General features: G+C 44.0%; 3 protein-coding genes across 3 annotated transcripts; 2 read left to right on the forward strand and 1 right to left on the reverse strand.

Annotated features, from left to right (window-relative positions):
* Nucleotides 1-10,219: 10,219 nt before the first annotated feature.
* On the reverse strand, nt 10,220-10,771 carry LOC311328496 (GTP cyclohydrolase 1-like; the record flags this gene model as incomplete). The annotated part of the gene is made up of 1 exon (XM_084462457.1): nt 10,220-10,771. One exon carries the CDS (start codon nt 10,769-10,771, stop codon nt 10,220-10,222), a length of 552 nt encoding a protein of 183 aa, XP_084318583.1.
* Nucleotides 10,772-17,643: 6,872 nt separating this feature from the next.
* On the forward strand, nt 17,644-18,501 carry LOC311328497 (nucleotide-binding protein PSEEN1090-like; the record flags this gene model as incomplete). Its single annotated transcript, XM_084462458.1, has 1 exon — nt 17,644-18,501. The coding sequence occupies one exon, from the start codon at nt 17,644-17,646 to the stop codon at nt 18,499-18,501; it is 858 nt and encodes a 285-aa protein (XP_084318584.1).
* Nucleotides 18,502-28,944: 10,443 nt separating this feature from the next.
* On the forward strand, nt 28,945-29,394 carry LOC311328499 (dual-action ribosomal maturation protein DarP-like; the record flags this gene model as incomplete). Its single annotated transcript, XM_084462459.1, has 1 exon — nt 28,945-29,394. The coding sequence occupies one exon, from the start codon at nt 28,945-28,947 to the stop codon at nt 29,392-29,394; it is 450 nt and encodes a 149-aa protein (XP_084318585.1).
* Between the last annotated feature and the right edge of the window lie 42,695 nt (nt 29,395-72,089).

Genomic DNA, 72,089 nt, shown 5'->3' on the forward strand with positions numbered 1-72,089 from the left:
CTCTCCAAAACGTAGCCTAGTTCGCAGCTTCTGCTAACTCTTTTGCACGTTCTCCCGGTTGCTGCCCTCAACCCTTCCGAGCGCGCACCAAGACCATACCGTCAAAACTGAGTATCTGCTGGTCTTCTGTTTGCTCAATCCAAACCTTGCACTATCCGTAAAAAGCCTTAAAGTATTGAGCCATATCCACTACCAGTTGCATAGCATGTCGTTTTCCAAACATACCGTGGCAACTCTCACGATGTCATTTAATCGTTATATCATAAGAGCAATCAATCCCATCGCTGACAATTTTTTCCCTCATGTGATATAGCAAGGATTTTCCTAACACTTTATTGACGCTGCCATCGAAAGTTTCTGTTCATACACGAACGGTGCAAGTAGCCATGAGTAGGGTGCTTCCTCTGTCGATTATAAAACACTCCGATATATTCAAAAATTACCTGTTTTGCCTCTTACCACGTCAGAAAGTCCTCATTATGAGTCAGTTCTGTCTTCAATATATGAAAGAAGCTCTTAACTACAGCATTATCCCAGCAATTCACTTTGCTGCTCAAGATACACACGTAGCCATTGTCATGAAACGACTGCTGAGAGCGATCATAGACATATTGACTACCACGATCACTGTGAACCAAAAGACCTTCCTGTGGCCTGCGCTTCCACATTGCCATACACAACAAGTCAGTGACCAGCGTTGCTGTCATTATGTCGCTCATAGACCAACCTACAACGCCCCTAAAGCACAAGTCGATGAAAATAGCCAGGTACAACCAACCCTCATGAGTTGGCACACACGTAATGCCGCCAGCATACGCCTGATTTGCCTGTGCCAGCTGAAAAGCTAGATCGCACACATTTTCTGCCATTGGTTGGTTATGGCAAGAATTTGTGGTTGATTTAAACTTCCTCCTAGTTTTGCAGACGATGTTTTCTTCATCCATCAAACGACAAATCTTCTGCTGACTGACATGTTTGCCCATATCAACCTGATCGTCTTTAAATGCGATGCTCGTCGTAAGTTTGGCGACTCGTCTCAGGTATATCCTTGATGTTCACCTTCAGTGCTCGGTTGTCCTATGATATTTTCAACTCAGGACGGGAACACCAATTGGTGTGGTTCCCTTGCTACAACGCCACATCCATTAGTTCTCCATGATTACGAAGGCGCGAGCATCCCTTATTTAAGTTCCAATACGCCTGCCAATCTCACTTAAATCCAGCGAGCATAGCTTAAACACAGCCTCTGCCTCTTACAAACTACACTTTTCCACAGTTTAGATCCATACGGTCATGGATTAAATGACGACAAACTACCTCAATGACTCCGCTGGCAATAGGCTAGCCAGCATCCAGCGCCTTGTCATAGCAAAGCCTAAGACGTTTTTTTTGAAGATAGTTTGCACACTTATCAAAGGCCCCACGTTTGGGCAGACCTATCTTACTACTTTGCCATATTCCCCTAGCCACCTTGTTAGACTCTTCCCCGAGTATCTTCAGGAAGCATTCTGTCACCAAACTTTCAATAGCCTAATACTCATTGTCATGTAAACAGTGACAGGCTTTCCACACATACTCAAGCACATGGATCAAATCCATGATTATGGTTGTCTTAACTCCCTTCTTTTTCATAATCCTAGTAATCAGTTCCCGCTGGGAGGGTGCCCATCAATAACAATGACCAACTTCCGTTTCTTCTCCGGATCTCGCCTGAGCGCTTCCTAGAAAGCTTCTTCTGTCACGGCTTCCACCTCTATTTCTACACTTGCCAACACTCTTTTATTCTTGCCGAAGTACAGAATTTAACAACGTTGTCACTCTTCAGATCCATAACATGACCGATTCTGCCGTTCGAGGATTGGATTTTACCGTATATACGGTGGCCACCTGTACCATGTGTTTGCGATCTTCCTTCTCTCCCGGACTGAGCCTAGTTTACAGCTTCTGCTTACTCTTTTACGCGTTCTTACATGTTACTTCTTCAACCCTTTCTAGCTCATCACTAGCCATTACCGCCAAAACTGAGGATCTGCAGGTCTTCTGTCTGCCAAATCACAACCTTGCGCTATTCATACAAAACCCCAAGGTCTTGAGCCGTATCACTACCAGTTGCACATACTGTCGTTTTCCAACCATACCAAGACAACTTTCACAATGTCATTTAATCGTTCGATCATAAGAGCGATCCATCACATCTCTGACGATTTCCCCCATAATGCCATCAAAGTACTTGTCATATTGAAGTTTAACTGAGCATCCAGCGAAACACGCTGGATGGCTTCTGCTGGCTGTAACTACGACACCTGACTACGCCAAAACCACACAAGCTGTCAGTTATCGAGAGGTATTTCCCATGACGTTATTCCTCTGCTCACCGTCGCTACCAGTTGCCTAAGATTGCAGCGGCTCATCATTGACCTGCTTATCCTGATACCCTTGGAGGAGAAGTCGCAACACGCAACACTTTGTTACCTTTAGTCTGGATGTCACTCTCTATGGTGTCATGCTTTTGTTGGAGAGTGCATTCAAGGTGCTGAATGATAGCGTACAAATGATCACAAGCTGGAGAGAAGAATGACTAACTAAAGGTATTGGCGCAGGATGCGTCACAAGAGACGGTGTTATGGAGTTATTGGTTTGACGACGTTATATCACCATAATCACGTCTCGTTTTCGTTACCTGATATATCGAAAATCATGATTTTGAGCGGCTGCATTATCGTATCCAAAGAGCCGCCACATCACCATTGTAACGTTGCCGTAAACCTGATGGTATGATTGATTACCTATGCACGGCAACCCAGAAAGCCACCTATTGATGTTCCCAGACTGCTAGGAGGTGTACCAATAGCTTTCTGAGCTTCGAACTCACGTTGACATGTATATAAGGAAAGGGACTTAACACTATAAGGTTAAGCAAATTGAATGAGTGTTAAACAAGATCTACCATAATTCATAGTGCAACTCAACTACTTCCAACGCATACTTGCTATCAGGCCTTTAACACAACTGCATATACTACATCTCTAAACAAGGCTCTATTTTTTGGTAAAACCACGTGAGTCAACGATTCAATTTTAACTACAGCCCTTGAATTTTAATAGCTTTAGGCATAGAGACGTTTTTTGAAAAGTGCCCAATGGCTCCTTCGGAGCCTTTGCCAGCCAATAAAGTACTCAAATTACTATTTTGCTGTGACATGAAAATGTACAAAAAGGCTGAAGCCTGTGTAGCACAGAGGATTATTCCATCGAACTCACGTTGAATATATTGATCCACACATGACCAATGACTCTGATGCACGTAATCTCACTATCTGACAGGCAGTTGTAGGATGGTTATTAATGGCCTTGATTTTACCGGTTAAACGGTGCATATGTTTCCATAATTTTTCAAAAACAAACCTGTTGATCATCTAGTCGTAGAAGGCATTCAGCCAGAACATTTAAATGATAAGATTCCTGAACGGACTCTTGATGACTTGCATGACACTGGCGTCAGCGAGTTATATCTGAACCTTTCCCTCAAGGTCATCAATCATGTGAAACTGCCATGCATGGCATTGAATCTGGACAGTACCAGCCTGCATGCGGATTGTGATTACAACAGCGATGAAAACTTAGATAACTTGACCTGCATCTATGTCTGCCTAGGATATAACCGTGATCAGCGTCCTAGCTTGAATCAGGAGGCCTTACAGTTAATAACATAGAATCAGGCTGATACTCCTCTATTCATGGCTCCATGTAATGACAATATAAACGACATAACATGCTTTAATGAGATCACCAAAAAACACTGCTTGTTTCAAAGAGGCCATGAATAATCGCTATCTGGTAGCAGATGAGGCACTGTAATGTTGCCAAGACCATTCAGCCTCTCGATCAGCAAAAACAGCTGTTTATTACGCTGGTTTCACTGAATATCAAAGAGGCAAAGGAGTTAACTAACATGAGTTCGTCACTTCAATTTTGGCTACGGATCTTTGATGTTAAGGACTTTAGGATAGTAATGTTTTTTGAAAAGTGCCCCAAGGCCCATTCGGAGCTTTTACCAGCCAATAAAGTACTCAAATCACTCTTTCCATGTAACATACATATATACAATAAAGCTGAAGCCTATGTAGCGCAGTAGACCATCCCGTCGAACTCACGTTAATAAATGCGTTAACGATCAATCACCAAGAGCGAAATGTGGTTGGCTTTAAGGTAGGACAATGCCCGATTATACAAAACTTAGGTGTTTTTTACAAGTCGGTATATCCCGGACATGGGTGGTGAAAGGCAGTCATAACTATTTGATTTAATTACGCAATACCAGACTTTTCTTACTTTCACGAGAAGTCGCACATCCCCTGATTGTCAATGGCTTAAGCCAATACACTATATGACCAAACTCTGGGAAACCGAGAATCCCGCCAAACTTATACGTCTATAGCAGACAGATTAAGCATATTATGTCACGCTACCGTACACTATTTACGCTCACACCGTAACCATTGGGAAGTAAAGTCTTTTAAACTTGCATGTGATCTCAAAAAATCGAACACCGCATACTAATTGCTTTTCCAATAAAGACAAGCAAACCAAACGCCGGAAATTAAAACGCTAAGTTGATTAAAAAGGTAAGGATCTATAGAGCTCCCTATTTTTTAACCATTTAATCAAAATATAGGGAGAAAGGTTGAATATTTATGGAAATAGAGGAAATCAAGCAGGAACACGGCGAATTTTGGCACCAAGTAATTGAAGTTTTTCTTCAATACACTCATAGCCACGATCAATATGGTAGATACGCTCAACAAGAGTATCACCATCAGCAACAAGGCCCGCGATAACTAGGCTGGCCGAGGCTCTGAGATCAGTAGCCATAACCGGAGCGGCCTTCAGTTGCTCAACACCTTTGATAATAACGGTGGTACCTTCAACATAAACGTCTGCACCCATACGCTTCATTTCCTGAACATGCATGAAGCGGTTCTCAAATACGGTTTCTGTGATCCGGCCAGTGCCTTCGGCAATCGTATTGAGTGCTGTAAATTGAGCCTGAATGTCAGTAGGCATCGCAGGATAAGGTGCCGTTTTCAGGTCAATGGCTTTAGGGCGCTTGCCCTTCATATCCAGCTCAATCCAGTCATTGCCCCATTCAACAGAGGCACCAGCTTCACGCAGTTTAATAAGGATGGCATCCAGAATATCGGGCTGTGTGTCCTTCAGGCGAACTCGACCTCCGGTAGCCGCTGCAGCAATCAGATATGTTCCAGTTTCAATACGATCAGGAAGTACTGAATAGGTACAACCATTGAGCCGCTCAACGCCTTGAACACGAATAAGATCCGTACCATGGCCTTCGATTTTAGCACCCATGGTAATAAGGCATTCTGCCAGATCAACCACTTCTGGTTCGCGGGCAGCATTCTCAATAATTGTTTCGCCATCAGCCAGCGTAGCGGCCATCAAAATATTTTCCGTCCCGGTAACCGTCACGGTATCCATAAAGATATGAGCACCTGTCAGGCGCTCTTTAACACTGGCTTTGATATAACCGTCTTCAACCACAATGTCGGCCCCCATGGCCTGCAGGCCTTTAATGTGCAAATCCACCGGACGACTGCCAATAGCACAGCCACCTGGCAGTGAAACTTCCGCCGCCTTGAATTTTGCCAACAGTGGTCCAAGCACCAGAATAGAAGCCCTCATGGTTTTCACCAGTTCATAAGGTGCTACGAGCTGTTTAATGGTGCTGGCATGAACTTCAACGTTCATTTTTTCATCCACCAGCAACTCAACACCCATGCAACCAAACAGCTCACACATAGTGGTTATGTCATGCAGATGTGGCAGGTTACAAACAGTGACAGGAGAGTCGGCAAGCAAAGTCGCTGCCAGAATCGGCAGAGCCGCGTTCTTGGCGCCAGAGATCCTGATCTCTCCATCAAGACGCACCCCACCGGTGATAATCAATTTATCCATGGTTTCTCACTTAATGACCAAACAGGTAATCGGAAAAAATGCTTCACCGGAAGGTACTCAGAGAAGGCTCTGTTTCATATACAACAGGCAGCCATCTACCCAGAATAAGTGATGATCTTTGTCGTATTAAACCTCTCAAGGACCATGCTAGTCTTGGTTATCCAGTTGTCTGGCACGCTCAACAGTTGTCAGTGCTACCATCGATACAGCGTGAATTACACCACTGGTAATAAATGGATTCAAGTGAGAATAGATCATCTGCTGACGCTGAACGGGTCTCTTGGCTTCAAACTGGTCACTGATTACAGTCAGCCGAAAGTCACAACCATCACCCTCAACAATAACTTGTGAACCAGCAATCTCTTTTTCCAACAGCGCCTTGACCTCCGCGGCTTGCATGATCCAACCTCTCAGGGAATAACATTCAGGAATTAAATGGATAAGTTAAATCCGTTAATTATATCTTAGAGATGGTCCCATGGATAGCCACAAAACATATATTGGATCTGAGCCTAACCAAGCTGCCAAACAGCTCACACTTTGTTTAACCCCTAAAGCACACAGACCAAGGCACGTGCTTCCAACTCAGAAAGTACGCCGGGAAAACACATGATTTCTTATGTTCACCAGCAGTCGAATCCAAGGAAGACAGCCCGATAACGCCGAACTACCAGCTTGAGAGATACTTCCTAAATTGATTTTGGTCTGGTTCTTTCGATGCGACAACGCAGCCGCTAAGACATCATGGTTTTCGATATAACCAATAACTACATAACCACGTCTATTGTGCACGCATCCTACGCCAATACCATAGATTATTCATTCTTCTCACCAGCTAATGATCATTTGGCGCTATCATTCAGCACCTTGAATCCACTATCCAACAATAGTATGGCACCATAGAGAGCTAGATCCGGGCTGAAGGCAACAAAGTGTTGCGCCTTCTCCTTCAATGGTATACGGATAAACAGGCCAATAAGGAGCCGCAGCAATCGTCGGTAACGAGTAGAGACGATGAGCAGAGAAATCACGTTAGAAAAAATACCTCCAGACAACTGACCAACTTGTTGGGTTATATCGTAATCAGGCGTCACAGCCCGCGTAATCAATCAAGCGTATTCCCGCTGGATGCTCAGTTAAACCTCAATACTAACAAGTACTCTGATGGCATGAGGAAAACAATTCTCAGTGCTGTGATGGATCGCTATATAATCGAACGATTAAACGACATCGTGTAAGTTACCTTGGTATAGTTGTAAAATGACAGGCTATGTAACTGGTAGCGGATACTGCTCAAGACTTTGAGGCTTTTTACGAACAGCGAAAGGTTGGAATTGAGCAAACAGAAAACCTGGAGATACTCAGTATTGACGGTAAGGATCTGGTGATGCGCCCGGAATGGTTGGAGGAAGCAACCAAGAAGAACGCGCAAATAGAGTCAGCAGAAGCTGCAAACCAAGCTTGTCCGGGAGAAAAGAAGGATCGCAAACGAATGACTCAGGTAGCCACCGTTATACTGTACGGTAAAATCCAATCCTCGAACGGTAGAATCGGTCATGTATATGGATAGAACGAGCTGCCACATTGTTAAATCTCGTCCTACAGCCAAGAATAAAAGAGTGTGGCCAGTGCAGAAAGAGAGGTGGAAGCCGTTATAGAAGAAGCTTTCGAGGAAGCGCTCAGGCTAGACAGGAGCAAAAACGCCAGTGGGTCATTGTTATTGATTGGCACCCTCATCAGCGGAAATTGATTACCAATATTATGAAAAAGAAGGGAGTTAAGGCAACCATCATCATAGACTTTATCCATATGCTTGAATATCTATGGAAAGCCGGTAACTGCTTACACAACAAAGGGAATGAGGCTATTGAAAGCTGGTTGCAGAGAGGTCCCTAAAGATACTCAGGGGAGAGTCTGACAAGGTGGCCAAAGGAATCCGGAAAAGTGCAAGCAAGAGAGGTCTGACAAAACTGGAGGCCATGGATAAGTTTGCAGACTATCTTCCAAAAACCCGTTTCAGACTTTGATATGACAAAGCGCTGGATGCTAGTTATCAGATTGCCAATGGAGTCATTGAGAGAGCTTGCCGCCATTTGATCAATTACCGTATGGATCTAACCTAGGTAAAGTGGAGTTTCCAAAGGGCAAAGGCTGTGTTGAAGCCACACTCACTGGATTGAAGTGACGATTGGCAGGCTATTGGAACTTCCATAAGGAATGTTCTCGCCTTCGTAATCATGGAGAACTAATGAATGTGGCGTCGTAGCGAGGGAACCACACCAGTTGGAAAACGATAAACTATGCAACGGGAGCTGATACGGCTCAAGACTTTGAGGCTGTTACGAACAGTGCAAGGTTGGGATTGAGCAAACAGAAGACCTGCAGATCCTCTGTTTTGACGGTAAGGGCTAACTAATGCGCCAAGTTGGAGGAAGCAAACGGCAGAACGCTCACAAGAGTCAGCATAAGCTGCAAACCGAGCGCAGTCAGGGAAGGAAGAAAGATCGAAAACAAATGGCACGGGTAGCCACGTTTATACTGTAAAACCCAATCCTAGAACGGCAGAATCGGTCATGTATATGGATCGGAAGAGCGACAACATGGTTCAATCACGTTCTCCCTCCAAGAATAAGAAAGTGTGGGCCAGTGTAGAAAGAGAGGTGTAAGCCGTGATAGAAGAAGCTTTCGAGGAAGCGCTCAGGCGATATCCGGAGCAGAGACGGCAATGGGTCAGTGTTATTGATGGGCACCATCATAAGCGACAACTGATTACCGTGGTTATGAAAAAGAAGGTAGTTAAGACAACCATCAGTCTCTTCCAATACGGAAGGAGCCTTAAGGGAAACCTTGTTTCCAACATGCAATGAGCCTGTTATTTATAATCTTTCGCCCATGATTACTATATGGCAATCATAATGAACACCCTGCTCATAAAAACGCTCGAAAAGGTGGAGTAACTACTTCAAACAACGACGAATAACGAGCTCGCCTGTAAATCAAAAGAGGAGTGTTATCAATTGATGGAGAACACCCTCAGACATTTCCGATACCGCAATCGAAGCAAGCCGGATAAGGGAATAATTAAGCAATATTTAACCGTTGCTTCAGGCTATTCCAGAACCAAGATTACCCGCTTGATCAATGAGTCCCTAGGCCAAGGCGGCCTGCGGCGTAAACAGCGTACAGTTAATAGATTTGGGTGTGGTTCTTTTGATACGACTATGCAGCCGCACCATATGCGCTTCAGCAAGGTCACCAGTTCCCGGTAAAAGGAGCTAAAACTCTGGGCGCAAAAGCATCTCGGTGATCATACCGCCTGTGTTGACAACGGTGATAGGTGGTGGTCACGAATCGATGGGTACGCGTAGTTTACGTTGGTCAACACCATGATCTGAAACGTCATAAATTATCTAACAGGTAGTTACCACAATGATAACCATAAGCATCTTCCAAGATACCTTGCTGAATATTGTTATCGATTCAACCGTCGCTTTGATTTGCAAGCAATGGTACCAAGTCTGAGTTACATGTGCGCGAACATACCTCATGCCAGCAAGGCTCCTCAAGCTAGATGCGGCACAGTGGTATTAAGATAATTTTTTGGGCCTGTCTTATATTTACCTTTTTATTTATCTTGCCAGCCTCGTTTCTGTAGAGCTAGAAGAGTCATCCCCATACTACTGCCTAGTTCAATATTGGATATTAAACTATCAAAACCAGTTAATGGTAGATAACATCATTAAAACTTACGATCGTAGCAAAAGTAACCAAGAGATGTTGGTGGTAACTGGAAAAACACATGTTCAATGTTCGTCAAACTTGCTAGTAGCAAAGTACTTGTTTTCAAACACAACTGAGAAAGCGTTTGATGCTAGCATAGAGACAATGAATAAAGAGCGCGGTTACAATTTGCGCAAAAAATTGCGAGGATAGAGGATATAAGTATACGAAATGTCCGACTTTACCTCACTTTCTTTAAAGTCTAGCATCCCCTGATTTGCAAGGGCTACAGACAATGCTACCAAACTCTGAAAACAGAGAATACTACCACCTTACACGCCGCTAGCCGCAGACTACTCGTAATTATGCTGCGCTAACGTCCACTACTTATGCCGTACCCATTGGTACAGCCATGGACTACAAAATATCATAGTCACTAGCAAAGTCACACATCGCGTGAAGTGTATAAAACTTGGTAAAATGATTGTGGTAATTTACTCTGCCATAAACAAAAAGGTTCTTTATAGTTAACTAATAAACCTCAGAAACTCTTCCCGAGTGGGCTGATTCTCTTTCAACAGGCCACACATTACTGCAGATGTCACAGATGAGTTCTGTTTTTTTACGCCTCGCATCATCATGCACATGTGTTGTGCTTCAATCACCACTGCAACACCTTTAGCATCAGTCACCTCCATAATAGCATCAGCGATCTGCTTGGTCATGTTTTCCTGAATCTGCAGGCGTCTGGCATACATATCTACAATGCGGGCAAACTTGGATAGGCCCAGCACCTTGCCTCTAGGCACATAGCCAATATGGCATTTGCCTATGAATGGCAAAATATGGTGTTCACACATGGAATACAGCTCAATGTCCTTGATCACCACCATTTCACTGATGTCTGACTCAAACACGGCTCCATTAACAATCTCGTCCAACACCTGAATGTAGCCCTTAGTCAGGTACTGAATTGCTTTGGCAGCTCTAAGAGGCGTATCCCTAAGGCCTTCGCGATGAATATCTTCCCCGACGGATTCAATAATGGCCTTGTAGTGTTCACTGATTCTTTGAGACATTTAAGGACTTATAACTGAGAGGTTATCAACGCGGATGACAATATAACATAATTTGCTAGTATAGCAAGAATTTCCCTGACACTTTTTGACACTTCCACAGAAGGTCCCTGTTCATACACGAACTGAGCCAAGCTGCCGCGCGTATAGTGCTTTTCCTGTCGATTATAAAACACTTCAACATATTTAAAAATTTTCTGCTTCACCTCTGCCTTCGTTAGGAGGCCTCATAATGAGTCAGTTCTGACTTCAGTGTATACGCGATGTTTGACTTTTTTTATGGTTACTAAAAGTTTACAATCCTTGGCTTCACAATGGCTACCACGCAAATAGTGTACGCTAGCACAACATAATTAACGTGAGTTCGACGCTCAGGAAACCATTGGTACACCTTCTGTTAGAACTGAAACATCAATATGTGGTTTATGGGCTGTCGTGGATAGGCAATAAATCCTGCCATCAGGTTTACAGCAAAGTTAAATGGTGCCCGGTGTCGAGTATGTTCGATCTGCAAAATATTCTTCACCTGATCATTTACGCTTTCTATTACTACCAGTTCCCACAACATAACTTTATCAAAGGCCTTCAGCTCTTTTGGCTTCATATTTTCCCTGACTTTCGTTACTAGGTTTAGGTCTTTCTCCTACAATCAGGCTACCAACTTCGCAGATACATAGCCCTTATCCCCATAAATCCAACCAGCTACCTCTTTGATGAAATCTGGTACTGGTTTACGAGCATAGGTGCTAGCCGTTGTCAGGCCATATGATAGAATTTCTCTAAGATGGTTAATGATAAAGTGTAACTTAAAACCAAACTTCCAACCTGTAGACGGTTCCCTAGTTTAACCCCTTCACTGAAGACCTTGTGACTGTTGATCCTATGTATGGTTGCCACAGACAACGATAGGCGTCGAATCAATGGATGCCAAGCCAGTTGGTTACCACATGCACTAAGACTTTAGATAAACCGTCAGGGATGTCACCACCTGTTTCATGCGTTCTACAAAACGATTGTAGGATACTAGGTTCGGGGAATAGTATGATTTAACGTTAGTGCGATAAGATAATCCCTTGCGCTACATAGGATTCAACCTTTTTGCACATACTCATGTTACAGGAAAATAGTGAATCGAGTACTTTATTGCTTGGCAAAGGCTACGAAGTAGCCATTGGGCACCTTTCAAAAAACATCATTATGCCTAAAGTCCTTAAAATACAAGGCTTGTAGTCGAAATTCAAGCGCCTGACCCATGTTGATTTATGTTGTGTGATCAGTCTCTGGTACATAGTGCTTGGAATTGCGAAAAGCTCTCTAGTGTAAATAGATGATGATGGTCATTATTTCACCGAGTGATAGCCTAGATATCACTGGAGATGTTTAGAACTGACAGATGCGTTGTCTATGCCATTGTGACTCACAATGTTATGCAGAAATCATCCACATCACATAATACACTGACAATAGACACGGGAGCCTCCAATTCGTTATCTCTGGTTTCGTATCCTAAAGATAACTAAGTGGCTGGAGCTCCACTGTCTTTTACCATAGAACTCACATTAATTATGCTTAATCTGGTGGCTATCTACGTGCACGTTGGGAGTTATTCTCATGGTTCTAGAGTTTGGGCATATGCTCGTATTAGCTGAAACCATTGAGGCTGAGGGAATGTTCTACTTTTCGGAAAAGTAAGCAAAGTAGAACATCTCGTGTGTATGAAAGAAGCTCTCGATCACAGCATTATCCCAGCAGTTCCATTTGCGGCTCATACTGCGTATAGAGCCACTGTTGTTAAGCAACTGCTGATAGCGATCAGAGACATATTGACTACCATGATCACTGTGAGCCAAAAGACATTCCTTTGGCCTGCCCTTTCACATAGCCATTTGCAATGAGTCAGTGACCAGCGTTGCTGTCGTTCTGACGCTCATAGACCAACCCACAACTCCCATGGAGAGCACGTGGATGAAGACAGACAGATACAGCCAGACCTCCCTAGTTGTCACACACGTAATGTCGCCAGCATACGCCTGCTTGCTCTGTGCCCGCTGAAAATCTCTATCTAACACATTCCCTGCCACTGGTTTGTTATGGCAGGAACTTGTGGTTGCTTTAAACTTCCATAGTTTTACTAGACGATGTTTTCTTCATCCAGCAAGCAACGAATCTTCTGCCACTTGGCATGTTTGCCCATATCAGCCAGATCGTCTTTTGGTGAGGTTATTTTGATACGACCATGCAGCCGCTAGAACATTATGCTTTTCTATATATCTAGTAACGAAAAAGAAACGATTTTATGGCGATATAACGTCATCAAACCAATAACTACATGACACCGTCTCTTGTGAACCCATCCTGAGCCAATACCCTCGATTATTCATTCTTCTCACCAGCACGTGATCATTTAGCCGCTATCATTCAGCACCTTGAATCTACTCTTCAACAAGAGCATGGTACCATAGAGAGCCATATCCAGACTAAAGGCAATGAAGTGTAGCGCCACCCTCCTCCATAGATATTTGAATAAGCAGGCCAATGATGAACCACAGCAATCGTCGGTAACTGGTAGCGACAGTGAGCAGAAAAATTACGTCAGGAAAAATACCTACCGACAACTGACCAGCTTGTTTGGTTCTGTCGTAGTCAGGCACCGCAGGTACAGCCAGAGGAAGCAATCCAGCGTGTTCCCGCTGGATGCTCAGTTAAACCTTAATACTAACCAGTACTCTCATATGGCATGAGGAAAAAAATTGTCAACTATGTGATGGATCGCTCTATATGGTACAATGATTGAACGAATCGTGAGAATGACCTAAGAATGGCTGGGAAACAACAAACTGTGCAACTAGTAGCAGTTATTCAAGGCCTCGTTGAAGCAGGTCGCGTGTTTTTTGGTGACCTCATTAAAGAAGGTTTATAGCGTTTATATTGCCGCTGCATAGAACCATAAATATAGGGATACCAGCCTGATCCTCTATCATTAACTGCAAGATCCTCTGATTCCAGTCATGACGGATATCAAGGCGATAGCCGTGGCAGATATGGATGCAGGTCAAGTCATCTGGTTTTCATAGCTGTTGTGATCACCATCCGCATACAGGCTGGTACCGTGCAGATTCAATGCTCTGCATGGCAGTTCCAGATAATTGACGTCCTTGATAGCAAGGGCCAAATACAACTCGCTGACTCCAGCGCCATACAAATAATCAAGAGCCAAGGCAAGAATCTTATCATTTATAATGTCTTGGCTGAATGCCGTCTCCAAACAGCCGATCAACGTACTTGTTTCGGAAAATTCTGGAAACATATGCAACGTTTAACTGGTAAAACCAATGCTATTAGCAATCATTGCTACAACTACCTGTCCGGTAGTGACATACAGTGCATCATAGTCATTTGTTATGCGGTCATCACTAGATTCAGATATCTTTAGCTCACAACATGTTGCGCCAACCAAACCAAGGTTATACAGACTCTTAATCTGGTACTGGAATGGTTGTGTCATGATTTTCCTAAATGCCTTTTGCCGTTTGGACATTGGGATTCAGGAAAATATCAATTAGAGTAGTGAAAAGCAGTCATAATCAAACGTGAATTCAATTGGGTGTGGCTGCTTTTGATATAACAAAGCAGCCGCTACAACATCAGGGTTTTCGATATCTACGGTAACGAAAAAGGGACGGTTACATGGTGATATAACGTCATCAAACCAATAACTACATCACACCGCCTATTGTGAACGCATCCTGCGCCAATACCATAGGTTATTCATCATTCTCACCGGCCGTGATCATTTTGACGCTATTATTCAGCATCTTAAATCCACTCCCAAGAAAAGCATGGCACCATAGATAGCTATATCCAGACTCAAAGCAACGAAGTGTTGTGCCTTTTCCTCCAAAGGTATCTGGATAAGCACACCAATGATGAGCCGCAGCAATCGTCGGTAACGGGTAACGACGGTGAGCAGATACTTCACGTTAGAAAAAATACCTCCCGACAACTGACCAGCTTGTTTGGTTCTGTTGTGGGCAGGCGTCGCAGTTACAGCCAGCGGAAACAATCAAACGTGTTTCCGCTGGATGCTCAGTTAAACCGCAATACGGACAAGTACTCTTATGGCATGAGGGGAAAAACTGTCAGTAATGTGATGAATCGCTATTATGATCTAACGATTAAACGACACTGTGAGAGTTACCGAATATAATTGGGAAACTTCAGGCTATGCAACTAGTAGCAGATACGGCTAAAGACTTTGAGGCTTTTTACAAACAGCGCAAGGTTGGGATTGAAAAACCAAAAAACCTGCAATCCTCAGTTTTGACGGGAAGGACCTAATGATGCGCTAGGAATGGTTGATGGAGCAACTAGGAAGAACGAGCCAAAGAGTCAGCAGAAGATGGAAACCAAGCTCAGTCCTAGAGAGAAGGAAGATCGCAAACTAATGGCACATGTAGCCACCGATTATACGGTAAAACCCAATTCTAGAATGGCAGAATCGGTCATGGATATGAATCGGAAGAGCGACAATATTGTTAAATTACGTCCTCCAGCCAAGCATAAGAGAGTATGGACCAGTGTGAAAGAGAGGCGGAAGCCATGATAGAAGAAGCTTTAAAGGAAGTGCTCAGGCGAGATCAAGAGCAGAGACGGCAGTTGGTCATTGTTATTGATGGCACCCTCATCAGCGAAACCTGATTACCGTGATTATAAAAAAGAATGGATTTAAGGCAACCATCATTATGGACTTGAATATCTGCGGAAAGCCGGTCACTGCCTACACGACAAGGGGTATGAAACTATTGAAAGCTGGGTGGCAAAACGATCCTTGGATATACTCAGGAGAGAGTCTAACAAAGTGGCCATGGAAGTCCGGTAAAGTGCGAATAAGAGAGGTCAGACAAAACTGTAGGCCATTGATAAGTCTGCAGACTATCTTCAAAAAACCTCCCTAGGCTCTGCCATGACAAGGAATGGTTGCTGGCTATCAGATTGCCAGTAGAGTCATTGAGGAAGCTCGGCACCATTCAATCAATGACCGTATGGATCCATCCGGAGCAAAGTGGAGTTTGCAAGGAGCAGAGGCTGTGTTGAAGCCACGCTCACTGGATTCAAGTAGAGATTAGCAGGCGTATTGGAACTTCCATAAGGAACACTCTCGCCTTCGTAATCATGAAGAACTAATGAATGCTGCGTCGTAGTATGGGAACCTCACCAAAATCCAATGGCTACAGCCAAAATTGCACCGTCGAACTCACGTTAATTAACGTGAGTTCGACGGTGCAAAACAGGTGAGCCACAGCCACTTAGCTATCTTTCTGATACCAGCCCATAGATAACAAACTGGAGGCTCCCGTGTCTATTGTCAGTGTATTCTGTGATGTGGATGATTTCTACATAACATTTGAATCACAATGGCATAGACAACTCATCTGTCATTCACAAAAGCCTCCAGTGATATCTAGGCTATCGCTCAATGAAATAATGACCATCATCATCTATTTCTATCAAAGTACCTTTCGCAATTTCAAACACTATTACCAGCGACTGATCATACAACATAAATCAGACTATTTACCGCACCTAGCATCCTACAATCGCATTGTAGAACTCATGAAACAGGCTTTTATACCACTGACGGTTTATCTAAAGTCTCAGTGCATGGGCCAACCAACGGGCCTGTCATTCATTAAATCAACGCCCATCGTTGTATGTGACAACAATAGGACCAACAGCCACAAGGTCTTCAGTAAAGAGGCTAAACTGAGGAAAACGTCTACAGGTTGAAAGTTTGATTTTAAGTTACACCTTATCATTAACCATCTCGGGAAAATTCTATCATTTTGCCTGACAACGGCTAACACCGATGACCATAAACCAATACCAGATCTCATCGAAGAGTTAACGGATTAGATTTATGTAAATACTGACTATGTCTCTGAGAAATTGGTAGCTTGGTTGCAAAAGAAAGGCCTGAACTTGGTAACTAAAGTCAGGGAAAATATGAAACCAAAAGAACTTAAGGCCTTTGATAAAGTGATGTTGAGGAAACTGGCAGTAATAGCAAGCGTAAATGATCAGTTGAAGAATATTTCGCAGATCGAACGTACTTGACACCATGCCCCATTCACCATTTAACTTTGCTGTCAACCTGATGGCAGGATTGATTGCCTATGCACGGAGGCCCAGAAAGACACATGTTGATGTTTCGGTACTAACCAAAAGGTGTACCAATAGCTTCCTGAGCGTCGAACTCACGCTAATTATGTTTAATCTTGCGGCTATCGACGTGTAGGTTAGCCGTTATTCCCGGTTTTCCAGAATTTGGTCATATGGTCGTATTTGCTGAATCCATTGAAAATCAGAGAATATTCTAATTTTCTGGAAAGTAAGAAAAGTCGAACATCGCGTGCCATGTCTTATGGTCTATGCTGCCTTACAGCCCAGAATAAGACATGAGCTGAAAAGACAAAGCCGATTCTTTCCCAATCAAAAGAAAAAGCCCTGCCATAAAAACACCGCATGATGGGTACTATTCTGTTTTCAGGAAATTAATGAGTTGACGATCAATAATCAAGAGCCACATGTGGTTGGTTTAAAGGAAAGACAACGGACGATCATACAAATTTTAGGTGCTTTTTACGAGTAGGTATCTTCCTGACAGGAGTGGTGAAAGGCAGTTATCAATCACATTTTATTCAACTCTTTTGTCATACCACCTGAAGTAATAAGCACTAAACACTGACCGGGCATAACCCCAGATTTCTCTCCGGGTGGGTGCTATCTTTCTTATATAAAGTTACCATCATAAAATACAGATACCCTATTACGGCCAACGTAGATAGCAGAGACTCTTAAAATAGAAGGGAACCACCATGAAACTCGTCATCATTAGTGGTCGATCAGGCTCAGGAAAAAGCTCAGTCCTCCATACCTTGGAGGATGAAGGCTTCTACTGTGTCGATAACCTGCCTGCCAGAATGTTGAGTCAACTGCCAGATACCCTGAAAGGCCATCATTCTGAGCCGCCAAAAATGGCGGTTAGCATTGATGCTAGGAATTTACCTGGAGCACTGGACAACTTCCCCGAGTTGCTTTCCTCCCTTAGAAGCAAAGGTATTGACTGTCAGGTTCTTTATCTGGATACCAGCAGTGACAAGCTGGTCAGCCGTTACAGCTCTACCAGAAGAAAGCACCCACTCAGTAATGACCAGACTTCTCTCAGAGAAGCCATCGAGATAGAAAAAGAACTGCTTAAGCCTGTATTGATAGAAGCAGACCTGAAAATCGATACAACACCTCTTTCTGTCCATCAGATCCGTGATCTGATCAAGCAGAAGTACTGTGGTGATGAAAAAACTGGTATGTCCGTTCTCTTCCAATCCTTTGGCTTTAAAAATGGTATCCCTTCCGACGCAGACTTCATCTTTGACGTTCGCTGTCTCCCAAACCCCTTCTGGGTTGAATCCTTAAGAAGTCATAATGGCCTTGAAGAGCCTGTTATTGATTTTCTGGAAAATGACAATGCAGTTATTGAGATGATAAGCGATATCAGTGCCTTTATAGAAAAGTGGCTTCCCCGATTCGAATCAGCCCAGCGAAGCTATATGACCATTGCTATAGGTTGCACTGGAGGCCAGCACCGCTCGGTCTATATTTGCAAAACCCTGGGTGAACTGTTCGCCAATAAACTGGAGCTAGTTCAGGTCAGACACAGAGAGCTCCACGAATAATGATTACATACCGGAAAAAAATTATTAACAAACTTGGTTTACATGCCCGGGCGGCATCCAAGTTTGTTTCCACGTCATCCGCTTTCGCCAGTCATATTGAAATTGGATTCAATGGGCACAAGGTTGATGGCAAGAGCATTATGGCCGTAATGATGCTAGCAGCAGGACAGGGCTCCGAACTTGAGCTTCTTTGTAATGGTCATGACGAGGAGGCAGCCTGTCTGGCACTGTGTGACCTAATAGATGATCGATTTGGTGAAGAAGAATAACCTGCTCCCCCTTACCATGGGATAGCCTCTGCATATACAGCAAGAAACCATTTTCCATTTTCTCTGGATATCTGGCTTTATGCCAGATATCCAGAATCCAGTCAGGCAGATAATAATGGCCAAACAACTGCAATTGAGCATCGGTGAAGACGAACTAAAAAAACTTAATGATGCTCTTGAGCATGGTGTTTCTTCAGAGTTACGCACCATGCTGAACACATTACCTCCTGCTGATACCGCACACCTGCTTGAGTCGTCCCCTCCAAAGCTGCGAAGTCTACTGTGGCGACTGATAGATCGAGAACAGGAAGGTGATGTACTTCAGGAGCTAAGTGAAGAGGTTAGGCAGTTCTTTTTGGACCAAATGAACATTGCTGAGCTAAAAGCAATCACTGAAGGTCAGGATGTTGATGACATCGCAGACCTTCTGCAACAGCTGCCTGACACTATAACCCGCCAGGTTCTGGACTCTATGAACAGCCAGGACCGGCAAAGGGTTGAAGCCGTTCTGGCTTATCCGGAAGATTCTGCTGGCGGCCTGATGAACACCGACACCATTACGGTTCGCCCAAATAATACAGTTGATGTTGTTCTTCGATATCTACGCCAGCATAAAGATATCCCTGACACTACAGACAGCTTTCTGGTCGTTAACCGCCGTGATGAGTATATCGGCCGCCTGCCTCTAACCTTATTACTGACAACCGACCCTTGCGCAACAGTTAGAGAGGTCATGTTAACGGATCTGGACCCTATTCCTGCGCATATGGAAGACACCAAAGTTGCCCAGCTATTTGAGCGCCAAGATCTAATTTCCGCACCAGTCGTTAATGAAACTGGCAAACTGCTTGGCCGTATCACCATTGATGATGTAGTGGATGTTATCCGTGAAGAAGCCGAACACTCTATGATGAGCATGGCTGGTTTGGATGATGATGAAGATACTTTCGCCCCTGCATTACGAACAGCCAGACGCCGCGCTGTCTGGCTAGGCTTTAACTTGATTACGGCATTTATTGCTGCATCAGTCATTGGCCTGTTCCAGGAAACCATTGATAAAGTGGTGGCCCTAGCAGTGCTGATGCCCATTGTTGCTGGGATGGGGGGTAATGCCGGTAGTCAGGCTCTAACTCTAGTGATCCGTGGGATGGCCTTGGGGCAAATCAGTAAAACCAACCTTAAATGGTTATTAAGCAGGGAGCTAGCTGCTGGTTTTCTCAATGGGCTACTTTGGGCAACCATGGTGGCAGCCATTGCTTGGGCATGGTTTAATGACCCCATTATCTCTCTGGTGATTGCCTGCGCTATGGTAATTAATTTAAGTGTCGCGGTAATTACCGGAGCAGCACTACCGGTTCTTCTCAAATCAATGAATATCGACCCAGCGCTGGCTGGCATTATTATTCTGACGGCTGTATCTGATGTGGTGGGCTTTTTCTCATTCCTCGGACTGGCGACGGTTTTCTATGGATAATCTTTAAACCACAAAGCTAACGAAGTTTTTTGGCTCTGCCTCAATTTGGGTGAATAAAGTGATTATAGTTATCCGGACACCAGACTCTAGTAGTACCCAAGCCACCTACGGTGTGTCCAGATGTCAAAAAAGAAAGTTAAAACCTATACGGCAGAGGTGAAGAAATCAGCTGTGAACTTGGCTGTAGAATTAGATCGGCCAGTCACTGAAACCTCCAGATATCTTAGTGCTAACGTTAATACCATGCATACCTAGATTGCCAAGTATCATCAATTTAAGTCATTTGGAAAAGTCAATAGGACTGATAAGCACGTATACGGCGAGATGAAACATTTACGTAAAGAAGTAGCAAGGCTTAAAGAGGAGCATACCATCTTAAAAAAGTCGGCAGCCTTCTTTGCGAGAGAACGCTCTAATATTACGGGTTATCAGAGACCATTAAGATAGCTTCAGTATTATAGCCATATGCTTGGTTATATCTATATCCTGCGCAGGCTATTACGATTGGAGTTCCAGTCCTGAGTAGAAAAGGCCCAAAGAATACCGAGTATTGAAAGTAAATAACGTGAGTCAAATGGTAAAAGACAGTGGAGCCCCAGCCACTTAACTATCTCTCGGATACCAAACAAGAGATAACGAACTAAAGGCTCTAGTGTCTACTGTCAGTGTATTCTGTGATGTGGATGATTTCTGCATAACAGTTGGATCACAATAACATAGACAACTCATCTGTCCTTCAAAAAAGCCTAAAGAGATATCTAGGCTATCGCTCAGTGAAATAATGACCATCATCACCTATTCCCATCAGAGTGCCTTTTACAATTTTAGTCGCTATTACCAGCGACTGATCACACAATATAAATCAGACTATTCCCCGAGCCTAGTATCCTACAATCGCTTTGTAGAACTAATGAGACAGGCTTTGGTACCACTCCCGGTTTATGTAAAGTCTCAGTGCACGGGACAACCAACAGGCCTGTAATTAATTGATTCGACGCCCACCGTAATCTGTGACAACCATATGATCAACATCAACAAGGTCTTCAGAGAAGAGGCTAAACTGGAAAAACCGTCTACATATTGGAAGTTTGCGTTTAAGTCACACCTGATCATTAACCATCTTGGAGACATTCTATCATTTCCCCTAACAACGGCTAACACCGGTGACCGTGAACCAGTACCAGATCTAATCGAAGAGTTAACTGGTTGGATTTATGTAGATAATGGCTATGTCTCTGAAAAGTTGGTAGTCTCGTTGCAGGAAAAAGGCCTGAACGTAGTAACGAAAGTCAGGAAAAATATGAAGCCAAAAGAGCTGAAGGCATTTAATAAAGTGATGTTGCGGAAACTGGCAGTAATATAAATCGTAAATGATAAGTTGAAGAATATTCCGCAGATCGAACATACTCGACACCGTTCACCATTTAACTTTGCTGTCAACCTTATGGCATGATTGATTGCCTATACACGTCAGCCAAGGCAGCCACATATTGATGTTTAAGTACTACTAGAGGTATAACCAATGGCTTTCTGAACGTAGAACTAACGTTTGATATCAAGGCAATACATGAGCCTAGGCGCCAAACTCCAAGTTAGCGTCGCATGAAAGACGATCTGGTTAATATGGGCGAACATGTCAGTCGGCAGAGGATTCGTTTCTTTATGGATGAAGAAAACATCATCTGCAAAACTAAACGGAAGTTTAAAGCAGCCACCAATTCCTGCCATAACAAACCAGTGGCAGAAAATGTGTTAGATCGATATTTTCAGCTGCCACAGGACAATGAAGTGCACGCTGGTGACAGTACGAATGTGCCTACTGTGATGGTTTACTTGTACCTATCTGTCTTCACCAACGGGTGCTCCATGGACATTGTTGGTTGGTCTATGAGCGACAGAATGACAGCAACTCTGGTCACTGACTCGCTGGAAATGGCACTGTGTAAGCGCAGGGCACAGACAGGTCTTTTGGTCCACAGTGGTCGTGTTAGTCAACATGTTCCTGATCGCTATCAATAGTTTCTTAACGACCATGGCTATATATGCAGCATGAAGCGCAAAGGGAACTTATGGAATAATGCTGTAGCCAAGAGCTTCTTTCATACACTGAAGACAGAACTGACTCACCATGAAGACTTCCTGACGAGGCACAGCAGGCAATTTTTGAATATTCGGAGTGTTTTATAATCGACAGAGAAAGCACTCGACTAATGGCTACTTGGCACCGATCGTGTATGCACAGAGACTTGCTAGGGAAGCGTAAAAAAATGTCCGAAAAATCCTGCCATATCAAGTCTGATTTGTGGTTTCAAAACCCGTGATCGATACAAGACAGCGATCTGCTTCCATCTCTGTGGGTTGAATTTGTATGGGTGTGGTTCCCTTGCTACGACACCACATTCATTAGTTCTACATGATTACGCGGGCGAGATAATTTCTTATGGAAGTTCCAATACATCTGCCAAACTCCACTTGAATCCAGTGAGCGTGGCTTCAACACAGCCTCTGCCCCTCGCAAACTCCACTTTGCCCAAGTAAGATCCATACGGTAATTGATCAAATGGCGGCAAGTTCCCTCAATGACTCCACTGGCAATCGGATATCCCGCCTCCAGCGCCTTGTCATAGCAGAGCTTGGGACAGTTTTTTTGAAGATAGTCTGCACACTTATCAATAGCCTCCAGTTTTGTCATACCTCTCCTGCTCGCACTTTACCTGATTCCTCGTGCCACCTTGTCAGACTCTACCTTGAGTATCTTCAGGGACCGTTCTTCCACCCAGCTTTCAATAACATCATAACCCTTGGCGTGTGAACAGTAACCGGCTTTCCACAGACATTCAAATACATGGATAAAGTCCATAATATGGCTGCCTTAACTCTCTTCTTTCTCATAATCACGGTAATCAGTGTCCGCTGATGATGGTGCCCATCAATAACAATGACTCACTGCCGTTTCTGCTCCGGATCTAGCCTGAGAGCTTCCTCTAAAGCTCCTTCTATCACGGCTTCAGCCTCTCTCTCTACACTGTCCCACACTATCTTATTCTTGTCTTGTGAGGACGGAATTTTACAACGTTGTCGCTCTTCCGATCCATATCCATGACCGATTATGCCGTTCGAGGATTTAATTTTACCATATAAACGGTGGCTACCTGTGCCATTCGGTTGCAATCTTCCTTCTCTCCTAGACTGAGCTTGGCTTGCAACTTAAGCTGACTCTTTTGCGCGTTCTTACGTGTTGCTTTCATCAACCATTCCTAGCGCATCACCAAGCACTTACCGTCAAAATTGAGGATCTGCAGATCTTCTGTTTGCTCAATCACAACCTTGCACTGTTCGTAAAAAGCCTCAAAGTCTTGAGCCGTATCCGCTACTAGTTGCATAGTCTGTTGTTTCCCAACCATACCATGGTAACTCTCACGATGTCGTTTAACCGTTCGATTATAAGAGCTATCCATCACATCGCTGACAATTTTCCCCCTCATGCCATCAGAGCACTGGCCAGTATTGCGGTTTAACTGAACATCCAGCGGAAACACTCTGGATTGCTTCCGCTGCTGTAGCTGAGACGCTTGACTACGACAGAACCAAACAAGCGGGTCAGTTGTCTGTAGGTATTTTTTCTGACGTGATTTCTCTGCTCACCGTCGCTACCAGTTACCTACTATTACTAAGGCTCATCATTGGCCTGCTTATCCAAATGGGGAAGGCTCTTTTGATACTGTCAAAGCTCATAGCCAGAGGTTATCAGCAAGCCATGCTATAGAAAAAATGCCTCCCATCGATAGATAGTGAGCCTGACCATATGGAATACCATGTACAAGCAGCCTGCTTCATAGCCTGCGCGAAATACTAGGATACACAGGCTTCACTTGGTTGGTTTATCCTAGGCACGAATGACCTGAATAAGGACGATCTGAATGCAGGTGAATTGTGATCTACCCATAATGGGCAGCAACATATGGAAATAGGGTTTCGATTTCTGAAAAGCCAAGATTTCCTAGTGTCGTACCTTTAACCTTAAAAAGCCTGAACTCATTGGAGCGGTGCTGATGGTAATGACACTATGTCTGATGGTCTGCGCTGCTTTACAGTACAAAATAAGACATTAGCTAAAAAGGCAAAACAGATGCCTTCCAAATAAAAAGAAAAAACCCTGCCAGAACCACACCTCCAGATAGGTATTATTCTGTTTCCAGGGAATTAATGAGCTAACGATCAGTAATCAAGAGCGACACGGAGTTGACTTGAAGGAAAGCAATGTACGATCATACGAATTGTAGGTGCTTTTTACGAGTCGGTATATTCCTGACAGGGGTAGTGAAAGACAGACACACCATAAATTAGACTATTCCCCGAACTTGGTATCATACAACCACTTTGTAGCACTAATGAAACAGGCTATGATACCGTAAGCGGTTTGTCTAGAGTCTCAGTGCATGGGGCAACCAACGAGCTTGTCATTCATTGAATCGACGCCCATATTTGTCTGTGACAATCATAGGATCGACAGCGACAAGGTCTTCAGTGAAGATGGTAAGCGTGGCAAAACGTCTACATGGTGTAGGTTTGGTTTTAAGTTACACCTTATCATTAACCATCTTGTTGGAGAAGTTCTGTCATTTTGCCTGACAACGGCTAACACCGTAAACCGTAAACCAGTGCCAGATATCATCGAATAGTTAACTGATTGGATTTATGGAGATAAGGGCTACGTCTCTGAGCAGTTGGTAGCTTGGTTGCAAGAGAAAGGCCTTAACCTAGTAACAAAAGTCAGAAAAATATGAAGCCAAAATAGCTGAAGGCCTTTTGGTACGGCTATTTTTATACGACAACGAAGCAGCTAAAGAATCATGATTTTGATATATCAGGTAACGAAAAAGAGACGGTTTTATAGTGATATAACGTCGCCAAACAAATAACTACATAATACCGTCTCTTGTGAACGCATCTTACGCCAATACCATCGATTATTAATTCTTCTCACCGGCTCGTGATCATTCGGCACCTTGAATCCATTCTCCCACAAGAGCATACCACCATAGAGAACTATATCCAGACTGAAGGCAACGAAGTATTGCGGCTTCTCCTCCAATGGTGTCTGGATAAACAGAGCAATAATTAACCGCAGCAATCATCGGTAACTAGTAACTACGGTGAGCAGAGAAATTACGTCAGGGAAAATACCTTCAGACAACTAACCAGCTTGTTTGGTTCTGTCGTAGTCCGGCGCCGCAGTTACAGCCAGCAAAAGCAATCAAACGTGTTTCAGCTGAATGCTCAGTTAAACCTCAATACTAACAAGTATTCTGATGGCATGAGGAAAAAAATTGTCAGCAATATAATGGATTGCTCTTATGATCGAACAATTAAACAACATCGTGAGAGTTACCGCGGTATGGTTGGAAAACGACAGGTTATACAACTGGTAGCGGATACGGCTCAAAACTTGAAGACTTTTACGAACAGCGCAAGATTGTGCTTGAGCAAACAGAAAACCTGCAGATAATCAGTTTTGACGGTAAGAGCTTGGTGATGCGCCCGAAGTTAAGGAAAGCAACCCGGAAGAACGCGCCAAAGAGTAAGCATAAGCTGCAAACCAAGCTAAGTCCGGGAGAGAAGAAAGATCGCAAACGAATGGCACAGGTAGTCACCGTTTGTACGGTAAAATCCAATCCTAGAACGGCAAAATCGGTCATGGATATGGATTGGCAGAGCGACAACGTTGTTAAATTACGTCCTCCCGCCAAGAATCAGAGAGTGTATGCCAGTGTATAATGAGAGGCGTAGCCGTGATAGAAGAAGCTTTCTAGGAAACGCTCAGGCTAGATCCAGAGCAGAAACGGCAGTGGGTCATTGTTATTGATGGGCACCATCATCAACGCAACTAATTACCGTTAATATGAAAAAGAAGGTAGTGAAGGCAACCATTATCATGGACTTTACACATGTACTTGAATATCTGTGGAAAGCCGGTTTCTACTTACACGACAAAGGGTATAGGACTATTGAAAGCTGGGTGGCAGAACGGTCCCTACAGAACTCAGGGGAGAGTCTAACAAGGTGGCGCTGGGAATCCGACAAAGTGCTAGCAAGAAAGGTCTGACAAAACCGGTAAGCCATTGGTAAGTGCCCAGACTACCTTCAAAAAAACCGTCCCAAACTATGCTATGACAAGGCGCTGGATGCTGGCTATCAGGGTGCCAGTAGAGTCATTGATTGATCAATGACCGTATGTATCTAAACTTTGGCACAGTGGAGTTTGCAAGGGGCAGAGGCTGTGTTGAAACTACACTCGCTGAATTAAAGTGGAGATTGGCAGACGTATTGGAACTTCCATAAGGAATGCGCTCACCTTCGTAATCATGGAGAACTAATAAATGTGGTGTCGTAGCAAGGGAACCACACCAAAGGCCTTTGATAAAATAATGTTGCGGGAACGGGCAATAATAGACAGCGTAAATGATCAGTTGAAGCATATTTTCAGATCCAACATACTCAGCACCGTTCACCATTTAACTTTGCTGTAAACATGATGGCAGGATTGACTGTCTGTGCACAACAGCCCAAGAAGCCACATATTTATGTTTCAGTACTAACAGAAGGTGTACCAATGGCTTTCTGAGCGTCGAACTCACGTTACTTTACCTTGTGCAACAGCCATGGCAGACGTAAGTGCTAATCATACACGACTGCATGGATGCAAACGGTAGAGTAACGCATGGAGCAGCTACGTTACCGAGGAATAATTATCGGCACTTCGTGATCTTCGTGGTTAAAACATCACTCTCCAGCCAGCTTCATATTGCTAATCAGAATCGAGCCTGTCTGGATATTGCCACGCTTATCCACATCATTACCGACCGCAACAATATTGCGATAGATATCCTTCAGGTTACCAGCAATAGTCACTTCTGAAACCGGGAACTGGATTTCCCCATTCTCTACCCAGAAACCACCAGCACCACGGGAATAATCGCCTGTTACGGTATTAACTCCCTGTCCCATCAATTCTGTTACCAGTAAACCTGTACCCATTTGCTTCAACAGTTCACCATGATCTCCAGCATTACTTTCAACAAACAGGTTATTTACACCACCGGCATTACCAGTACTGTCCATGCCTAACTTGCGGGCAGAATAAGTACTTAAAATGTAATGCTGTAAAATACCGTCGGTAATGAAGTCCTTGGCATACGTCGCCAGCCCATCATTATCAAAACTTGCAGACCCTAGCATGCCCTTTAACAGAGGCTGTTCATGAATGCGCATCCATTCAGGGAAAATCTGTTTACCCAAGTGGTCCAGCAGGAAAGAGGCCTGTCGGCAGAGACTTCCACCACTGATCGCACCTAGGAGGTGAGAGATCAGACCTGACGCTACTTCCGGAGCAAACAGAACAGGCACTTCAGAAGTACCCACTTTGCGAGCCCCTAACCGTCGGACCGCTCGTTCGGCAGCTTTATTACCAACTTCGATCGCTTTTTCAAGCTCATTGGCATTCCGGTGCACTGTGTACCAGTAATTCCGTTGCATCTCATTACCCTGCATGCCAATCAGGACAGCACTAAGACTGTGACGACTGGAAACATAACTGCCAACAAAACCATGGCTGTTTCCATAGACACGGCAGCCATGATGGCTGGATACACTGACGCCATCGGAATTAATAATTTTATTACTGTAGGCTCGGCCCGCATCTTCACATTGCAAAGCTAGGTCAATAGCCTGCTGGGCATCAATCCCCCATGGGTGATACAAATCAAGATCAGGTAGCGACTCCAACTTAGCCATCAAAGCAACGTCAGCAAGACCTGCATAAGGGTCTTCAGAGGCATAACGGGCGATATCACAGGCAGCTTTTACCGTTTCACGTATAGCCCGTGGGCTGCTGTCAGAAGTACTCGCAGTACCTTTTCGTTTACCAAGGTACACGGTAATACCCAATCCTTGGTCACGGTTAAACTCAACAGTGTCAACATCCCCCATACGAACACTAACGGACAGGCCAGTATCCGTACTGATACCGACCTCACAGGCATCAGCTCCATGCTTGGAGGCCTCATAAATAATATCGCTGGCCAGTGTTTTCAGCCTGACCTCTTCGCTACGTGGATCCAGTACTGCATTGGAAGATTCTCCCATGATTACACCTAATCTGTTTTATTTATCTCTATTGTGCCGCGGCTAATCAAATAATGCATCCGATAGTTATTCCATCATATACAAGGTAAGCAACATCCCAACTTAGAAACATCCTGAAGTAAGATACTAATAATTGAATACTAGATGTTAAACTGTTCTTACTTTCCCGAAAAGTTGAACATTACATGATTTTCAAGTGCTTCAGCCCATATGACCAAACTATGGAAAATCGAGAATAACGCCCAACTTACACGCCGATAGCCGCAAGATGCAGCATAATTATGTTGCGCTAACGAACACTATTTACGCTGTAACCATTGGGAAGTCAGGGATTTCCAACTTCTGTGGTCTCTAAAAAAGCCAAACATCGCGTAGTAAGGTATCTATTTTTATACCCATAGAACTGATTTGTTGTAATCTAACTTTATGAAAATCGAAAATCTACACCAATGGTAAGCCTCTATGAGTAAAAAGAGCCGTCATATTCAGGAATCATGGGACGATGAAGAAACCAAAGAAATAATCATTGTCAGTAAATCCGAACTAAAGCGAGACATGGATGAGCTGAAGAGTATCGGTGCCCGTCTGATGGAACTTAAGCCCGCACTGCTGAATAAGCTGCCTCTGAATGACCGCCTTCGTGAAGCCCTAGATGAGAGTAAACGCATTAAAAGTCATAATGCCAGAAAGCGGCACCTTGGTTTTATTGGAAAGCTGTTAGCTGATCAGGATATAGAACCAGTAATGGAGATGCTGAATCAACTGAACTCTTCCAGTGAAGAGCACAACCGTCGATTCCATCAGTTGGAAAGGTGGCGAGACCAGCTTATCCACGATAATGATAATCATGCTGCACTAACCCAGTATCTGGAACACCACCATGAGGCTGACCCACGGCATATCCGCCAATTGGTTCGCAATGCTCAGAAAGAACCAGCACAGGAGAAGCCTTCGTCTGCAGCAAGAAAGCTGTTCAAATATCTTAGAGAAATAGACGGAATTTAAGGTATCTGCCGGGACAGGCCTTCCTATCCTGTTCTACCCACATACACTCCCCTAATTCACGTGAGTCGACGAGTTAATCACTCGCGCTACATAGGCTTCAGCATGTTTTCACATATTCCTGTTACAGAAAAAGAATGATTTGAGTACTTTATTGGTTGGCAAAGGCTCAGAAGGAGCTATGGGCACTTTTCAAAAAACATCACCATTCCTTAAACTCTTCAAATCCATGGGATGTAGCCAAAATTGAAGCGTCGAACTCACGTTAATCATTCAGTGTTTTGTCGAAAATAGCCGGTCACGCTCCATCTGTTCATGACTAAAAACCACACTTTGGAATATATGGAGATGAGGCTGTAGCGCATTTATTCGGTCACTTCGCGACTTCAACAGCAATGATCCCCAAAATGCAACCATTGCAGGTAATGGTATTCCCAATAAACTTGGCCAATATCGTTAAATATAGGTCACAACACTGCGTCTTTTGGAACTCTGCCATAAAATGCTCCCACCAGCAGCTTAATATACGCGTGTTCGACTTTTTTAGAGACCATGGAAACTTAACATCCCTTACTTCCCAAGGGTTACAGCGTAAATAGTGTATGTTAGAGCACCATAATTATGCTTAATCTGCGGCTGCCGGCACGTAGTTATACCTTATTCTCAGTCTCCCAGAGTTTGATTATATGCTCGTATTAGCTTAATCCATTGAAAGCTATGGAATGTTCTACTTTTCTGGGAAGCAAGAAAAGTCGAACATCGAATCTTAATATCTTCTGAAGTAGCAATCCCCTTCATAACAAACTCGCGATTCGTATCGAACTACTGCTCAGGCTTGCTTTCCATTACCTCTCTGCTTTGCCAAACTCCAAAACAGAAGCAACCCTGAAGTTACTTTCATACCTAGACTGTAACATACATCTAAAACCCTACAATCAAATTGCAAGAATTACTGCAAAGGCTAGAGGTCAGGTATGTAGAAAATAGATGGGTGTGGTTCCCTTGTTACGACGCCACACTCATTAGTTCTCCATGATTACGAAGGCGAGAACATTCCTTATGAAAGTTCCAATACACCTACCAATCTCCACTTGAATCCAGTTAGCGTAGCTTCAACAGAGCCTCTACCACTAGCAAACTACACTTTGCCGAGTTAGCTCCATACGATCATTGATCAAATAGCAACAAGCTCTCAATGACTCCACTGACAATCTGATAGCCCGCATTCAGCGCCTTGTCGTAGCAGAGCCAAGGACGGTTTTTTAAAAGATAATCTGCACACTTATCAATGGCCTCACGTTTTGTCAGACCTCTCTTGCTCGCACTTTGCCGGATTCCCATGGCCACCTTGCCAGACTCTCCCTAAGTATCTGCAGGGACCGTTCTGCCACCCAGCTTTCAATACCCTCAGCCCTTTGTCGTGTAAGCAGTGACCAGTTTTCCACAGATATACCAGTACATGAATAAAGTCCATGATGATGGTAGCCTTAACTCCCTTCTTTTTCATAATCCAAGTAATCAGTGTCCGCTGATGATGGTGCCTACCAATAACAATGATCCACTGCCGTTTCTTCTCCGGCTCTAGCCTTAGCACTTACTAGAAAGCTTCTTCTATCACGGCTTCCACCTCTCTTTCTACGCTGACCCGTACTCTCTTATTCCCAGCGTGAGGACGGAATTTAACAACGTTATCGCTCTTCCGATCCATATCCATGACCGATTTTGCCGTTCTAGGATCTGGTTTTACCGTATAAACGGCTGCTACCGGTGCCATTCGTTTGCGATCTTTCTTCTCTCCAATACTTAGACTTGTTTGCAGCTTCTGTTGACTATTTTTCGCGTTCTTCTTGGTTGCTTCCCTCAACCATTCCTAGCGTATCACCAAACCCTTAACGTCAAAACTCAGGATCTGCAGGTCTTCTGTTTGCTCAATCCCAATCTTGTGTTGTTTGTAAAAATCCTCAAAGTTTTGAGCCGTATCCGCTACCAATTGCATAGACTGTCGTTTTCCAACCACACTTGGACAACTCTTACGATGTCGTTTAATCGTTCGATCATAAGAGCGATCCATAACATCCCTGACAATTCCCCCCCCCCTCGTGCCATCATAGTACCTGTCAGTATTTAGGTTTAACTGAACATACAGCGAAAACACGCTTGGTTGCTTTCGCTTGCTGTAACTGCGACACCTGACTACGACAAAACCAAACAAGCTTGTCAGTTGTCGGGAGGTATTTTTTCTAACATTATTTCTATGCTCACCGACGCTACTCGTTACCGACAATTACGGTAGCTCATCATTGCCTGTTTATCCAGATACCCTTGGAGGAGAAGGAGCAATACTTCATTGCCTTAAGTCCAGATATAGCTCTCTATGGTGTCATGCTCTTGTTGGATAGTGGATGTAAGGTACTGCATGATCCCGAGCTGGTTAGAAGAATGGATAATTGATGGTATTACCGTAGGATGCATTCACAATAGCCGATATTATGTGGTTATTGGTTAAGCGACATTATATAACCATAAAACCGTCTCTTTTTCGTTACCAGATATATCGAAAACCATGACGTTTTAGCGGCTACATTATCGTAGCAAAAGAGCCACACCCAAAGCAGATCACAAAGCTTGGGAAGGTATTGGTAGCTGCAGTTAAGTACCCAATGATAAGCTAATCTCCTATCAGCCTTTGCCAGAGATTAGCCATGGAGCAACAGCTCAGCTTTTTTGACTCTGAATTCGCCAAAAAAAGTCGCCAGACCAGCAAAAAATCTTCCTTGCTCGTATGGATAAACTTATTCCCTGTCAGCAACTTACTTAATAGTCTTAAGGGGAACAGTGTATGAAGACCTTATCTGAAGATGTAACTGACTATAAAAGAACACGAGATGTTCGACTCTTTTAGAGACCATGAGAGTTTAAAATCCCTAACTTACCAACGGTTACAGCGTAAATTACGCACAACATACTACGCGTAATCTGCGGCTATCGCCGTGTAAATTTGGTGCTATTCTCAGTTCCCCATAGTTTGGTCATATGATCGTATTGACTGAAACCCTTAAAAGTCAGGTAATGTTCAACTTTTCTGGAAAGTAAGAAAAGTCGAACATATCATACAAAGAACAAAACTCTCCACTTCTTATAATATACCAGACGCATTACTCAGAGAGCACTCCATCGCAAAAATGTATGACCCGTATCACATGTCACTATTGGCAGTACCACTTTCTGTAATAATGAAACAGGCGAAGATACTGTGTTAGGAGAAGACGATGATTTTGTTATCTCACCCACAATGCTCAACCACCTTTAGTTCAAGGAATACGCTTGGTTCTATGTTTAATTTTATCGCCAAGAGCCTGTCGGTCTTAGCTGTCCGTAGCGAGAAAAAGATCGATTTGAGGCAGTAGGTCAGTAGTAAGTCCGACAGGCTCATAGCCGAAAACTCAAGAAATCCGTTGAGGGAAATCAGTAAAAACACCATTAACGCCCAACTGATTCAGCTGCTGCATTGCAGCCTGAGTATTCACCGTATAACAGTAGAGTTCATACCCTGCTGCTTTTATCTTTGCAGCTTGCGCCTGTGATATTCGTTTGCCGTTCAAGTGAATAGATACAGCATTAACCTTCTTTGCTTTATTTCGCCAACTAAATGGTAATCGCTCAAATAAACAGCCAACCCGTATGTTAGAGCTGGATGACAAATTAACCAAAGCCTGATCATTAAAACTGGAGATCAACAGCCTGTCTTTTGAAAACGCCACTTCTTCTATTACCTGCAAGACTTTTGTTACCAACCTAGATTCTGAACAACCATTGGTTTTTAACTCAAGGTTAAGACCAAGCCCAAGCTCCTTAATTAACATCAGCGCTTCATCCAGCTTTGGAATCCTTTCACTCGAAAACTGTTCAGAGAACCAACGTCCTGCATCAATTTCTGGTAACCTAGACCAGGTTAACGAACTCAACCTTCCTTTTGTATCCGTGGTGCGGTTCAACCTTCGGTCGTGGAAAAGCACAGGAGTCCCATCGCCAAGCAGAGTGACATCCAGCTCAATCCACTGCAGTCCTTGCATGGCTGCCAGCCGAATACCGGAAAGTGTATTTTCCGGTGCCTCACCGGCAATACCTCGATGCCCGATCACAGTGTTCATCAGCATAGAAAACGTCCTACTTATTGCCCTATCCACAATATTGAGAGGTCTTTCCCAATCCTAAAATGAGCCTAAAAAGAACGTAACCCAATGATTCCAAGCCTTTTGTTCAAAACTGGTTTTAAACAACGATTCTATGACGGACTTGAGTTATTCAGCCTCCTCATTATCGCCCATTAATTCCTCCTTTGACTAAAGTGCATGCGGCAGAGTCCATTCCTTCAAATATTGCTGCCAATCTGGCAGGGATTTCAGCTTTTCATCAGGCTCATCATATTTTCATAATGGTACTTTTCTCTCTCTTTGCCTTTTGCATCAATATGATTCCTTATTCCCATCTGACCTAAACCTCCTTCTGATCTCAACTTACGATACCGTTTTTCCTCAAAGTAGAAGGTGCATCATAGCCAAAAACAAAATTAAGTTTCAGAAAGGCATGAGCCTTGTGGAGTTCTTTCAACAATATGCCCAGGAACAACAATGCCGTGACCAGTTTGCAAATGGAGGTGGCCGAATGGGTTTGAATGTCCTCTGTGTTGTTGTCGGCAGTATTGCACCCTACAACCACGTGAGCTCTACCAGCGCAATCTCTTCCGTCACCAGACATCATTGACCAGTGGCACCATCCTGGAAGCTAGCAGACTGCCCTTTACCACTTGGTTTATAGGCATGTTTTTCATGACTCAGACCAAGAATGGCATATCGGCCATAGAGCTCTCGAGACAACTGGAAATCTCTTATAATGCTGCTTGGCGCTTGAAGCACAAGCTTATACAATAATGAAAGAACGTGATAACAGCCATCCTCTGCAGGGACATGTTCAGATGGATGATTCCTACTGGGGTGGTGAAAAACATGAGGGCGAACGTGGATGAAGTTATAAAAACAAACACCCCTTTGTTGCCGCCATGCGAACCAACGAGTAAAACTACCCACTGTATACGCGTTTCAGCATGGTCACCAGTTTCCGGAAAAAGAAGCTAGAATTATGGGCACAAAAGCATCTCGGTGATCATCCCTGCGGTGTTGTCAGTGATGGCCTCAGTGCATCCACAGGAATAGCCGACGCCGGACACACACATTCAGCGGTTGTAACATGTGGGGGTCACGAATCGATGGCTAATTAGTTGTTAACGTGGGCCACCACCATGATCGGGAACGTCAAAAATTCTCTGAAAGACAGTTACTACAATATTAACCCAAAGCATCTGCTAAGATACCTTGCTAAATATTGCTATCGCTTAAACCGGCGCTTTAATTTGAAAGCAATGGTATCAAAGCTTGGTTACATGGCTGCACGAACTTGCCACGTGCCAGCAAGGCTCCTGAAGCTGGCTGATGAACAGAGGTCATCAGGATATGATTTGGGTGCGGCTCTCTTGATACGACAACGCAGCCGTTAAAACATCACGGTTTTCGATATATCAGGTACCGAAAAAGAAACGGTTGGATGGTCATATAACATCGTCAAACCAATAACTCCAATAACTCCAATAACTCCAATAACTCCAATAACTCCAATAACTCCAATAACTCCAATAACTCCAATAACTCCAATAACTCCAATAACTCCAATAACTCCAATAACTCCAATAACTCCAATAACTCCAATAACTCCAATAACTCCAATAACTCCAATAACTCCAATAACTCCAATAACTCCAATAACTCCAATAACTCCAATAACTCCAATAACTCCAATAACTCCAATAACTCCAATAACTCCAATAACTCCAATAACTCCAATAACTCCAATAACTCCAATAACTCCAATAACTCCAATAACTCCAATAACTCCAATAACTCCAATAACTCCAATAACACCGTCTATTGCGAACGCATCCTGCGCCAATACCATCTATTAGTCATTCTTCTCATAGCTCGTGATCGTTTGGACGTTATCATTCAGCACCTCTAGTCCACTCTCCAACAAAAGCATGGCACCTACTAGATAGCTATATCAAGATTAGAGGCAACGAAGTATTTCGCCTTATCCTTCAAGGGTATCTGAATAAACAGGCCGATGATGACCAGCAGCAATAGTGGGTAACTGATAGCAACGGCGAGCAGAGAGATCACGTCAAGAAAAATACCCCAAGACAACTGACCAGCTTGTTTGGTTCTGTCGTAGTTACAGCCAACGGAAGCAAACCTACGTGTTACTCTGGATGTCCAGTTAAACCTCAATACTGACCAGTACTCTTATAGCATGAGGAAAAAAATTGCCAGAGATGTGATGGATCGCTCTTATGGTTGAACTATTAAACGACATAGTGATAGTTGTCAAAGTATGGCTGGAAAACGACAGGGTATACAACTGATAACGGATACGGCTCAATACTCTGATGTTTTTACGAACAACGCAAGGTCGTGATTGAACACACAGAAAACCTGCAGATCCTAAGTTTTGACGGTAAGGGCTTGGTTATGCGCTAGGAATGGTTGAGGGAAACAACACGGAAGAACGCGCAAAAGAGTCAGCATAAGCTGCAAACTAGGCTCAGTCAAAGAGAGGAGAAAGATCGCAATCGAATGGCACAGGTAGCCTCCGTTTATACGGTAAACCCCAATCCTCAAACGGCAGAATCGGTCATGTATATGGATCGGAAGAGCGACAACGTTGTTAAATTCCGTCCTCTAGCCAAGAATAAGAGAGTGTGAGCCAGTGTAGAAAGAGAACCGGAAGCCGTGATAAAAGAAGCTTCCGAGGAAGCGCCCAGGCGAGATCAGGAGCAAAAACGGCAGTAGGTCATTGTTATTGATAGGCACCATCATCAACGGAAACTGATTACCTAGATTATGAAAAAGAAGGGAGTTAAGGCAACCATCATTATGGACTTTATCCATGTACTTGAATATCTGTAGAAAGCCAGCATTGCTTGCACCACAAAGTTAATAAGGCTATTGAACGCTGGGTGGCAGAACGGTCCCTGAAGATACTCAGGGGAGAGCCTAGCAAGGTGGCCCGGGGAATCCAGCAAAATGCGAGCAAGAGAGATCTGACAAAACGTGAGACCATTGATAAATGTGCAGACTATCTTCAAAAAAACCGTCCCAGGCTCAGCTATGACAAGACGTTGAATGCTGCTGGCTATCCGATTGCCAGTGGAGTATTGAGAGAGCTTGCCGCCATTTGATCAATGACCGTATGGATCTGACCGGGACAAAGTGTAGCTTGCAAGTGGCAGCAGCTGTGTTAAAGCTACGCTCACTGGATTCAAGTGGAAATTGGCTGGCACATCGTAACTTCCACAAGGAATTCTCTCGCCTTCGTAATCATGGAGGACTAATGAATTGGGCGTCGTAGCAAGGGAACCACACTCGTTTGAGTTCGTTACACAATTTCCAGTGCTAATTGTCAGGACATATCATAGATCTGCCTCCATCTATTATCACTTCATTCAACAACTAGCTACTTGCCTTTTCGATGTTTTTTTTAAAAAAAACAGCACCAACAGACTAACTGATCAATTTGCTAAGATTAAATTGAACATAGGTCTAAACAAATTGTCACACTAATTCAACCTACAGTAATCAACAGGTAACAGGTACTTAAAAACGGTCACTATGATGGTTCTGAGAATTCAGATAACGGAGCTGCACGAAGTTCGCCTTTTTTAGAGCCTATGAAAGTTTAAAATCCCAGATTCCCCAAGAGGGTAGCGCAAATAGTGTACGGAGTGCAAAGTAATTATGCTTAATCTGGCGGCTATTACCGTGTACGTTGGGTGTTATTCTCGGTTTCCCATAGTTTAATAATATGAGCATATTGGTTGAAGCCATTGAAAATCATGGAATGTTAGACTTTTTGGGAAAGTAAGAAAAGTCTAACAGCGCGTGGAGATAGTTCTATGAACAGCAGAATCCCCCCAATCAATCCAAGAGATACAACTTACCGGCAAGCATCAGAGGCAAAAGGTCTGCCTGCAACTACATCATGCCAGAAGGAAATAGATCAACCTGTAACTAAATCGTACAAAGAGAAGGAGAGAATTTATCCACCTGAAGCTACAGCAATAAATAAAAGGAATGTTTCAGCCCTTGCGGACACTGAAAAACCAGAGACACATTCCCATGATCAAAAGGTCATCTATGAACTTCCTTCTGAAAAGCCTACTTCATGGTATGAATGGTCTAAAAAGCTATTGGCTGGTCAATATGCAAGATTTTTGGGAATAGAACAGAGCGAATGCCCTTCTCAAGATATACCACCTACAGAAATGTACAACGAAGAGTCTGAAGTAATCAATTTTAATGAATATGTTAAAAAAGAAGTAATTCGGTGCTTGCCAGAACCATGGCACATGGTCTTTTCATATTACCTTCCAACAGAAGGCGATGACTCTCCTGTCTTTTCTACCAAACAAACAACCCAAGAGCTTCTTAAACATTATCAACAAATGCAAATGCATGATGGAATACATCAAGCTAATGAAGATTCAACGCGTGTAAAAGAACTGTATACTCAACTCGCCAATGACAATGCAAAAGATATGATGGTAGAAATTGTTAGGACAGTTTCTACTGGCTTAAAGTTGTGGCTACACTTCCATAAATTTTCTAATACAACCCAATCATGTTCTCCAGACCACAAAACACATATTGAAGTAAATAGATCAGCACTACCAAACATTAAGGACTTGGGAACCTTGGATAATCATATTATTAAGCAGTTCTATGAAGATTTTAAACGAAATATGGAGGTTACAGCGTTTTCACCTAACAATAAGCTTGATTTTTATGTCAAAACGTTAGGGGGACAGTACCAATATCTTTCGTATAAAAAAGATGGCGCGATAGATCAGGATTTACAGTTTACGCTGAGCGATAAGAATCCTGATGAACCCCATTCCCAAGGCATGCCAGCTGAAGGTGAAGTATCATCAAAAAAAATCAGTACCAAACAATCTGATGCACAAATCAACCAAATGCTTTCTGCATCTTATGAGTCGATTATTCATTTTTCAAAACAAAGTACCATGAAAAGTATGGAGTTAAGCCATAACTTACCAGATGGACCTAAAAGTGATACTAAAGAGATAGAGCAATTATCTGGCTACTTGACAACAGCTGTTTCAGATCTAGCCACTCAAACTTGTGGGAATGCTCTATGGCATACTGTTAATCGGATATATGGTGACCCAAATAACTTCATGAGCCCTGTAGATTGTTCATCCAGTACTGCCTTCTATGCTATGGAAGATGGCTGTATAACAGCAAAATTAAGCTTTTCCTGTGCAGTCTATAAGATGCCGTATGACGGAGTCATCTATCAGATGAAGCAATCTGTCAGAATAAACTCTACAATTCTGCTTGATCCAAAACACCTCGACGATCGTCACTTTGAAGATATTCATATTCATTTTGGTAATCTGGTCTCTATCGCAATTACTTAAAAACCACCAAGAGAGTGATTTTTCGGCCTCAAAAAACGATATAGAGAGCTTTATTAATAAGCGTCTAACTCACGTTCTTTTACTCTCAAGTCTTTCTACTTTGACGTAGAGTACCGGAGGACAAGCTGCCATGACCACCGCCATTATTCCGATTATGGGTTCACTGATCCTAGTGCCACTGGCTGGAGATCTGATGAAGTTGATTTCTGATGTGTTACTTCATCATACTTACGACCAGTCTGATTACTATGGGTGCGGCTCTTTTGATACGACAATGCAGCCGCTAAAACATCATGGTTTTCGATATATCCGGTAACGAAAAAGAGACGGTTTTATGGTAATATAACGTCGTCCAACCAATAATTACATTATACCGTCTCTTGTGAACGCATCTTACGCCAATACCATCGATTATTCATTCTCCTCACCAGCTCGTGATCCTTGGGACGCTATCATTACGCCCCTTAAATCCACTCTCCAACACGAGCATGGCACCATAGAGAGCTATATCCAGACTGAAGGCAACGAAGTATTGCGTCTTCTCCTCCAATAGTATCTGGATAAGCATGGCAATCATTAACCGCAGCAATCGTCGGTAACTGGTAGGGAAGGTAAGCAGAGAAATTACGCCAAGGAAAATACCTCCAGACAACTGACCATCTTGTTTGATTCTGTCGTAGTCAAGCGTAGCAGTTATAGCCAGCGGAAGCAATCAAGCGTGTTCCTGCTGAATGCTCAGTTAAACCTCAATACTGACAAGTACCTGATGTCATGAGGAAAAAAATTGTCATCAATATAATGGATTGCTATTATGATCGAGCGTTTAAACAACATCATGATAGTTGCTAGGGTATGGTTGGAAAATGATGTGGTCCTTTTGATACGACAATGCAGCCACAAAAACATCAGGGGTTTCGATATATCCGGTAACGAAACAGAGACGGTTTTATGGTTATATAACGTCGCCCAACCAATAACTAACGGGAGTTCTACGCTGCAGTTATGGTTACAGCCAATGGATTTTAATGGCTTGTGTCATAGTGATGTTTTTTGCAAAGTTCTCAATGGCTCCTTAGGAAAATTTGCCAGCCAATAAAGTACTTAACTCACTCTTTCCCTGTAACATTAATATGTACCAAAAGGCTGAATCCTATGTAGCGCAAAGGATTATCTCGTCGAACTCACGTTAACTTCATAACACCGTCTTTTGTGAACGCAGCCTACGACAATACCATCGATTATTCATTCTTCTCACCAGTTCGTGATCATTCAGCACCTTGAATCCACTATCGAACAAAAGCATGGCACCACAGAGAGCTGTATTCGGACTGAAGGCAACGAAGTGTTACACCTTCTCCTCCAATGGGATATGGATAAACAGGCCAATAATGAACCGCAGCAATCATCGGTAACTGGTAGCGACGATAAGCAGTGAAATCACGTTAAAAAATACCTCCCGACAACTGCCCAGCTTGTTTAGTTCTATCGTAGTCAGGCGTCGCAGTTACAGCCAGCGGAAGCAATCAAACGTGTTCCCGCTGGATGCTCAGCTAAATATCAATTGATACGGCTCTTTTGATACGACAATGTAACCGCTGCAACATCATGGCAATCTACTCAAGGGATACTAAGCGTCTGGGGATCAATTACCAAGCTGGTAAACCAACCAAAGTGGGGACAGTCAGCGATCTTGTTAACTGATACCAAGTAACGCTAAAAACCGTGTCTCTTGCCAATATCCTAGTGAACCACGTGGAAGCAATGGTGATCGCAGGCTCCTACCATGGTATCATGCTACTGTGGATGAGCTTTCTGAAACCCCTCAAATTATCTGAACATCGTTGAGTCATGCAGATTGCGTACGGATTGTAGTCTATTTATCCAGATCAGCCTGTAGTTCTCTCTATCTTCCTGCCTTATTACCATACTCGCTAGAAGCCTCACAGACTGATACAATCCGGTCACGGATTACTTAAGGAGCAGTGAGTGCCTGTTAGTTTTGTTGCAGAGTCTAGCTTACCCACCCCTTATGGCGAATTCACCATGTATGGCTTCGAAGACAGCGGTACGGGCAAGGAGCATCTGGCATTAACCATGGGGGACGTCAGTAAGGGCGCCTCGGTGCTTGCCAGAGCTCATTCCGAGTGTCTCACCGGTGATGCACTTTTCAGCATGCGCTGCGACTGTGGGCCTCAGCTACAGGCGGCTTTGGAGCGTATTGCTGAGGAAGGCCGTGGTGTCCTGCTTTACCTACGTCAGGAAGGTCGGGGCATTGGCCTGCTCAACAAGGTTCGTGCCTACCACCTTCAGGATAGTGGTATGGATACGGTTCAGGCTAATGAGGAACTGGGCTTTGAACCAGATCTGCGCAAGTATGACATGTGCAAAACTATGCTGGATCATCTTGGTATTTCCAGCCTCAAACTTATGACGAACAACCCGCGCAAAGTCGAGGCCTTGACAAATCTTGGCATTCAGGTTGCGGAACGCATTCCACACCAGACAGGCCAGAACCAGCACAACGAGCGCTACTTGGCAACCAAGGTATGGAAGTTAGGCCATATGTACAACATGGCTTAATTGGCAGAAATTTGGCTATTTTGAGAAAAGGAAAAGGGAGCGCTATGTTTTCATGGCGCTCTCTTTTTTATCCGAGTGCAGATGCTGTTGTCGCTTTTTTGCCAAGGCTAAATGACTTCAGTTCAATCCGTTCCATACGGTCACGGATCGAGTTAATAATACCCATCTTATCCAGACCACACTGAGCCAGCTGTTCCCTATGGCTCGCTGCTTCAATGTAGTTATCAGGAATACCGAGATTCAGAACCGGTACATTGACCTCCCGCTTCTGCAAGTACTCCATAACGCCAGAGCCAGCTCCACCGGCAATACAACCTTCTTCAATCGTCACCAATAGCTCATGACTGACTGCCAGCTCCCTTACCAACGCTTCATCCAAGGGCTTAACAAATCGCATATTGGCAACGGTAGCGTCCAGAGACTCAGCCGCTTCCAGAGCATTACCCAGCAATGTACCAAAAACCAGCAGAGCAACTAGGTTACCCCTCAGGCGAATTTCACCCTTACCTATGGGTAAAGGCTCAAGGTCTTTACAAATCTCAACGCCAGGCCCCGTACCACGGGGATAACGAACAGATGCAGGCCCATCATGAAGATAACCGGTAGATAACAACTGTCTGGTTTCATTCTCATCGCCCGGGGTCATCACTACCATACCAGGGACACAGCGCAGATAAGCTATATCGTAACAACCGCCATGAGTAGGACCATCTTCACCCACCATCCCTGCACGGTCGATGGCAAGCAGCACATCCAATTTCTGTACAGCCACATCATGAATTATCTGATCGTAAGCACGCTGCAAAAAGGTAGAGTAAATAGCAACAACAGGTTTAAGGCCTTCACAAGCCATTCCTGCCGCCAGCGTTACCGCATGCTGTTCAGCAATGGCAGCGTCAAAATAGCGTTCAGGAAAATGATCTGCAAAACGAATCAGGTCAGAGCCTTCTTTCATCGCAGGTGTTATACCCATCAAACGCTCATCTGCTGCAGCCATATCATACAGCCACTGACCAAAAACATTGGCGTATTTAGGCTTTTTGGGAACCACTATTTTCGGTGATTGATTGACTTTTGGCTCCAGTTTGGTAATCGCGTGATAACCAATAGGGTCTTGCTCAGCCGGGTTAAACCCCTTCCCTTTCTGGGTAACCACATGCAAAAACTGAGGGCCTTCTAGGTCTCTCATGTTTTTCAATGTATGAATCAGCATAGGCAAGTCATGACCATCAATGGGGCCAATGTAGTTAAAACCCATTTCTTCAAACAGTGTTCCGGGAATTACCATACCCTTGACGTGTTCTTCTGTCTTCCTTGCCAGCTCCCAAGCATGAGGAATGACATTCATGACCTTTTTACTGCCTTCACGAATATGGTGATATGTTCTGCTTGACAACACCTTGGCAAGGTAATTCGATAAGCCCCCTACACTTCTGGAAATAGACATATCATTGTCATTCAGAATAACCAGCATGTTGGCTTTCACATCTGCAGCATGGTTCATCGCTTCATAAGCCATACCAGCAGTCATGGAGCCATCACCAATAACAGCCACAGCTCGTCTCTTTTCACCTTTTGCCCGCGCGGCAATCGCCATACCCAAGGCAGCACTGATTGAGGTACTTGAGTGTCCTACACCAAACGTATCGTATTTACTTTCATCTCTTTTTGGAAAAGCAGCTAAGCCATCTTTCTGACGCAGGGATGGCATTCGCTCACGTCGATCTGTCAGAATTTTATGAGGATAAGTCTGATGACCAACATCCCAGACCAACCGGTCTTCAGGCGTATTAAACATATAGTGCAGCGCAATGGTCAGCTCAACCACGCCGAGCCCGGCACCAAAATGCCCCCCCGTCTGGCCAACGGAATACAACAAAAACTCCCGCAGTTCCCAAGCCAGCTGTGGTAGCTGGGACTCCTCAAGTGCGCGAAGTTGTTCCGGATTATTTACCTGGTCCAGAAGACTGGTCTCAGGCAGTGTCTTGGGTATCTCGTGAAACATGTGCTCATAACAACGTCTGGGCTAATTCTCCCGGCTGGCATTGTACACCCAACCTGATGTAAATAGCATCGCACAATCTCACTCATTGTACAGCCTAGCCCATTACTTCTCGTTAAATTGACTAAACAACAGGGTAGCACCTAAAGAAACCAACGGTAGTTTTAGGTTCTGTTGACCTAGTAGCTTCTTCTAACAATGTAATCGGCAATATGGCGAAGAAAATCAGCAGAATGATCAAACCCTGAAAGAGCACTGATAGCAGTATAATGAAGCTCTTCGGAGTAAGCTCTGGCCTGATCAAGCCCCATTAAAGAAACGTAGGTTGGTTTATCCAGAGCTATATCGGCGCCTTGATTTTTACCCAGCGTCTCAGTATCAGCTATAACGTCCAGAATATCATCACGAACCTGAAAAGCGAGGCCAATAGCTCTGGCATAGTGATCCAAGGATTTCAGCTCCTCATCAATCACAGCGCTTGCACATAAGGCACCCATACGAACACTCGCGCGTATCAGAGCACCGGTTTTATGAGAGTGCATCAACTCAAGCTGCCGCTGATTTAACACACTGCCTGCAGCACACTGGTCCATCGCCTGACCACCGGACATGCCGGTCAGCCCAGAAGCTTGGCTAAGCGCTGTTACAAGCTGCAGCCGAACACCGTCAGTAAGCTTCGATTCCGGACACCACCGGGCACTTCCAAGTACTTCAAAAGCCAAGCTCTGAAGGGTACCACCAACCAGTATCGCTGTCGCTTCGTCGTACGCTCGGTGACATGCTGGCTTACCCCTGCGTAGATCATCATCATCCATGGCAGGAAGATCATCATGAACCAGAGAGTATGCGTGAATTAGCTCAACTGCACAGGCAGCAGGGCTAGCCTGTGCAACTAAACCACCTAACGCATGACAAGCGGCGTAGACCAAGACGGGCCGGATTCGTTTCCCACCGTTGAACACGCTGTATCGCATCGCTTCCAGCAATCGGTGGCTGACATTACTTTCCTCAGGCAAAATGGCAGACAGCGAATGATCAACCTGTATACGACATCGTTCAATAAATTCTGAAAGAGGAGCTGAGCTTACCATCTTTAGTCTTCTCCATCTAGAGCATTGAATGGCTCAGTGGTCAATTCACCATTTTGCTCTAACAGCTTCTGAACTTTTTGCTCGGCATCGGTTAACGCTTTCTGACAATCCCTAGTTAACCTAATCCCCTGCTCAAATGCTTTAAGGGACGCCTCCAGACTCATATCACCTGACTCCATTTTCTGGACCAAAGTATCCAGTTCAGCCAATGACTGCTCAAAAGCAAAACTTTCTGTATTTTTTGACATGAATGAGCCTGCTAAAGAAATCGTTCAATAAAACTATGATCCAGTTGGCCGATAGTGAGAGCAATGCGCGGACTCATGATGGACGTTTGGCTATGGAAGAAAAGAAACGGGCAGAAGCATATCATAAATCCAGTCTGGGTCAGATCCTGATAAAAAAAGGGTATATTTCCCCTCAGCAACTGAATGAAGCGGTTCGCTCTCTGGAAGCGGACAGCAACCTGCTGGGAGAGTATTTAATCGAGCATCGTATTATTTCACGGTGGCAATTACGCAGGGCTCTTTCCAGCCAAACTAAACTGCGTTTATCGACCTCACTGGCAATTACTCTGCTTAACCATGTTTACAACGTCTTATCTGCAAAAAACAGTAAACAATCATTCCCTGTTACACTCGAACACCTGATCGCCCCTCTACTGGAACAACTTTCAGTAAATAATAGTACCGCATTTGAGTACGACCCAGACAAAACTTCCCTGATGATCAAAGACAACAACTCACTTAAACTTCGCATCCACAGCTCCCACGGAGAACTGAATTTTGACGGGCTTCGTTTAAAAATATCAGAATCTAGGAATTACCAGAATTTAACTATCGGCGATCTTGACCTTTCTAACACCAAGTTATTTATCAGAACCATACACAACAAACTCAATACAGCCTTACCAGAGAATCTTTAAACACAAAAGGCCACTTTATAACAAAGCTACCTTTTTGCTTAAACAATCAAAGACTAGGTCAGACGTCCGCTACCGAATTTCGCTTCACCTGCGCCTTATCAGCACCTTCTTACTGGACCTGAACTGTGTTCAGTCCAAACATCCACATCCATAGTTTTATCAAGGAATGGGAATTTGCGGCGATTAAATACTGGAGTGACACCAGCCTTGACTTGCTCATCAAAGTCTTTGGGTACGGCTCTTTTGATACAACAATTTTGGCTACAGCCCTTGGATTGTAATGCCTTGAGTCATAGTGATGTTTTTTGAAAAGTCCTCAGTGGCTCCTTCGTAGCCTTTACCAGCCAATAAAGTACTCAAATCACTCTTTCCCTGTCACATGAATATGTACACAAAGGCTGAAGCCTATGTAGCACAAAGGGGTACATCGTCGAACTCACATTAAATAACTCTTGCCGGTAGCCTTGCACAGCCTAGGCTTACCACCAAAACTCTCGGACAGTGAAACCATCACAATGGAGGTGGTTGGCGAGTGGCTTGGTAATCAAAGGCAAACATATCTGGAAATACTTTGCTCAACACTAGCGACACCTATTTCATGATCTTCCATCCAAATCCACATTTATGAAACAAGGTGTCAATTTATGGCGTGCAAAACAGTTCTTCAGCAACAGCTAGTTCAGCCCATGCATGCAAATAATGCTGATATCTACCTAGTTAATAGTTTCCCTATTAATGTTGCTGTCCAGACACGAATAAAGAACAGCTTAATATTCAAGAGCGAAACTGATCGCGGTTACTGCGTTGCCAAGGGGAGCATTTTGGCGTAACTCTTTTGATTCAACAGTGCCTTAACCAGATTGAGGAGCCTTTATGCCATGACCACGTTCGCGCAGCCATGTAACAAAGCCATGACACCATTACTTTCAAATCAAAGCACCGGTTGAATCAATAACAATATTCAGCACGGTATCTTAGCAGATGCTTCAGGTTCATATTATGGTAACTGCCTTTCATATAATTTTTGACGTTCTCGCTAATGGTGTTGTCCCACATAAACAACTCATTAGCCATCAATTCGTGACCTCCACCTGTCACCACTGCTGTATATGGGTGTCAGGCGCCGGCTATTCCTATGGATGCACCAAGCCATCACTGACAACTCCGCAGGTATGATCACCGAGATGCTTTTGCGCCCAGAGTTCCGGCTCCTTTTACCAAAAACTGGTGCCTATGCTAAAACGCATATACAGCTGGCGGTTTTCCTGTTTGTTTCCACATCGGCAACAAAGGGGTGTTTGTTTTCAGAACCTCTTCCACGATTGCCTCCATGGGTTTCACTACCCAAGTAGGAATCATCAATCCGCACATGCCCACGCATTAGACAGTTGTCAGCCAGTTCTTTCATTACCTGCATAAGTTGGTGCAACAAGCAGCATTATAATAGATTCCCAGTTGTCTCGAGAGCTCCATGACCTATATGCCATTCTTGGTCTGAATCATTGAAACCATGCTTTGAAGCCAAGTGGTAAAGACAATTTGCTCGCTTCCAGCATGGTGCCACTAGTCTATAATGTCTGGTGGCAGCAGCAATCTCACTAATATAGCTCACTGGGTTTTATAGGGAAATACTCCAAACAACACGGAGGATATTTAAACCCATTAGGCCGCCCCATTTGACAAACTAGTCCCCGCATTGTTGTTCCTGACCATATTGCTGAAAAAACTCACAAGTACCTTGCCTTTCTGAAACTAAATGTTGTTCTTGCCCATGACTCACCACCTACTTCGAGGAAAACCGAGGTCATAAGTGTAGACAAGAATGGGGATTAGGTTAGATGGTAATCATGAGGGCTTGGGTGTGGTTCCCTTGCTACAACGCTCAATTCATTAGTTCTCCATGATTACGAAGGCGAGAGCATCCCTTATGGAAGTTCCAATACCCCTACCAATCTCCACTTAAATCCAGTGGGCGTAGCTTTAACACAGCCTCTGCTCCTTGCAAACTCCACTTTCCCTAGGTTAGCTCCATACGGTCATTGATAAAATGGCGGCAAGCTCCCTCAATGACTCCACTGGCAATCTGATAGCCGACATCCAGAACCTTGTCATAACAGAGCTTGGGGCGGTTTTGTTGAACATAGTCTGCATACTTATCGATGGCATCCAGTTTTGTCAACCATCTCCTGCTCGCACTTTGCCTGATTCCCGTAGCCTCCTTGCCAGACTCTCCCTGAGTAACTTTAGGGACCATTCAGCCACTCAGTTTTTAATAGCCTCATTCCACTTGTCATGTAAGCAGTAGCCGTCTTGCCACAGATATTCATGTACATGGATAAAATCCATAATAATGGTTGCCTTAACACCTTCTTTTTCATAAGAAGTGTAATCAGTTTCCACTGGTTAGCAGTGCACATCAATAACAATGACCAACTGGCGTTTTTGCTCCGGATCTCGCCTGAGCGCTTCCTCGAGAGCTTCTTCTATCACGGCTTCCACCTCTCTTTCTACACCATCCCACAATCTCTTATTCTTAGTTAGAGAACGGAATTTACCAATGTTGTCGCTCTTCCGATCCAGATCCATGACCGATTCTTCCGTTCGATTATTGGGTTTTACCGTATAACCGGTGGCTACATGTGCCATTCGTTTGCGATCTTTCTTATCTACCTAACTGCACCTAGTTTGCAGCTTATGCTGACTCTTCTGCGCGTTCTTCCTAATTGCTTACCTCAACCATTACGGGCGCATCACCAAGCCATTCCCGTCAAAACTGAGGATCTGCAGGTCTTCTGTTTGCTAAATCGCAACCTTGAGCTGTTCGTAAAAAGCCTCAAAGTCTTACGCCGTATCTTCTACCAGTTGCATAGCCTGTCGTTTTCCAACCTACCGTGGCAACTCTCACGATGTTGTTTAATCGTTCGATCATAAGAGCGATCCATCACATCGGTAACAATTTTCCCCCTCATGCCATCATAGTACTTGTCAGTATTGAGGTTTAACTGAGCATACAGCGGAAACACGCTGGATTGCTGCCGCTGGCTGTAACTACGACGCCTAATACAACAGAACCAAACAAGCGGGTCAATCGCCTGGAGGTATTTTCCTGCCGTGCTTTCGCTGCTCACCGTCACTACCAGTTACCGACGATTGCTGCGGCTCATCATTAGCTTGCTTATCCAGATACCCTTTGAGGAGCAGGAACAACACTTCGTTGCCTTCAGTCTGAATATAGCTCCCTATGGTGCCATTCTCTTGTTGGAGGGTGGATTCAAAGTGCTGAATGATAACGTCCAAATGATCACTAGCACTAGCTAGTGAGAAGAATCAATAATTGGAGGTATTGGGGCAGGATGCGTTCACAAGAGACTGTGTTATGTAGTTACTGGTTTGGCGACGTTATATCACCATAAAACCGTCTCTTTTTCGTTACCGATATATCGCCAACCATGATATTTTAGCGGCTGTGTTGTCGTATCAAAAGAGCCGCGCCCAATGCATTTAAATCACTTGGCAGTCATTATTTTTACGCCTTCCTTTGTACCCAACAGTAATACATCAGCGTGACGGTTGGCAAATAAGCCATTGGTCACAACACCAACAATACCATTAATCTTTTGCTCCAGTTCTACAGGGTTAACTATCTTCATATTCCAGACATCAAGAATAACGTTTCCATTGTCAGTCACAATACCTTCACGATAGGAAGGATTACCTCCCAGTTTTACCAGCTCTCGGCCAACATAACTGCGAGCCATGGGAATCACTTCTATAGGCAGTGGAAACTCACCAAGAACGCCAACAACCTTACTATCATCAGCAATACAGATAAACTCCTGAGCAACCGCCGCAATGATTTTTTCCCTAGTTAATGCTGCACCACCACCTTTAATCAGGTGAAGGTGCTCATTGGTCTCATCAGCACCATCAATATAAAAGCGCAGATCAAATACCGTATTCAGATCATACACAGGGATACCATTGGCTTTCAACTGCTCAGTAGAAGACTCTGAACTAGACACACAGCCGTCAAAGTCAGCTTTATACGCAGCCAGCGCATTAATAAAAAACCGCACAGTAGAGCCGGTACCAATTCCGATCACCATACCTTTTTCAAGATGAGGCAGGATGTATTGCAGTACGGCTTCGGCAGTGGCCTTCTTGAGCTGATCCTGATTCATTGGTTTACCTGTTTATACTGAGCGGTAATTTACGAGCTAATTAAAAGCCTCTTTATTCATGATCAGCCAGCGGACTGAAAACGCGTAGTATCCTACCTCATTTTCATCCAAATTGGATGAGTACCATACTAAAGCGTATTCCTCTAGAATGATGGCTACACAGCATTGTCTAAACTCAATAAAAGCTAACCGTTAAACACCGTAAGGACAACATGCTACACCGGATATTCGAAAAATACTAAAAGCAATGGTCTATGATGTCGCCGTAGAAACCCAAATCGATAAAGCCAGCTTCCTTAGCCAGCGCTTGGATAACTTGGTTCTTCTGAAGCGAGAAGACTTACAACCCGTGTTCTCCTTCAAGATTCGTGAAGCTACAAGCTGGCCCAGCTCACTGCGACGAAAAAGATCGTACAGTCATTGCTGTTTCTGCCGGCAATCACACACAGGTGGTTGCCTTGGCTTCCCGGGAGACGGGCATCAAAACGACCATTGCCATGCCAGTAACCACCCACGAAATCAAGGTTAAGTCAGTACGTGCATACGGAGCTGAGATCATACTCCGTGGTGATGCTTTTGATCAGGCACTTGCCCGCTCTTTTGAGCTTGTCAAGGAGCATGGCTATACCTTTATTTATTCACCCTTATGATGATATTGATACTATTGCTGGCCAAGGTACCAACGGTATGGAGATCCTGCGCCGGCATACCGGAGCCATGGACCATGTGTTCATCCCTATTGCCGGCGGTGGTCTGGCATCAGCGCATATGTCAAGTACTTGCGACCTGAAGTCAAGGTTATCGTCGCTGAATTTGAAGAATCATCCTGTTTAAAAGCTGCTCTTGAAGCAGGCGAGCTGGTTATGCTTCCCCATGTTGGCATCTTTGTAGATGGTGTAGCAGAGGCACAAATCGGTGAAGAGACCTTCAGAATCTGTCAGGAGTGCATTGACGAGGTGATCGCCGTCACTACTAATGAAATCTGTGCAGCTATCAAGGACATCTGTGATGATCCCAGCTCTGTCTGTGAGCCTGCATGAGCACTTGGCATTGTTGGCATGAAGAAATATGTTGCTCGGGAGAAAGTTTAGGATCAGACCATGCTCGCAGTAGACAGTGGCGCAAACATCAACCTCGGCCGTTTACGTTATGTCTCAGAACGGACCGAGCTGGGGGAAAAGGTACCTGATTACCACCTGACCTAAGCCTCTTGCTGGTCTCAACTTACGACACCGTTTTCCCTCGAAGTAGAAGGTGCATCATGGGCAAGAACAAAATTAAGTTTCAGAAAGGCATGAGCCTTGTGGAGTTCTTTCAGCAATATGGCCAAGAACAACAATGCCGTGACCAGTTTTTCAAATGGAGGTGGCCGAATGGGTTTGAATGTCCTCTGTGTTGTTGTCAGGAGTATTGCACCCTAAAAACTCGTGAGCTCTACCAGTGCAATCACTGCCGTCACCAGACATCATTGACCAGTGGCACCATTCTGGAAGCTAGCAGACTGCCCTTTACCACTTGGTTTATAGGCATGTTTTTAATGACTCAGACCAAGAATGGCATATCGGCCATAGAGCTCTCGAGACAACTGAAAATCTCTTATAATGCTGCTTGGCGCTTGAAGCACAAGCTTATGCAGGTAATGAAAAAACATGATGACAGCCCTCCTCTGCAGGGACATGTTCAAATGGATGATTCCTACTGGGGTGGTGAAAAACATGGGGACAAACGTGGATGAAGTTATAAAAACAAACACCACTTTGTTGCCGCCATGCAAACCAACGAGGAAAACTACCAGCTGTATATGCGTCCCAGCATGGCCACCAACTTCCTGAAAAAGGAGCTGGAACTCTGGGCGCAAAAGCATCTCGGTGATCATCCCTGAGGTGTTGTCAGTGCATCCACAGGAATAGCCGACGCCAGACGCACACATTCAACGGTTGTAACAGGCGGGGGGTCACGAATCGATGCCTAATGAGTTGTTTACGTGGGTCAACACCATGATCGGGAACGTCAAAAATTATCTGAAAGGCAGTTACCACAATATTAACCAGAAGCATCTGCCAAGAGACCTGTTGAATATTGCTATCGATTCAACCTACGCTTTGATTTGAAAACAGTAGGACCAAGGCTTTGTTACATGACTGCGCAACTTTCCATGCCAGCAAGACTCCTGAAGCTGGATGACGAACAGTAGTAATCAGGGAAAGGTAAGCGATCATAGCGCTTACCTTTCCCTAAAAACTTGGTAGCTTTAAGCAATTCTGTAAACTTCTTGGTCGCCGCGACATCACCGAGTTTAACTATCTCTTCCACAATAAGAAAAAAGACAGACTCTGTGTTGGTGTTCAGGTTCATACAGATCAGAGGCCAATTGATCATCTTGTCAATGAGTTTGAATAGCGTGGCTACCGTGTTGTTGACCTTACCGATAACGAAATGGCCAAACTGCAGGCTCGACATATGGTAGGTGGACACAGTAAAGCCGGTGATAATGAGCGGTTTACCGATTTGCATTCCCTGAACGCCCTAGGGCTATATTGAACTTCCTCAGCATACTGGGTTAACGCTGGAATATTACCATGTTCCACTACAGGTGTGACTCTTTTGACACGACAATGCAGCCGCTAAAACATCAGTGTTTTCGATATCTCCGGTAACGAAAAAGAGACGGTTTTATGGCAATATAACGTCGTCAAACCAGTCACTCCATAACACCGTCTATTGTGAACGCATCCTGCGCCAATACCCTCTATTATTCATTCTTCTCCCCAGCTCGTTATCATTTGGACACTATCATTCAGTACCTTGAATCTACTCTCCAACAAGAGAGTGGCACCATAGAAGCCATATCCAGACTGAAGGCAACGAAATGTTGCACCTTCTCCTCCAAGGGTATCTGGATAAGCAGGCTAATGGTGAACCGCAACAATCGTCGGTACCTGTTAGCTACGTGGAGCAAAGAAATCACATCATAAAAAATACCTCCCACAACTGACCAGCTTGTTTGGTTCTATTGTAATCAGGCGTCGCAGTTACAGCCAGCGGAAGCAATCCAGCGTGTTCTCGCTGGATGCTCAGTTAAACCTCATACTGACAAGTCCTCTGATGGCATGAGGAAAAAATTGCCAGCGATGTGATGGATCGCTCTTATGATCAAACAATTAAACGACATCATGAGAGTTGCCACCGTATGGTTGGAAACCGACAGGCTATGCAACTGGTAGCGGATACGGCTCAAGACTTTGTGGTTTTTTACGCACATTGCAAGGTTTGGATTGAGCCAACAGAAGACCTGCAGATCCTCTGTTTTGACAGTAAGGCCTTGGTGATGCAACCGGAAGAGTTGAAGAAGCAACCAAAAAGAACGCGCAAAAGAGTCAGCAGAAGCTGCAAACCAAGCTCAGTCCTAGAGAGAAGAAAGATCACAAACACAGGCCACAGGTAGCTACCGGTTATACGGTAAAACCCAATCCTCGCACGGCATAATCGGTGATGAATCTGGAACGTAAGAGCGACAAAGTTATTAAATTCCGTCCTTCAGCCAAGAATAAGATAGTGTGGGACAGTGTAGAAAGAGAGGCAGAAGCCGTGATAGAAGAAGCTTTCGAGGAAGCACTCAAGCGAGATACGGGGCAAAAACGTCAGTTGGTCATTATTATGGATGGGCACCACCATCAACGTAAACTGATTACCGGGATTATGGCAAAGAAGGGAATTAAGGCAACTATCATCATGGACTTTATCCATGTACTTAAATATCTGTGGAAAGCCGGTCACTGCTTACACGACAAGATGGAGGAGGATATTGAAAGATGGATGGCAGAACGCTCCCTGAAGATACTATGGGAGAGTCTGACAAGGAGGCTCGAGGAACTAGGCGAAGTGCGAGCAAGATAAGTCTGACAAAACTGGAGGCCATTGATAATTGATAAGTGTGTAGACTATCTTCAAAAAAAACCCTTGGCTCTGCTATGGCAAGGCGCTAGATGCTAGCTATCCGATTACCAGTGGAGTCATTTAGGGAGCTTGCCGGCATTTGATCAATGACCGTATGGATCTAACCTAGGCAAAGTGGAGTTTGCAAGGGCAGAGGCTGTGTTAAAACTACGCTCACTGGATTCAAGTGGAAATTGGCAGGCGTACTGGGACTTCCATAAGAAATGCTCTTGCCTTCGTAATCATGGAGAACTAACTATGTAGCGTTGTAGCAATGGAACCACACCCAAATGCATTTCAGCATGGCCACCAGTTCCTGGGAAAAGAAGCTGGAACTCTAGGCGCAAAAACATATAGGCAACCATACCTACTGTGTTGTCAGTGATGTCCTCGGTGCATTCACAGGAATAGCCGACGCAGGACACCCACATTCACCAGTAGTGACAGGTGGTGGTCACGAATCAATGGCTAATTAGTTGTTTACGTGGGTCAACACCATGATCTGGAACGCCAGAAATTCTCTGGAAGGCAGTTACCACAATATTAACACGAAGCATCTGCCAAAATACCTTGCTAAATATTGTTATCGATTCAACCACGCTTTGATTTGAAAGCAATGTCCTCAATGCTGTGTTTCGTGGTTGTACGAACTTGCCCCATGCCAGCATGGATCCTCAAGCTGACTTAAGTACAGTGATAATCAACCTTAGTTCTACGAGATAATCTCTTGCGCTACATAGGTTAAGCCTTTTTGTACATATTCATGTTACAGAAAAATAGTGATTTTAGTACTTTATTGTCTAGCAAAGGCTCAGGAGGAACCATTTGACACTTTTCAAAAAAACATCACTATGCCTCAATCCATTAAAATCCAAGGTCTACAGCCAAAATTGAAGAGTCTAACTCACGTTAAGTAGGTAAAAAGATGTCTTTTATTTTGCTTGTTTTGAGTGATTATTGTTTGTTGGTCTTAAATTATTCTTTGATGGTCATTTTGTTGTTGTTTTTATTTTTTTTATTTCCCTAGATGGTGATGAGTCAAAAATACACCACGGTTCATTTGTTGATTTTGTTATCTTTTAAATTGATGTTGCCAAATCAAAAGTTATATATTTATTTAGATATTATATTGATTGTAGGTGATTATTAATTGTATAAATATTGATTTGTGCAATATTTATTTAAAAGGCTTGTTTAAAAAAGGATTCTATTATGGCGTCTCCTCCTAAATGGCCTTCTTCAATTCAGCCTATGAGCTCAAGTACCACAAGTTCGGTATACAGCCATGAAGATGATAAGGAAGGGAAAACACCTACGGGACAAAAAGTAGCTAACAGCAATAGTACTATTGTGCCCACTATAGATTCTACCAGCTCATTAAATGCAGAGAAAAAAGAAAGAATGGTAGAGCATACTGGTGATGTAAATACTTTTATGCCACCAGGGGAGCAGCAGGCTACTCAAAATAAAGTAGAGTTGGAAAAATTATTACATCTGAAAGGGCCTTTAGCTGCAAGTTACTTAAGAAAAGCAAAGTTTGATCGCATAAACCAGACCAATGGTGTTTTGACTAATTTTCTTTATGGTTTAGATTGGTCTTCAGATGATGTTATTGCTCGTTATGAAGAACTTTCACGGGCTCTAATGGAATCCAATCCTGGATTGAAAATCCGTATTTCTGTTCCACCATATGAGGACTTTTCTTTAATTCCACCTGATGAGCGCTTGCAAGAGAGTGGGCGCTATTTACAAACACTTGTGGAATTCTCACTACGGTTGACCCATGGCCTTGAAGCTCAAAAGAAAGTGGAAGACATAGGTCAATCATATGAGCAGGAGATCAAACAAGGTACAGAAAAGTTCCATTCACTGATACAGCATCTGGAACCTAACGCGCAACAGAAAGCCGTGAGTGAGCTTACAAATCTGCAAACGCCAGAGGTTAGTCTAGTGGTACGGTGGGGGGATATGCCTGAAAGCTGGCAGAGATCTCAGAATTCCCCCTATCCTAGAAAGGGACTCGATCTGGCAGATAGTAAACTTGCTATATCAAGTTCTAATAAACCAGAAGTCGATGAAAATAAAGACAATCATGAAAGCCATACTCAGCAAATGGCGATGCGTTCTAAGGAAGAATATCTTGCAACAACAGGATTGACAGGTTCCGAGCTTGATATGCTTCGGGATGTTCTTGAGAAATCAGATGGCCTAGTGAGAGAGATTCATACGAGGCGTCATCATATTCCAAATATGTCTTCATTTAGCACCAGTCGGCGACAGGAAGCACCATCTGATAACCGCGGGCATAGTGAGCCGTTTGGGTCATCACCTCGCCATCCTCAAAGTACAATGCCTCTATCGCCGAAGACTGATGCTGATTCAGCATTTAATGAACAAGTCGTCGGCCGACCTCAAGATCAACGTACGAACTTAACAACTCAAAGAGCGCCCACAACATCTCCTAATGATGATGACATGAATATCTCAGGCTGGCAGGCCAACAGAGATCTTCTTAATATGGATGACCTATCAATACCATACAGAGATGGCGATTTTGATTTATCTCACAAGAGAGCTAATATGTTTTTGCCTCGATCAAGTCTAATACAGGGGGAGGATGTAGATACAGAGAGTGATGGTTCAGAGCTTTTTAACCCAGCCGCTTATGGTAGATACTCAAACTTTTTAGAAGCTAATCAGAATCATAGTTATCGTCGGCCACATCCAAGGCAGCAGACTGAATTATGGGCAATGAACCAAGAACAGCAGGCTCTGTTTGAAAAACATAAAATGTGGGATCACTTGAATCCGGAGCAACAGGTGTTTTTACATGAGAAGTCTGATAGCACAATAATTCCTGCCGATGTTTATCTACGTGCTCTGGTAAGCTTTAGTCAGGAGTCGGATGATCGTTACAGAAAGCGTATCACATTACCCTCATTTCCAGAGGTGATTCGTAAGCATGGAGAGTCTATGTCTTTATCTCCTAATGACATAATGTTGGCTCCTAGTGCATTCCCAGATGACCTACAGGCAGCTATCACTCAGTCAGTTCTTAGTAAAAGAAAGTCAGGAGCGCATGATCCAACCATCTTACCATATGGTAAGACTACAGGATCACCACAACTTAGACGTGATCGAGAATACCTCCATGATGTTATGAGTGAGTACTCATACAACTCCACAAGCACAACCACTACGGTGGTTCATAATAACTATGACTTGGATGAATCGCGTCAGATCAACGGATTTAGAAGTGGTAATGCGCCATTAGGTAACAATCTGACTAACAGTGAGATGACAGAAGAAGATAGGCTATCGTATGCTGGTTCAATAACTTCTGATATAGATATGAATGATCCATTTAGGGTGAGAACACATCCGCCTTCCAGCACTCGCCTTGAGTCAATGTCTTCGGTAACATCGGCGCATGATAGCGTTCTAACCAGAAAAGAGGAGGCGCTTAGCAATGTTCAGGAAGTCGGAAAGCCTTCTGCTACTTTGGGAGTGCCTGAAGGTAGTCTCCTATCATTCAGGCTTGATTATTACCCTAGTATAGGTGATGCGAAAAGGCAGGCACAGGCTATTCTGGATCAAGCACGGATAGTTATTGCGCAGAATCCTAAAATCCTAGGAGTTGCTATTACTTACTCTGCTAACCATGACCAAACACAAAAAATTCTAGATGTTTATAAGAGTGATGGTTGGAAAACGGGGACTGGTGGAAGCAACCAGGCTGGGGTGATGGCTGAGATGGAAAGACTATTGGAGGGTGAGGATTATCAGCAATTACAAGGCAAAGTTAGAATTGCCCCTATCTCCACTATGTTGCAATCAGGAAATATAGGGGTAGTCACGGATACTGAGGTGGATGTCTGTCTGAATAATTTAGATGAGCTTATTCGTGATGGATGGCAGGTGTTGGGTTGGCAGAATCAGGATAGTGTGAAACTGAGCGATAGTCCATTTGCCATTGGTGGTGGAGTTGGTACCGGATTTCTTAAAACACCTCAATCTCAGCGTATTCAGAAAAAGCTTGTAACTCTTTCAAAGGGTGATCAATCATAAATTAGAGTATCTCCCCCTACCAGCTCCATCATAGAGCCAGTATCTCCAGCAGCACAGAAAGGGCTGCTAAAGCAATGTCCTCCGTTACTTCACCTCAACTGAACAAGTTTGAGGTGAAAAATGATGGGCCTGCTTAATACTGGCTTTACTGGCTAACTTTAAACATGATCAGCGGTGGCTTCAGCGGGCTGAGAAATAAGAGATTGTTAAGGCGATGTGTGCCAATAGCGTTTATGAGGCAGTCAAAAATGCTATGTAAGACCTCTGTATACTGGCTGAGGGAAGAACTAGATAAATCAAGCCTTGGGCTTAATGATGATTTGGGTAAAGATAATGTAGAGGTTAATCCCAACCGGCTTCTTCTAAATGCATTGCAAGGAGGTGATGAAAAATATCCTGATGTTGTAGATAAAATCTATGCAGGAACTATTGCTAATGGTGATTTTAATCTACGGTCGTATCATGGAATTACCAATGTTTCAGGCTTAGGAAGTTTTGTTGATGACGCAAGTGAAAATACCTTCTCTCAACATTTGAGCTCCTTAGCAGATAATATTTTTTAAATGACTCTGGACTCAATGGGAGTGAGTCTGTCTGATGGAAATAATGAGGGAGTTAAAGTTGAAAATCTCCATTATTCCCTTTTTATACCGGCTGATTTCCGATGGAATTCAGCATAATAAAGCAAATTTGGGTGCGACTCTTTTGATACGACAATGCAGCCACACCATATGTAGTTATGGGTTTGACGACGTTTTATCACCATACAACCGTCTCTTTCCCGTTACCCTATATATCGAAAACCACGATGTTTTAGCTGCTGCATGGTTGTATCAAAAACACCACCACCATTGGGTTTTACCGTATAGCCGATGACTACCTGTGCCATTCATTTGCGATCTTTCTTCTCTCCCGTCCTGAGCTTGGTTTGCAGCTTCTGCTGACTCCTTTGCGCGTTCTTCCTACTTCCCTCAACCCTTCCTAGCGCATCACTAGTCCCTTACCGTCAACACTGAGGATCTGCAGGTCTTCTGTTTGCTCAATCCCAACCTTGCGCTGTTCGTAAAAAACGTGAGTTCGATGGTGAAAGACAGGTGAGCCACGACCACCTAGCTATCTTTCGCATAACAAACTGGAGGCTCCTGTGTCTATTGTCAGTATATTCTGAGATGTGGATTATTTCTGCATAACATTTGAATCACAATGGCATAGACAACTCATCTGTCATTCAAAAGAGCCTCCAGTGATATCCAGACTATCCCTCAGTGAAATAATGACCATCATAATCTATTTCCATCAGAGTCCCTTTCGCAATTTCAAGCACTATTACCAGCAAATGATCACACAACATAAATCAGACTATTGCCCTAGAACTAGGGATCCTACAAGCGCTTTGTAGAACTCATAAAACAGGCCTTAATACCACTGACGGTTTATCTAAAGTCTCAGTGCATGGGGCAACCAACTGGCCTATCATTTATTGATTCGACGCCCATCCTTGTCTGTGACAACATCGGATCAACAGCCACAAGGTCTTCAGTGAAGAGGATAAACGTGGAAAAACGTCTACAAAGTGGAAGTTTGGTTTTAAGTTACCCCTTATCATTAACCATCTTGAAGAAATTCCATCATTTCCCCTGACAACGGCTAACACCGATGACCGTAACCCAGTACCCGATCTCATCGAAGAGTTAAAGGTTGGATTTATGGATATAAGAGCTATGTCTATGAGAAGTTGGTAACTAAAGTCAGGAAAAATATGAAACCAAAAGATCTGAAGGCCTTTGATAAAGTTATGTTGAGGAAACTGGCAGTAATAGAAACCGTAAATGATCAGTTGAAGAATATTGTGCAAATCGAACATACTCGACACCGTTCACCATTCACCATTTAACTTTGCTATAAACCTGATGGCAGGATTGATTGCCTACCCACAACAGCCAAGAAAGTCACATATTGATGTTTCGGCACTAACAGGAGGTGTACCAATGGCTTTCTGAGCGTCGAACTCACGTTTAAAGGCCGCAAAGTCTTGAGCCGTATCCGCTACCAGTTGCATAGCTTGTCGTTTTCCAACCATACCTTGAAAACTATCACAATGTCGTTTAATCGTTAGATCATAAAAGCTATCCACCACATCACTTACAATTTCCCCCATCATGCCATCATAGTACTTGTCAATATTGAGATTTAACTGAACATCCAGAAGGAAGCACGCTTGATTGCTTCCGCTGGCTGTAACTGCAACACCTGACTACGACAGAACCAAACAAGCTGGTTAGTTATCGGGAGGTATGTTTTCTACCGTTATTTCACTGCTCACTGTCGCCACTCGTTACCAACAATTGCTGAGGCTCATCATTGGCCTGTTTATCCAGATACCATGAAGGAGAAGGCGCAACACTTCGTTGCCTTCAGCCTGATATGGCTTTCTATGGCGCCATGCTTTTGTTGGATAGTGTATTAAAGGTGCTGAATTGAAGCATCCAAATGATCCCTCGCTGGTGAGAAGAATGAATACTCGAGGGTATGGGCGTAGGATGCGTTCACAATAGCCGGTGTTATGTAGCTATTGGTTTAACGACGTTATATCACCATAACACCGTCTCTTTTTCGTTACCTGACATATCGAAAACCATGATGTTTTAGCGGCTGCATTGTCGTATCATAAGAACCACTTCCAAAAAAAATAGTCCGTATTCCGTTTCCATGGAATGCTAACAGTGCCATGGGAGTTCGCCAGCAATTTGTTGCCATGGCCTAAGCTACCTGATTCTAGTACTTGCAACCCTTGAAAAAAAACGACACCTCCTCTATATAGGAGGTTCCACTTATTAATTGGACCTCTTAATGCGCTTCCTCTTTCTTTTATTTATTCTTTTACCCATTCTGGAAATGGTGGTACTTATCAAAGTGGGCAGTATTATCGGGGCTTGGAATGCAGTTGCCCTAGTCATTATGTCGGCATTTATTGGTATTGAAGTAATCCGTCGCCAAGGCTTTAGAACAACATTAAGAGCACGTCAGCAAATGGCAGCAGGCACGCTGCCGGCCATGGAGATGATGGAGAATCTGATAATAGCCTTGGGCGGTTTACTGATGCTGATTCCAGGTTTTATTACCGACTTCCTTGGGGTATTCCTGTTGATTCCTCCGGTTCGCAGGTTGTTGATTCGCCGCTGGTTAACGGCCACATGGGTCAAAATGCAGCAAACCAATGTATATGAGACAGAGTATCACCAAGAGCCTTCATGCCAGAACGATCAGACCCATATTCACCATACCATTGATGGTGACTATACCAGGAAACAGGATAATGAAGACCATGAAAACAGGAAGCGCTAGCGCTTGAACGTCTCAAGTATCTGAACATTTTAACTCGATGTTCGACTTTTCTTACTTTCCCTAAAAGTCAAACATCCCCTGCTTTTCAATGGTTTTAGCCAATATGACCATATGATCAAACTATGAAAATCCGAGAATAACGCCAAACTTGCACATCGATAGTTCAGTATAATTAACATCTGATAAACCACCTGCTATGTTTAGGTGACTAGCATAGGTTTTACCATAGCGACGGCAGCTAATCTCAATGTTTCGACCAAAAAACGTGAAGGAAACCGACTGCTAGATTACAATAGTGTGGCCCATACACTATGGTATTGTAAATATCACCTTGTCTTTATTCCGAAGAGACGGCATAAGGTTATTTACGGGATGCTCCGGAAGTATCTTGGAGAAATTTTCCATGAACTTGCCAGAAGATAAAGTTGCACGCTTTTGGAGTGGCATTTAATGCCATATCATGTACATGTGTGTAATAGTGTCCCTAGGAAATATCCAGTTTCACAAGTGGTTGGTTTCCTTAATGTAAAGTGCGCAAGTGAGATGTGGGCGGTTCTTTTTATACGACAATGCAGCCGCTAAAACCATCTATTTCCCGTTACCTGATATATTGAAAACCTTGGCATTTTAGCGGTTACATTGGCGTATCACAAAAACCACACCTAATGTCTTGTACCGTTTAGACAGATGAATTCAAGGAAATATCAATATTGATGGTGAAAAACAGCAACAATATTTGAAGAAAGGAACTCCGCCACATACACTTGAGTCAAAGCCGAAATCAATGTGCAATAACGAGGTGACTGAACAGCTACAGTCCGTCAGATGATCGCTATTTAAAACCATGTTTGAACGAAAGGCTTGAAATCACTGGCTTACGCTCTTTCCAAGATTACTTTAGGATTGGGAAATACTCAGATTGTTTACACAGGAAAAGTAGCTGATTCTCTTTGAAAAAATCCCGAAATATAAGTAGTCTGGAATTATAGGAAAGATAATTTTGTTAATAATCTCTTCTGCTCCTATTTATTGATAAAGTTAGTTATGCACCAGCCAGCACAAGGATGCCAGAACCATGATTCACGAAAGTCATCTCAATCCAAGACTACTGGCTCTTGGTCCTGCTGCAACGTTACAAATCAATTAACTCAGCCAACAACTTATATTATAAAGGAAGGGCTGGATACTATCAGGCTTTGGCAGTCTCCTTTTTCTATACCAGATATTGTTGTTAAAAACCTGCAGAAACGTTCTCATGAAAAATATTACCTCCAAGTGTGGGGACTTTTAGCTTTGCGTCAGTCGATAGCGGATTACTACTGACAAAGGGACGGTCTGGAGATTGATGCAGATCACGTACTGATTGGTCTAGGTTCTAAACAGTTGTTGTTAAATATTCAAATGGCCTGTCAGGCAGAGCTGATTTTGTCTGCTTACAGCTTGGTTTCCTATAGTTCCTAAGCCATGATGTTGTGGCAAACGGTTCGTTACTTGCCAACCTCTATGGATAATCAATGGCAAATTCTTCTAGAACAACTGTAGCAGTTAGGACCTATACTGGATGAACCTCGCTTTCTTCTGTTGAACTATCCATCAAACCCAACCGGCGCAAGCTATGAGCCAGAACATCGGAAAACGCTGGCTAAAGTGGCAAGACGGCAGAAGATCATTATGATTGCGAATGAATGGAGTGTGGTTCTCTTGCTACACCACCACATTCATTAACTCTCCCTGATTACGAAGGCGATAGCATTTCTTATGGAAATTACAATCCGCCTGCCAATCTCTGCTTAAATCAAGTGAGCGTAGCTTCAACACAGCCTCTGCCCATTGCACACTCCACTTTACCCAAGTTAGATCCATACGGACATTTATTAAATGGCGGCAAGCTACCTCAATGACTACACTAGCAACCGGATAGCCAACATCCAGCACCTTGTCATAGCAGGGCCTAGGCTTAAGACGGTTTTTTTGAAAATAGTCTGCACACTTATCAATAACCTCAAGTTTTGTCAGACCTCTCTTACTCGCACTTAACAGGATTATCCTTGGGCCACCTTGTCAGACTCTCACATGAGTATCTTCAGGGACAGTTCTACCACCCAACTTTCAATAACCTCATCTCCTTGTAGTGTAGCAATGACCAGCTTTCTACAGATATCCAACGTGAGTTCGACGCTTCAATTTTGGCAGCATCCATTTGATTTTAAGGACTTGAGGCATAGTGATATTTTTTGAAAAGTGCCCAATGGCTCCTTCGTAGCCTTTGCCAGCCAATAAAGTACTCAAAGCACTATTCCCCTGAAACATGAATATATACAACAAGGCTTAAGTCTATGTAGTGCAAGGGATGATCTAGTCTAACTCACGTTTAAAAACATAAAAGTCTTGACCCGTATCCGCTACCAGTTGAATAGTCCGTCGTTTGCCAACCATACTTGAGCAACTATCACGAGGTCGTTTAATAGTTCTATCATCAGAGCGATCCATCATACTGCTAACAATGGTTCCACTCATGCTATCATAGTACTGGTCAGTATTGAGGTTTGACTGAGAATCCAGCGAAAACACGCTGGATTGCTTCAGCTGGTGGTAACTACTACACCTGACTAGGACAGAACCAAACAAGCAGGTCAGTTATCTGGTAGTATTTTCCCTAACCTAATTTTGCTACTCACCGTCGCTACCAGTTACCGCCGATTGCTGCGGCTCATCATTGGCCTGCTTATCCAGATACCCTTGGAGAAAGAGGCGCAACACCTCGTTACCTTCAGTCCGAATATAGCTCTCTACGGTGCCATGCTCTTGTTGGAAAGTAGATTCAAGGTACTAAATCATAGCATCCAAATGATCACGAGCTGGTGAGAAGAATGAATAATGATGGTATTGGCGCATGATGCGTTCACAAGAGACGGTGTTATTGAGTTATTGGTTGTTCAGTGTTATATCATCATAGAACCGTTTCTTTTTCGTTACCTGATATATCTAAAACCATGATGTTTTAGCGGCTGCATTGTCGTATCAAAAGAGCCACACCAGAATGAACTATACGGGGAAACCAAGTTTTCTGGTCAACATAACTAAATAGCTACCTTTTACCCTGATGGTACTATCCACAATGGTTGGTTGAGCAAATGGTGTGGTGCGGGTGTCTGGCACTGGGAACCATGGTCTTCCAGAAAGAGCTGCACAAGATACGGGATGCGATGGCGATTATTGCCAGTGAAACTTTTACTTCCACCAAAGATCCAATTCAGCATGCAGCTTGCTCTGCTTTTGCAGGAAAGCAGGAGGTCAGCGGCTATCTTGAGAAAAACTGCTAGGTACTGGGGATAATTGCCAGACATATGGTTAACATGCTACGCAGGCTGGGATTGCAGAGGGCTGACCCAGTTGGTGTCTTTTATATGTTTGTCAATGTTAAAGTGTTAAAGTGTTAAAGTGTTAAAGTGTTAAAGTGTTAAAGTGTTAATAAGCAGCTTAAGGGGCGTGGTATAACCTCTTCAACTGAACTTTGTAACTCGCTACTATCAGAAACTGGTGTGACGATGCTTCTAGGCAATGATTTTGGTTTAATAGCGGAGCAGTTATTTATCAGAATGGCATTTGTGGACTTTGATGGTACTGAGGCTCTAAAAGCATTGGTCTCAGGTAAGGATCACCTATCAGATTTTGTTGATAAATGTTGTCTAAAGCTGGTTGGTACATGTCAGCGCCTAGAACAATGGTTGAGAGCGTCATCTTAAAAAAGAGCCATAAGTTATGGTGCGTTCTCAATTAGCCATAGGTGGCAGATCACATGTCTAATTGATAATGTCCCCTAAATGCACATTGAGAAATGGAGAAACAGGTAGGTAATGTGAATGAGGATGTCAAAGGTTCTGAGCGTCAGCCTGTTTATTTTCCTAACAGGGTGTCAGACGGTGTCGACAACCAATTCTGGCTCAATAGGGGTGCATCGGGAGCAGAAAATGTTCTCCATGCTGTCCGAAGAGCAGGTAAACGCTATGTCGGCCGAAGCCTATAAGGAAGCATTAAATAAAGCGAGAAAAAAAGAAGTACTGAACCAGAAACCTGATGAAGTTAAGCGATTGAGGACTATTGCTGATCGGCTAGTATCTCATGTCGATGTGTTCAGGCAGGACGCCAAAAGCTGGAAGTGGGAAGTCAATCTGATAACGGATAAGCAGCTCAATGCCTACTGTATGCCAGGTGGCAAGATCATGTTTTATTCCGGCATTATTGGTACCTTACAACTTACTGATAATGAGATTGCCGGCATTATGGGACACGAAATGGCCCATGCGTTGAGAGAACACGGGCGAGAGGCCATGTCCCAAGCTTACGCGTTACAGTTAGGTCAGGATACCTTGGGTATTTTGCTTGGTGCCAGCCATAAAGTCATGAAAATTGGTGGTACAGTGGTTAATTATGCTCTAACTTTGCCAAATAGTCGTACCAATGAGGCTGAGGCTGATTTGATTGGCCTTGAGCTGATGGCTCGGGCTGGTTATAACCCTAGAGCCGCTATCAGCCTGTGGCAAAAGATGTCAGCTCAAAGTGACCAGAGGGTGCCTGAATTCATGAGCACACACCCTGCACACGATACTCGTATTAATGGTTTGAATGCCAATATTGCTAAAGTTGATCACCTCTATCAGCAGGCCATCAGCAAGAAGAATTAGCCTTGTGCCTACACTGGATTGGCAGGATCCATACTCCAGCCAATCCAGCCGTAGCCAAATGCACAGATATGTCCCCACCACATAAGGTACACTGCAAAAAAAAGCTTCACTGCCACGCCAGCTGATGCCGCAATAAACACTCACTTCCCTATCATGGGTAATTCCTTTTTCCAGCCACATTTTCTCAATCTCCGTCCATGAGCACATGGTGCCATCAATGTCCTGATAGTTGAGCATGTCATAAGCATTGTCACCATTTCCCATTAAAACAGAACATGGAATATACCCAACCTTGCTGTAACGGAAGTAACCTAACTTCTCACCGTTAAACTCTTCAGACGTCATTACACTGGCAAGGATGATATCTGGATCATCCATAAGCGCTTTTACTTCAGGGATATTGATAACCAACGTTAGTTCCACGCTCAGAAAGCCATTGAGTGTGGTTCCCTTGCTACGACGCCACATTCATTAGTTTTCCATGATTACAAAGGCAAGAGCATTCCTTATGGAAGTTCCAATACGCCTGCCAATCTACACTTAAATCCAGTGAACGTAGCTTCAACACAGCCTCTGTCCCTTGCAAACTCCGCTTTGCCCAAGTTAGATCCATACGGTCATTGATCAAATGGCGGCAAGCTTCCTCAATGACTCCACTGGAAATCGGATAGCCAGCACCCAGCACCTTGTCATAGCAGAGCTTGGGGCGGTTTTTTGAAGATAGTCTGCACACTTATCAATAGCCTCACGGTTTGTCATGTCTATCTTACTTGCACTTTGCCAGATGCCCATGGCCACCTTGTCAGACTCTCCCCTGAGTATCTTCAGGGACCGTTCTGCCACTCAGCTTTCAATAGTCTAAGCACCCTTGTCTTGTAAGCAGTGACCGGCTTTCCACAGATATCAAGTAAATTGATAAAGTTCATAATTATGGTTATCTTAACTCCCTTCTTTTTCATAATCTCAGTAATCACCGTGAGTTAGACACTTCAATTTTGACTGCAGTCCTTGTATTTCAAGGGATTGAGGGATAGTGATGTTTTTTGAAAAACACCAAATGGCTCCTTCGTAGCCTTTGCCAGCCAATAAAGTACTAAAATCACTCTTTTAATGTAACATGAATATGTACAAAAAGGCTGAAGCCTATGTAGCGCATGGGATTGTCTCGTCGAACTAACGTTAGACAGCTGTATTCAGACTGAAGGCAACGAAGTGTTGTGCCCTCTCCTCCAAGAGTATCTGGATAAGCAGGCCAATGATGAGCCGCAACCATAGTCGGTAACTGGTAGCAACGATGAACAGAGAAATTGCGTCAGCAAAATACCTCCCGACAACTTACCAGCTTGTTTAGTTCTAGCGTAGTCGACGTCGCAGTTACAACCAGCGAAAACAATCCAGAGTGTTTCCGCTGGATGCTCAGTTAAACCACGATACTGACCAGTACTCTGATGGCATGAGGGAAAAATTGTCAGCGATGTGATGGATCGCTCTTATGATCGAACGATTAAACGACATGTAATAGTTGCCCTAGGACGGTTGGAAAACGACAAGCTTTGCAGCTGGTAGCTGATACGGCTAAATACTTTTAGTCTTTTTACGAACAGCTCAAGGTTGTGATTGAGCAAACAGAAGACCTGCATATCCTCAGTTTTGACGGTAATGGCTTGGTGATGCGCCGTAATGGTGAGGTGAGCAATCCGGAAGAACCCGCAAAATAGTCCGCAGAAGCTGTAAACTAGGATCAGTACGAGAGAGAAGAAAAATCGCAAACGAATGGCACATGTAGCCACCGGCTATACCGTAAAATCCAATCCTTTGACGACAGAATTGGTCATGGATATGGATCGAAATAGCTACAATATTGTTAAATTACGTCCTCCCTCTAGGAATAAGAGAGTGTGGCCCGTGGTAGAAAGGGAGACGGAAGACGTTATAGAAGAAGCTTTGAGGAAGCGCTCAGGCTAGATCCTGAGCAAAAACGGCAGTTGGTCATTGTTATGGATGGGCACCATCATCAGCGGAAACTGATTACCTAGATTATGAACAAAAAGAGAGTTAAGGCAACCATAATCATGGACTTAATCCATGTACTTGAATATCTGTGGGAAGCCGCTCACTGCTTACACAACAAAAATGATAAGACTTTTGAAAGCTGGGGAACAGAACGGTCCATGAAGATACTTAGGGAGAGTCTGGCAAGGTGGCCATGGTAATCCGTCGAAGTGCGAGCAAGAGAGGTCTGACAAACCAGTAGGCCATTGATAAGTATGCAGCCTATCTTCAAAAAAACCGTCCCAAGCTTTGTTATGACAAGCTGCTAGATGTTGGATATCCGATTTCCAATGGAGTCATTGATTGAGTTTGCCGCCATTTGATCAATGACCGTATGGATCTAACCAGACAAATAGGAGTTTGCAGGAGGCAGAGGCTGTGTTGGAGCTACGCTCACTGGATTTAAGTGTATATTAGCAGGCGTATTGGAACTTGCATAAGGCATGCTCGCGCCTCCGTAATCATGGAAAACTAATGAATGTGGCATCGTAGCAAGGGAACCACACCCATTCTATTTTCATTTTTATTTTAGTTACTGCATTTAATGATAACAGAGGCTTGCGCTTAGCTGTGACCCCTGTTTCATGATTTTGCAGAATAAGAGAACATACCAGCCGCGCCTTTGAAGATGAAGCGTCACACTATTACATGATAAATGGCCTGTAACAAAACAAAAGCAAAGACACCAGCTACTAGGTCATCAACCATAATACCAACGCCACCGTGGACCTTTTTATCAAGCCAGCCAATAGGCCATGGTTTACAGATATCAAAAAGCCTGAAAAGTACAAAGCCTGATAAAATCCATTGCCAGCCTACTGGAGCTGCAATCATGGTTAGCCAGAATCCACAGAACTCATCCCATACAATAGAGGGGTGATCGTGAACCCCCAGATCTTTTGCGGTACGGTCACATAACCAGAAACCGATCAGTGTTGCTGCTGCCAGCACTCCAAGATAGACCCATAAACTAAGTCCCTGCAGTAACAGGTAAAAAAGAACCGCGGCCATTGTACCAAATGTGCCTGGCGCTTTTGGTGCCAGACCACTACCACAGCCAAAAGCGAGGAAGTGCACAGGGTTTGTCCAGCAAGTATCCTGAGGGGTCATTAATACCGTGATCCTTTGGGAATCAGAAGTGAGTGTAGGCTTTTTCGATTAGCAGGTTGCCTTGTGAATCTCTGATTATGCCTAGCTCATCATTGATCTGGCCAATACAGGTGATGCGACAGCCATCAGCCAGTATTGAGGGAAGCTTTTGAGCAAGTACTCGGGGAATAGTAAAGCAGAGCTCGTAGTCATCGCCACCGGTTAAGGCCAATTTCAGAGCAGTTTCCTGATCATATTGTTGGTTCAGGGATGAAGACCTTGGTATCAGTTCTGGAGCAATTTCTGCTCCTACATGGCTGGCTTTGAGAATATGCCTAAGATCCCCAAGTAAGCCATCGGAGATATCCAAAGCTGCAGTGGCTCCCATTTGGCGTAACCATTGCCCGGCAAAAAGACGCGGGGATGGATACCAGTACCGGTCAAGCAGGTATTTAAGGTGGTCATCACCACAGGTTTGCTGGGTGTCGCCTTGGAGTACTGAGGACAGTGCACCAGCAGCATCTCCAAGCGTGCCAGTAACACAGATAAGATCACCATGACTGGCTCCACTGCGTAACAGTGCCGTACCTTTTGGGACAAGCCCTTGTACCTGCAGAGAAAGAGTAAGTGGGCCTTTGGTGGTATCTCCACCAATTAATGGTGCTTTAACTTGCTGAGCAAGCTGGGCTAGCCCTTCAGAAAATTCTTTGATCCAAAGTTCAGAGACCCTAGGCAGAGTCAGACCAAGGGTAAAGCTGTGAGGCTCGGCCCCCATCGCAGCCAGATCACTGAGGTTGACTGCCAAAGCTCGATAACCAAGGGCAAATGGATCACACTCTTTGGGAAAGTGAACGCCTTCAACCAGCGTATCCAATGATTGTGCCAGTTGCATATCTGCAGGGATATCGAACAGTGCGCAGTCATCACCAATGCCGATCAGCCCGTCGGTGTATTGACCCTGAATCTGTGAGATCTCAGGGCGAGCAAAATAGCGTTTTATTAGCTCGAACTCACCTATTTCACCAACAGCTTCACCAACGGCCATAAATCCCCATTTAATGATCAAGTCGTTTACAGTGCTAACAATACCCTGATTAAACCATAGCTGAAGAGCGTGCCTACTTGTTGCGATAGGCTTTGACTTCCTCTACACGCAGGCGCGGAGCCAGCTTGTCAAGGATACCATTGATGTAACGGTGTGAATCTTGGGCACCAAAGCGTTTGACCAGTTCAATGGCTTCATTGATGACAACCCGGTAAGGGACATCTTTACGGTTTCTCAGCTCAAAGCAACCAATACGCAATGCTGCCAGCTCGACAGGGTCCAGCTGGCTCAATGGACGATCAAGCACTGCTGACATAGCTTCGTCCAACTGAGCTGCCTGATTTGGAACACCACAAACAATAGCACTGAAATAGCCATCATCCACTTTGCTGAAATCATTGTCAGTACGAAACTGCGCTTCTATCTGAATCATTGGTGACTTAGCAATCTGCCATTGATATAGAGCCTGAAGAGCCAATTGTCTGGCTCTTCTACGAGCCGACGGTCTGAGCCGGTTGGCACTCTTTGTTTGTGAGGTTTGAACCTGTGGGTTGTTCATTGGCGAGGTGCTCACCTCAAGCCTCCAGTTTTTTTAACATGGATACCACAGCGGAGGCTTGCAGGGCCTGTTGACGTTACGTTGCGTGCGCAGCGTGTCAGGCTATGCTAGGTCCGGCACTGCAGGAAGGCTGGTTGCCTTTCAAAATGCCGCAACAAAATCATCGGCCAGCCATGATACTCCAATCTGACGGCTCAGAAAAACGCCATCCGCTTTGTCATACTTGCTTGTAGTATAAGAACTACGTGCTGCGCGAATCTTCCACACATATGACGTTTTCCTGAATCACTGAGCCTCGCAACGAAATGTCAACAGGCCATAGCCGCCTCTTCGCCATTGTTGCTAGTTTGGATACTCGCAGACTCAACCTCCTGTTCAATAGCATCCTCAGTCAGAACACCAAAAGCGACTGTAATTTCATATTTCAGATTAACCTGAGACAGCCTTTTAACACATTCGTGAGCAAACGTAGCAACTGTGCAGTGTACCACACTGAACAGAGTCAAAGTGCAATTATCACATTAAATAGAGATGGGAGTGGTTCCCTTGCTACGATGCCCCTTTCATTAGCTCTCCATGATTACAAAGGCGAGAGCATTCCTTATGAAAGTTCCAATACGCCTACCAATCTCCACTTTAATCCAGTGAGCGTAGCTTTAATACAGCCTATGTACCTTACAGACTCCACTTTGCCCCAGTTAGATCCATACGGTCATTGATCAAATGGCGGTCAGCTCCATCAATGACTCTACTGGCAATCGGATAGCCGGCATCCAGCTCCTTGGACGGTTTTTTTGAAGATAGTCTGCACACTTATCAATAGCCTCCAGTTTTGTCAGACCTCTCTTGCTCGCACTCTGCCATATTACCCTAGTCACCTCGTTAGACTCTCCACTAGTATCTTCAGGGACCGTTCTGCCACCAAGCTTTTATAGCCTCATCTCACTTGTTGTGTAAGCAGTGCCAAGCTTTCCACAGATATTCAAGTATCAAGGTGCTAAATGATAGCATCCAAATGATCACGATCTGGTGAGAAGAATGAATAATCTATGGTATTGGCGCATGATGCGTTCACAAGAAACGGTATTATGGAGTTATCAGTTTGACGACGTTATATCACCATAAAACCGTCTCTGTTTCGTTACCTGATATATTGGAAACCCTGATGTTTTAGCGGCTTCATTGTCGTATCAAAAGAACCTCCCCCAATAGAGGTTGGCGATATTTGATCAGTTTATATGATCACTTATCGCCCATCCTGATTTATACCCACTTAGCTTTGTGATTATAAATATTTTATTACAAGCTTACTCACCGAATGGAAGGTACTCTACTACTTCCAGATCAAATCCGGAAAGGGCTGCAAACCGGATATGGGAGCTTAGCAGGCGCATTTTACCGACCCCCAGATCACGTAAAATCTGTGATCCGGTACCAATCGCCTGATAGGCTCTGGACATACCATCAAATGAAGAGCGATCATTACTATCGATAAATCGCTTCAGTGCCATTCCCAGATCATGGTGGCTGCCAGAGTCCAGCAGAACTACCACGCCTGCACCTTCTGCAGCAACTCTGGCCATAGCTCTATGG

The sequence above is a fragment of the Borostomias antarcticus genome, assembly GCF_949987555.1.
Source record: "Borostomias antarcticus genome assembly, contig: scaffold_63, whole genome shotgun sequence".
Lineage (NCBI taxonomy): Eukaryota > Metazoa > Chordata > Actinopteri > Stomiiformes > Stomiidae > Borostomias > Borostomias antarcticus.